General features: G+C 38.8%; 9 protein-coding genes and 3 long non-coding RNA genes across 24 annotated transcripts; 3 read left to right on the forward strand and 9 right to left on the reverse strand.

Moving 5' to 3' along the window:
* Positions 1-3013: 3013 nt before the first annotated feature.
* On the forward strand, positions 3014-4244 carry LOC112198385 (stress-response A/B barrel domain-containing protein HS1). Its single transcript, XM_024339499.2, has 2 exons — positions 3014-3207; positions 3891-4244. The coding sequence occupies exons 1-2, from the start codon at positions 3068-3070 to the stop codon at positions 4078-4080; spliced, it is 330 nt and encodes a 109-aa protein (XP_024195267.1). The 5' UTR covers positions 3014-3067; the 3' UTR covers positions 4081-4244.
* A 2854-nt stretch (positions 4245-7098) lies between these two features.
* On the reverse strand, positions 7099-7650 carry LOC112199511 (pectinesterase inhibitor-like). Its single transcript, XM_024340519.1, has one exon. The coding sequence runs from the start codon at positions 7648-7650 to the stop codon at positions 7099-7101; it is 552 nt and encodes a 183-aa protein (XP_024196287.1).
* An 11261-nt stretch (positions 7651-18911) lies between these two features.
* LOC112200563 lies at positions 18912-21462 on the forward strand. The gene is made up of 5 exons (XR_002936366.2): positions 18912-19448; positions 19765-19865; positions 20154-20196; positions 20540-20659; positions 21161-21462. It is a non-coding gene; the product is annotated as an uncharacterized LOC112200563 (long non-coding RNA).
* A 2063-nt stretch (positions 21463-23525) lies between these two features.
* Positions 23526-26035, reverse strand: LOC112200987. 2 transcript variants are annotated; one of them, XR_002936541.2, is made up of 4 exons: positions 25815-26035; positions 25322-25411; positions 24762-24944; positions 23526-24148 (listed from the first exon to the last, which is right to left on the reverse strand). It is a non-coding gene; the product is annotated as an uncharacterized LOC112200987 (long non-coding RNA). The 2 variants fall into 2 exon arrangements; XR_002936539.2 differs by lacking the exon at positions 25322-25411.
* Positions 26036-27076: 1041 nt separating this feature from the next.
* Positions 27077-27643, reverse strand: LOC112199512. The gene has a single exon (XM_024340520.1). The coding sequence runs from the start codon at positions 27641-27643 to the stop codon at positions 27077-27079; it is 567 nt and encodes a 188-aa protein (XP_024196288.1).
* A 2273-nt stretch (positions 27644-29916) lies between these two features.
* On the reverse strand, positions 29917-34645 carry LOC112196891. 7 transcript variants are annotated; one of them, XR_005809252.1, is made up of 6 exons: positions 34272-34630; positions 34109-34160; positions 33482-33689; positions 31590-31654; positions 31399-31506; positions 29917-30452 (listed from the first exon to the last, which is right to left on the reverse strand). It is a non-coding gene; the product is annotated as an uncharacterized LOC112196891 (long non-coding RNA). The 7 variants fall into 7 exon arrangements; XR_005809254.1 differs by adding an exon at positions 30616-31085 and having other exon boundaries at positions 33482-34645; XR_002935445.2 differs by having other exon boundaries at positions 33482-34160; positions 34272-34638.
* Positions 34646-40356: 5711 nt separating this feature from the next.
* LOC112197864 (craniofacial development protein 1) lies at positions 40357-43271 on the forward strand. The gene is made up of 5 exons (XM_024338777.2): positions 40357-40458; positions 41348-41431; positions 41543-41670; positions 41760-41969; positions 42533-43271. Exons 1-5 carry the CDS (start codon positions 40413-40415, stop codon positions 42893-42895), a joined length of 831 nt encoding a protein of 276 aa, XP_024194545.1. The 5' UTR covers positions 40357-40412; the 3' UTR covers positions 42896-43271.
* Positions 43272-43527: 256 nt separating this feature from the next.
* LOC112197861 (dihydrolipoyl dehydrogenase, mitochondrial) lies at positions 43528-45872 on the reverse strand. The gene is made up of 2 exons (XM_024338775.2): positions 45457-45872; positions 43528-45006 (listed from the first exon to the last, which is right to left on the reverse strand). Exons 1-2 carry the CDS (start codon positions 45736-45738, stop codon positions 43756-43758), a joined length of 1533 nt encoding a protein of 510 aa, XP_024194543.1. The 5' UTR covers positions 45739-45872; the 3' UTR covers positions 43528-43755.
* A 558-nt stretch (positions 45873-46430) lies between these two features.
* LOC112197862 (probable protein phosphatase 2C 13) lies at positions 46431-48822 on the reverse strand. Its single transcript, XM_024338776.2, has 2 exons — positions 48585-48822; positions 46431-47645 (listed from the first exon to the last, which is right to left on the reverse strand). Exons 1-2 carry the CDS (start codon positions 48666-48668, stop codon positions 46665-46667), a joined length of 1065 nt encoding a protein of 354 aa, XP_024194544.1. The 5' UTR covers positions 48669-48822; the 3' UTR covers positions 46431-46664.
* Positions 48823-53175: 4353 nt separating this feature from the next.
* On the reverse strand, positions 53176-57270 carry LOC112198087 (hydroxyproline O-galactosyltransferase GALT3). 6 transcript variants are annotated; one of them, XM_040517701.1, is made up of 8 exons: positions 57097-57270; positions 55900-56808; positions 55390-55625; positions 55012-55290; positions 54337-54465; positions 54030-54206; positions 53829-53936; positions 53176-53609 (listed from the first exon to the last, which is right to left on the reverse strand). In XM_040517701.1, exons 2-8 carry the CDS (start codon positions 56720-56722, stop codon positions 53403-53405), a joined length of 1959 nt encoding a protein of 652 aa, XP_040373635.1. In that variant the 5' UTR covers positions 56723-56808; positions 57097-57270; the 3' UTR covers positions 53176-53402. The 6 variants fall into 6 exon arrangements, with proteins under 6 accessions (XP_040373635.1, XP_024194896.1, XP_040373634.1 ...); XM_024339128.2 differs by having other exon boundaries at positions 55900-56801; positions 57097-57269; XM_040517700.1 differs by having other exon boundaries at positions 55900-56830; positions 57097-57269.
* A 4376-nt stretch (positions 57271-61646) lies between these two features.
* LOC112199513 (zinc finger BED domain-containing protein DAYSLEEPER) lies at positions 61647-67700 on the reverse strand. The gene is made up of 7 exons (XM_040517874.1): positions 67581-67700; positions 65460-67094; positions 65156-65324; positions 64646-64961; positions 64297-64514; positions 62180-63885; positions 61647-62061 (listed from the first exon to the last, which is right to left on the reverse strand). Exons 4-6 carry the CDS (start codon positions 64945-64947, stop codon positions 62186-62188), a joined length of 2220 nt encoding a protein of 739 aa, XP_040373808.1. The 5' UTR covers positions 64948-64961; positions 65156-65324; positions 65460-67094; positions 67581-67700; the 3' UTR covers positions 61647-62061; positions 62180-62185.
* Positions 65470-67092, reverse strand: LOC112200033 (zinc finger BED domain-containing protein RICESLEEPER 1). The gene has a single exon (XM_040518789.1). The coding sequence runs from the start codon at positions 67090-67092 to the stop codon at positions 65470-65472; it is 1623 nt and encodes a 540-aa protein (XP_040374723.1).
* Positions 67701-68983: the final 1283 nt, after the last annotated feature.

The raw sequence follows: 68983 nt of genomic DNA on the forward strand, positions 1-68983 counted from the left end.
AACGTGATAGAAGATCCCAATCAGGATTGACACCTAACCGAAGTCCTTGCAACAGCGGCATCAGAACCTAACGGCCGAGAGGGTTCCTTCCTCGGCCTACAATCATTTGAAAGAAGTCAGATCACACACCATTCAAATCATAAACCTCGCTTGGCCATTCGGCTGCGAGTTGGCATGCCCGCGCAATTTCAGAAGGACGGTTCAACCACAAGTCCCTCGGCTCTCATTTCGGCCGAGACGATTTTGAGGCAACATTATCATATCTTTTTCTTATGATATTCAATTAACTGTGGATTTTGTTTTATGAGATGATAGAAGAAAAACATTAGAATTTATGAAATCTCAGTAAGTGTGCCAAGTTCTGCTGCATTTAAAACTGCCAAGCAACAATCAGAAACCTCATTCGTGTTTAATATATTTATCAAAGGAAAAAGATATGATAAATATATTAAACACGAATGAGGTTTCTGATTCTTGCTTGGCAGTTTTAAATGCAGCAGAACTTGGCACACTTGCTGAGATTTCATAAATTCTAATGTTTTTCTTCTATCACCTCATAAAACAAAATCATGTGTTCAGTCCTGGACAATTATACGTAGCTTTATCAAGAGGGGTTTAAGAGGCTACCACCAAAGTTTTGTTCAAGAAAGGCTCATTCGAGGGGAAGGAAGGGGTGTTCACAACAAATGTTGTGTATAAAGAGATTTTACTTCCTTCCAGTTAATGCGATCTTATAAGGTAAGTATAATGTTATTGTTAATTTATAAAGGTAGTAACCTAAAAAAAAAAACTCTATATTTAAACTATTTATATTTTGCAGGACACAGTGAGTAACATGTTACACCAGCCAGGCTACCTATTTGGGTGACAATATTTTCTATTGTTATTCATTACTTTATAAGTCGCGTTAGTTAGTTTATGTTATTGTGTTTGGTTTGATATATAAAAGCTGTTGTTTATTTGTTAAGTATCAGTATTACATTTGTAGTCTCACTTCGAGTAGGATTAAGAGGGTTGTTTCTTTTTTCTAGTTTAGGGTCAAGGCTTCTATGCCCCCCTTGACTAAGTGTACTAATTCATTTCATTATTGATAAAAAAATTCTCACACCGTAGAGATTTCCTTAAATAAAATACAGAAACTCTACCTCAAAATAGTTGCTACAAAAACATTAATTTTCAAACCATTTAAAAATAAATAGCAGCTTATTAATATTAAAATATAATAAGCTTCGAAAAACAAAATAAATGCTCGGGTGAGGGCGGCCCTTCCGCAGGCTAGTATACAGGGCCGGTCCTGAAAATTAAGAGGCCTAGTGCGAAAATTTAAATGATGTCTTATTAATCACGATCTCAATTAGAAGAACTAAGAAAAAATGTTTGGTAGAAATAGAAGAAAAAAATAGTGGACGCCTAAAAACATCAACAAGGAAGGAAAAATAGAGAGAAATTAAAAAAAGTCAAGAAACATAGCAGAAGATCGAAGAAGAAAGTACAGAGGCCTTAGAAATGAAAAGAAAAAAAATATATTAAAAGAAGAGAGAAGATCACAAAATAGGCAAAGAAAAAATTAAACAGAGCTAAGTACCCATGGGTTTTGAACCCAAGACCAATCAAGCCTAACAACTTAAGGTAAAGTGGACAACTGAACTGAACAACAATTCAATAACTCTCAACATTCTTGACCTATATATTTATCTAAAGCCATTACAAAATTGAATTCAGAGGCCTTCAAAAACCAGAGGCCTTGTGCGGCTGCTCCATTTGAACACCCCAGGGCCGCCCCTGCTAGTATATATAAAGATACTCAAGACATGAGACTATACCACACTAAAATGACTTCATCCCATATATTAATATTGAATTTTGATGGAGGAATACAAACTCTAGGAAACAACCAGCAGAAACTTTCCTTGACTAGGTTGAAGGCAAGCACTTCAATCAGGTCACCTTGCGTATGCATTTGATGTATCGACACGTTGATTGGACATAATTTTTTTTTATCTTTTACCTTATAATATGCTCTTTCCAACAAATCACATTGAAAAAACAAAAATAACATTTTCATAGAGATAGTGCACTAGACCATAAAAAATAAATTAAAAAAAAAAACGCAGTTTTCATAAATATACTGCTGTGCATTAAACGTGTTTGACGTCAACCCCGATACACGTGTGTTTCTTTCTATCGTTTTACCGTTCGGTGAATGACCACTCGTCTTTTACAATTTACATTATCTAGGCGAGTCTAGGCAGTTGCCTAACCTCGAAACTTAAGATAAGCTATGAAAGTCTCTTTGATCTTAAGATTCTGCATAATTCTTTTTTGAATGAGAGGGCAAGAGGGTTGGTGACGATACCTTGCACGTCCTTTCTGTTTCTTCTCTCCAATAAAAACGCCGCCTGATAGTTTGAATTCTTTAATTAGGGCTAAGAGTCATAACTAGATTTAAATACAATTAAATATAAATAACACTAGAAGTGGGTAATTAGTTTATGAAAATAATAAATATTCTTATTAATTATTTATTTAAGTTTTGACTTTTGTATTTTTGACAATTAAAAAGATATATAAAGTTATTTAATATTTTAGGGGTATAAAAATAAAAAATTTCAGTTATGGTGAGCAAATCCTCTTCTCTTAAATATAGTATAGAAGACAATATTTGTCAAAGATATAACATAGCACTCGTGGCATCAGCATCACTGTTGTACACTAGGTGTAGAGAATTGTGTATTTCTTTTAAATTTTATTTTTATTTTTTAAGATAACATAATTTAAAAACTACAAACTATACTTCTCTCTTCGCCTCTTGATAATTTTTGTTTTGTTCTTTTTTTGTTTTTCATAATTTTGCTCTAGTAAGTGATATCTATTGTGCTCCAATTTTCATGTATGTAAATATGTAGCAATTACATATTTAAGAATTTATAACTCTAATTAAAATACAAGAAAATTTTCTTTGAAAACCAATTAAAAAGAAGTCTATTAATAATGTTGCGTTGTGCGGTGAGCACAAGATAGCTCTTCTAAGACAGAGAGAAAAACTAGGAGAGAGAGAGAGAGAGAGATGGAGGAAGCAAAGGGAGTGGTGAAGCATGTAGTGCTAGCCAAGTTCAAAGAAGGAGTCTCTGAGTCTCAGATTGACCAACTAATCAAAGGCTATGCCAACCTCGTCAATCTCATTGATCCCATGGAGTCCTTCCACTGGTACCCACTATACTATTTTCCTTAACACTCACTTGTGATATGGTTTTTGAATCTCAGATCTTCAACTGATGAAGATTCTCGTTGATTTTCAAAAGTCCAATCCTTTTGGGTTTAGCTTGCTTTGTTGATCCAATGTAGGAATCAAATCAAAAGCTAAGACCTTTTGGCACCAATAGCCAAAATTAATCCCCTATTTTTCTGAGAGGAACAAAATCACTGAAAGTTTGATGCCTAAAAAGGATTTGAGTACTACTAGACGGGTTCAAGCATCGAAGTTTAGCTAAATTTGTACTTAAAATGGGAGCTGAGTTTTTGCCAGAAACTCAAATTCTAGCTTAACCCCGGCTGGTGTTGCCAGTTTCACTATTTTCATATTTGGTATAAAATTGTGGGAAACTGGGAATGACATAATCCCAAATTTCCAGCTATTGTAGGTGGACGTAAAACATTTTGATCAAGTAGTTCCTCTAACTGAAAGGCCAATCATTGACACTGATAAAGTTCTTTAGCTTTCATGGGATTTTAGACATGACTGACTATCTTACTTGTCTTGAAGTCCTGCATCTTAAAACTTTTTCACAACAAGTGCACTCTTGAATTTTTTTCAGGGGTTAGAGAAGTTTCTGTTAATTAGCATGTCTGCATATGTACTTATTATAATTTTATGAATGATATGTGATCAGGGGAAAGGACTTGAGCATTGAGAACCTGCATCAAGGTTTCACTCATATCTTCGAGTCCAGCTTTAAGAGTACTGAGGCTGTTGCGGAGTATGTAGCTCATCCTGCCCATGTTGAGTTCGCTAACTTGTTCCTCTCCCATTTGGAGAAAGTCCTTGTGTTTGATTACAAACCCACTACAGTTTGTGTCTGAATCTGAAGAACAAAGGTCCCTTTCATCCTGCCTATTGCTCTTAATAAAATTGAACTTATTTTCAATGTACACTTCATTCGAGTGTGTTCGATATGCTTTATGAAAATCACAATAATCAATAATGAAATAGATGGGCTAATATCATTTTGTTGGTTGTGTTTCAATTTTTCACTGTGTTTCTTATTTATGATTTTGATGCTATTGAGTTTGTTTGATATTTGTTATACTCTAATATGGCACTGGTCTAATTGAAGTTACAATATTTTGTGTGGTTCTTGCACTCTTGTGATTTTATTTAATCCAAACTAACTGTAAAGACATTTTCCTATTACATTTTACATAGTAAAACTTCAGAAAAGGCTTATGTTAAGAATTGAGATCATGACAGTGCAGCTCTACATAGCAAAGATTGTATATCCTAAACCTAATGCAATGCCAATATATGGAGGTTTGGAAAGAGCCATGAAGCCCCATGTCCTCGTAAAGCATATGTAATACCCTCTTCTAACAACAACCAAATATAGCATAATGTTGATTATCATTTCACCAGAATCCCAAAAAGAAACAGCTAAAATATTACTAAAGATAGTGGTTAAATCATGACTAGTACTTGCTTATGGCTTCGAATCTGTCTTCACGTGCAAGGCTTACATTATAGTTACCAGACCTGACCTCTTTTTGGCTTCCTTGAGAGCAGCAATGGCTTTATTGTATGGCCTGGAACACAAGTTGTATGCATTCTTCAATTGAGGAATATTTGTTTGCTTTTGCCACTTGATTGTTTGCTGGCTCGTCTTTGTAGCATTTGAACATGCAAAGTCTACTCTATAGTGTTCTTGGCAAGGCTGTGAAAGAGGGAATTGATCAAAACATGATTTGAACTCGGAAAGAGTGACTCTGCTATTGGACCAAACATCCTTATCTATGGTAAAAGCATCAGAGGGCGTAGTGGTAGTCAGAACCGAGGAAGACATTAGAACATTGTCCAGGAAAAAAAAAAAAAAAAACGCATTAGCACAATGGAACCTATTGAGAAAGAAGAGGAAACCATTTTGTGATTTTGTTGTTGGCTTGAACTGATCGAGTGGTACAATTTCATGTACTACTAAAGGGTCTCATCTAGTTCTTCAAGGTGCATTTTGTCATGTTGGAATTTGAAGGTGTTTTTGTAAATACTATAAATTCAATTTAATGCAGTGGAGCAGTTACTTCATTCAGTACGTGGTCTATACTCCGACCATTTGTGTTTCTGTTCATGATCACTTGGTTTTTTGCTTAAATTGAAAGCAAAGACCATCTGTTTCACTACTTATTCAATCATGTGCAACGTTACAGCTAGTGTCGATTTGGCTTGAACTACTGAATGAGATGGCGGATTGTAACAGTGTTTGTCATATTCATACCGAATAATTGTTCACAAAAAGTGTTCTTTTGGTTTTCTAGTTCGATCTGATTCATTCGTTGGTAGAGCAATGCATACTGCAGACAAGGTTTGCATTTCTGGAACTTGATTATTCATAAGGCTTGGCATTAATCCACATAGTTTGTATTCGAAGTGAAAATAATTGGTTTCATTTTATTCACAAAAAAAATAATGATCGATCAGTTTCGCAAGGCACTGGGTTTGGTTGCTAATAGCATTTAGTTTAGTGGTTAAATCACTTATTCAACAAAATACTCCAAGTTTGGATTATCTGTACCTCTGTTTTGATTCAAAATGAGTTAGACCGATCTCAAAGTTCAAAGTTCAAACATAATATAATGATGTTATATTGCAGTTAAGGATGTTATCATTGTTCTTCAAATTAAATGAATTAGATGCATAACTTGTGAATAAACTACGCATAACTTGTGAATAAACCACGCATAATGCATGCCCAAGTTGTAAGATCATCATCAGAATAAGATTAACACGTACATTCCAGTTTTGGTGTTGGATTAACATTAAACTTTCTGAAAACAATTGTATCTCTTGAAATGTAAATATGGGAGATGTTGGAAGAAACCAGAAACGAGATTGGATATGATGTGGAAGGTACTCAACTGAAGCATAATCGTGTTGGCAATACTTGGTCTATACAGCCATATAGGGTAAAAATATACATAGGACTGTTCCTGAAATTTGATTATGCCGCTGATTCTAAAAGAATTTAATAATTAAGCATCACTTTAAGTGAAATTGAGTTATTTGATCATTGTACCAAAAAAGAATGAACCTCATTCTTCGTTGTTTTTTATTTGATTATGGCCCTCATTTTACAAGAATTTAATAATTAAGCATTATTTCTCAAGTGAAATTGAGTAATTTGATCATTCTACCAAAAAGGAATGAATCTCATTCTTTAATGTTTTTCATTTGATTGTGTCGCTCATTTTAAAAGAATTTCATTATTAAGTATCACTTCTCAAGTGAAAGAAAAACCGTGATAAGTTATTAAGTATCACCTTTGATGAGGTTCGAACACATGGCCTCCCAAATAAAAAGTCATTGTCTTTCCACCCCACCAAACACGCGCAATCCCCAAACAACTTTCATAAGTTGATTACTCGGTTACTGAAATACCCATTACATCGATCAACTATTAAGTGGTAGGTGGATTAAAATGGGGTGACAAGGAGTTATCAAATTAATTTCATCTGATTAACATTTTCGTCTTTTATATTTGAAAAATATCATTTTAATCCCTCAATTTGCATTCTGTCTCACGCTTTCATCTCTCTATCTATTCTTCTACCCAAAAGCATTTTAATCAAATCACATTTTCATCTCTATCAAATTTATAGATTATATTGCTTGTTGTGATCATCTCCAGTCATAACTAAATTCATAAGATATTGATCTAGAGAGAAAAAATAAAGAGAAAAACAAAATGACATTGCAGCAACCATTCATATATAAACCATAAGCTAAATCATAAATCATAAGGAGGCAAATAATACAATTCCATTAATCTTTTAAAGGACTGGAAAGACGCCCATATCCTCATCAAATTATTCCTCAGTCCAAAATCCAGCAAATCACCCGTATGATTTTGCCAGAATTTCAAATACAGCTATAAGGATGCTAGAAATAGCAGCTAATTCACCACTATTTCTGCACAATGGCGATGGATCAGGTGGCGTGTCCTCGAATTTCTCTTCGCATGCATGAAACTTTATAGAAGCATCAACTGCTGCACGTTGTAGTGCAACATAGTCACCAGACCTGACCTTCTCTTTGGCTTCCTTGAGATCAGCAATGGCCTCATTGTACGGAGTCGGACATTGTCTAATTGCATTCTTCAGTTGGGGATTGTCTGTTTGGTTTAGCCACTTGATTATCAGCTGGCTGGTCTTCGTAGCGTTCGAAGATGCAACATCTATAGTGGCCTCGGCGAGGCTGAGAAGGAGGGACTTGATCAAAACCGGATTAGAACCCAGAAATTGCGAACAGAAAGAGCGACTCAAGACGTTGGTGTTGGAGCAAATATCCTTGTTTAGAGTAAAAGCAGAGGAGGGAGTAGTACTCATCAGAACCAGGAAAGACATTACAGCAATGCAAGCTATTGAGGAAGAAGAAGAAGAAACCATTTTGTGAATTTGTTTTGGGCTTAACTAGTTTCTGATCAGTACGTGGTTGAGTTGAATGGTATGATTTCTAACAAGTACTACTAAAAGGGTCTTATATAGTACTAAAATTCAAGTTAGGTTTGTCAAGTTGGAATATGAAGGTATTTTCAAAAATACTAAATTCAATTAATGTAGTGGAGCAGTTACCATTTACCTTAATGACTGGTTTGAATGACTTTGAATTGAAAGCCCCAAAATCATCAGTCCATTCAGTCGCTTCATAATCCCAAATGATCAAAATCTCATAAAACTGAATTTTTTCACTTTCAATTCAAACCAACCAAGTAATCAGTAGGAAGGGGAATCGTAATACAGTTTCCAATGAAGAATGCAATTAGTCGAATACAGATAATAATTGAATTAATATTGAACTAATACAGTTTTCATTTACAATAATATTATATAAAAGATTCTCAAGAGCCATGCATGGTGATCAGTTCTTTCTTATAGAAGAGAAGCTGGTAAGAGTATATAAAGTTTTCCCCAATAACTGTCTTCGACTCTCTCGAGCGATCTGTAACTAAGAAAGCTAAAACGTAAAAGAAAGAAAAAAGGAGAGAGATATGATATAGCTTTGAACTTAATTGGAATCACAAATTCAAAAGCCAAAATCATGATTTTCCTAAGCCAAGACGTAGGGTCAAAGGTTTAATTTCATTTCTTCAATTGTACCATTTACCAAGTGATTGAGGAAGACAAATGGTCTGAAGTATTGATTATGTGCATTGACAGTTTAGTATGTCACAACATTCAATTTCCACCATATCAAATTCCATGCCGTTGAAAACTTGCCAAATTTATAAATGTTTCAAATACTGTAACTTAATTAGTACCGTTTATTGTATGTTATAGTAGGGTATATATATACCCAATAAAATCGAGCTAGCAGCACCTTGACCATTATTCCATACCTAGGGCACACAAATTAGCATTTTCAAAACCTTTTATCATGCAAAGATGAAGACATCTCGAAGACCATTTCAACATCTCTACCACTACTCACGATATTTTTCATTTAAATTGTGTTTCTTCCAATAAGCAATTGCAGGGCCTCTCTCATAGACCAAACGTGCAAACAAACACAGAACTACAATCTATGCTTGGGCCCTTACCCCTTGCTAATACTTTGGGCTTAAGGCCCTATACTTGAGCCCTTACTATTCTGCTTTTGGGGCCTCGTATTTTTATTTGTATTTTTTATTTTTCTTTGAGCTCGGGAATGTCCTTGTGGCTTTTCCCCTAACATGCCACTTTACTAAATTATCGGCCTAACCTGCTTTATTTTGCGCAGCTGCTTATGCTTAATAGAAGAGATTTTTAATTTTAATTTTTTGGAGTGCAGCGTGCCATTTCGCCGGGGGGGGGAACACATATACGAGGGTATTGAAAGAAACTAAAGTTTTGTGTGAAAAGTTAACTAATTCCCTAATCCCTAACCCCTAAAATTATGATAAACGTACTCTGATTTTGAACAACCATATTTTGGATAGATCAAATAACAAGTCTCAAATTGTCTCACCCAACAATTAACAACACTATATATTGGCAATACATGTACTTATTTGTGAATTTTGAATTAATTCACATCGGATACCAAATTATTGCATAACAAAGAACAAATTATACCTCGACAATGCCAAGAAATATATAAATTTCAAAGATGCACGTTTAAATATTGAATAGAAAGAGATAACTTTAATCAAAGTGAGGATAGACCAGGGAGGTCCAAGTCTCCCTAACTAGGGCAGGAAAGAAGGCCGAGCTAACTAATGTGGCAGACTTTTTACCAGTGGATGTTGAGGAAGGTTTTTGACCTTCCTAATATAAATGGGGTGGTGTATGCGTCACCAAAGAAACGAGGTCATCCAAAAGGTAGCAAAAACATTTCAAGGCCTATTTTGGGGGTTCCTAAGCCCAAGAAGAAGAGACTCCCTTGAAAAGATGCTATCAAGTATCATATTCCCATTAACACACTCAATTGGTCTTGCGGAAAAGCCATTATTAAAAGACTACGATGGTAGCCCGGATTTTGGTAATGCGCAGCAAATGCAGCAGTGGACCAATTGGAGAGAAAGAGAGAAAAGTAGAATGCAGCGGTGGTATTTTGCCCGACTGATTTGGGGGCCCCACCTGCCCGACTGATTGGATGACCAACAATCAGCAACTGAATAGCTTGATTGTTGGTGGCGGGCTCCACACCCACATGGGCCTGCTGCCAACGGCTATTTTTTTTTAACTATTCTTTGTGCACCGGTTACTTAATTGTGGCTATTGGATCATGCGATCCAATGGCTGCAATTAATTGACAACGGTAATAACCATTTTCCACCCTAAAAAATAATCCAAATGGTAAAACAATAATCAGAATTTTTTTTAAAAAAATCTATAAATACCTAGTTCCTCACCTTAATTTGTCACACCAAAATTTTCAACAATTTTACCTCTCCATCTTCTTCCTCCATCAATTTTCTCTTCATTTCTTTCAATTATCATCCAACAATGGGAGATTCGGGTACCAATTGGTCTACCGATGAGCAAATTCAATTGTGTGATTCATGGGCACGTAAGACTGTGTGCCCAATCACCGGAAAACAAATAATCTCCTCCAAGTTATGGGAAAAGGTCCATGCTGATTATGTGCAAAATTGGCAAGGTCCACCTAGAAGCCGAACTCCTCAAGCGCTCCAATCTTAGTTTCGAACGTTGAAAAAAATTCTCAAAGATTGGCACAATGCACAAATGACCTCCCGTAATCGTATACATAGCGGCACCAATAAGATGGACGAGGTATTGATTTTTCCCCCAATACTATAAATTGTTATATTTGTTGTAGGGAATCAGAAATTGAGAGGAATTTGCTGTGTATTCTCATTGATAATAGGGGCCTCTTTATATAGAGGATTACAATGCATAGAATCTCAATCATACAAGGAAAGTAATTCTACATTGATTAGGATTCTAGATCCTTCTAATTAAATCCTATTACCACTAGGTCAAGTAACCTAGAGTTTGGGCTAAACACAAATTAGGTTTTCGTTGAACACTCCCCATTGTGTTGCCCAAACGCGGTGCTTCTCTCGTTGCCTCATTAAAAACCTTGCCGAGTAACAAAAACCCAGTGGGACAAAAATAACCTCGGTCGAAGGGGAAAAAGAGCACAACACACCCTTCACGATTCGAGACGAACATGTAGACATCTCCCCCTGATGTCTGCGCCTCCCCCTGATGTCTGCAATCATGGGAGTTCAGATAATTTCCGCAAGCCAATTCTTGCCACATGTTTCTCGAACGTGGATTTGGGCAATGACATAGTAAACAAGTCTGCCTCACTATCCTCAGATTGAACCTAGTTCACTTTGATCTCGAGGAGTGTCTGTTGTTGCTGATTATGCTTGGTTTTGTCGCTTTTGATGTAGCCTTGCCTCATTTGTTCAAACAAGCAGCATTATCCTAAATGCTCGTAGGCTCATCTGTGGTAGACTTCAAACCACAATTGTTCGAACATGCGTAGCAATGATTTCTGCATTGTTCGAAGATATAGCGACTAGGGTCTATTCTGTAGACTTCCAAGATGTCACGGTCTTTTCCCATGGTGAACACTTAACCGGATTGGGAATGACCTTTGTGTGGGTCAGAGAGATACCCAACATCAGCAAAACCTTCTAAAACACATGTCGTTTTGGGATGGGGATAATGGACGCAGGCCAGTGTTGGCGGCGTTCCTGGTGTGTGATGGGTCCGAATCCATCATCTCTTTGTAAGGATAAAACAAGCCCATATCACTCATACATCTCAAGTATCGAAAGATATCTTTTACACCAATCCAATGGCGTTGCGTTGGCGCAGAGCTATATCTAGCTAACAAGTTCACAACATATGAGATGTCTGGTCTTGTACATTGGGATAAGTACAATAATGCGTCTATTGTACTAAGTAAGGCACTTCTGCCTCTAGCACATCTTCGTCATCATCCTTTCGACGAAGAGGATCTTTTTCAGGATCAAGACTACGGGCGATCATGGGGGTGCTTGAAGGCTTGACCTTGTCAAAATGCCTAAGCATCTATCGACACGATGCTCAAGTTCTAAACCGAGACATAATCGTGTTCTCCGAAAATCCTTCATCTCAAAACTCGGATTTCAAGTGTTCAGCGATTTCCCTTAACTCTTTAAGGGCTTCTAATGAAGATCATGTCCAACATGAACCGCGATAGAATCCGAAACTTGTTATAGAAACGCGTGGGCATATCCCTTCCCAATCAAGTAGTCACTTTAGTGAGCGTTTCAATCTCTCTGTAAACGCACTCCATGGTCTAGAGCCACTTGACTTGGGTAAATGAAGTTCACCATGAACCTTCATGTATATTCCATATCTAGATCCCTATAGAGATACGTAGTGACCACATTTGTAAGCTGCATGTTCAGTTATTCAGAAACTACCAAACTGACAGGGTAGTGGAGTGCAATGACATCCATTACGAGAGAATATATCTCATCGTAGTCGATTCCAGGGCGTTTTGTGAGAAGCCTTGCGTCATAAGGCGAGATTACCATCTCTTTTTCTCACTACGCTTTCTAACGAAGACACATTAGTCAACAGGTTTTATGTTAGGAGGTGTTGGCATCTCTAGCTCGAAAACCTTCTTCTTCGTTTGAGAATCCATCTTAACCTGGATCGCATCTTTCCATTTAGGCCAAAACTCTCTGCGTTGACATTCATTCATCAACGGAGCGTGGTTCGATATCATCTGACTCAACAAACTCATGCGCAACGAAATACGCAACTACATCATCAATTATGATGGAGTTTCTATCCCACGTCTCATGTACACTAGTGTAAGTTTCATAGAGCTCTATATTCTCAGGAATAGGTTTTGACGTTGAGGCGTCCCCCAATGATAATCATAACCTGGAAGATTCTCATGAGGCGGATTTTGAGTGTCGATGATAAAAGGATTGGAGTGTGCCAAAGTATCATTCGAGCCCACGGGCCTCTCCACGCATCCTAGCTGGGGCTATGGCCTGTAACGCCAGAGTGCCACTCTCTTTGGCATTGGCGCCATGCCTACCTCCGTGTAGGGTGGCGCTACGTCCTCTCGTAGGAATGTCCTTCAGGAATGTCCTTCCTTGCAGGCATGTTTGCAGCATATTTGTGTGATCTCGTCACTTTAATAGGGATCGAGATGAGACATAATGGGGACAGACCACGACAATTCCTGTCGTTCATGTTGAACATCTGTGTTCTTATCTCCCCCGAACGACGGGAAGACTGTCTTATCAAAGTGACAACCCGCAAATCTAGCGGTAAAGAGATCGCCTTGTAAGGGCATTAAGTGGCGGACGATTGTTGGAGTTTCAAATCCAACGTAGTTGCCTATTCATCTATAAGGACCCATCATAGAGCGTTGTGGCGGCGCGATTGGCACATAAATGGCTCACTCAAATGTGCGTAAGTACAAAAGACGTGTACCCAGTCACTAGCTGTAACGCAGAGGTACATTGAGTGGCGGTAGGTCGTAGACGAATTAGCATAGCTGCATGCGATATTGCATCACCTCAAGTGGATGTAAGAAGATTGGTGCGCATTACCAATGTTCGGACTACCATCGTAGTCGTTTCCGCGAGACCAATTGGGTGTGTACATGGGAATGTGATGTCCAACATCAAGCCCATTGCAATATCCATCGAAAGTCTTTCGATGTAAACTCTCTAGCATAGTCAAATCCAATTGACCAAATAGGATGATTCGGGGAGTGAGCCCGTTGTCATATGATATGTGCAAGGAGTGTAGCGTAAGCAGCATTTATAGGTGGACAATGGCACAACACGTGACCAGCGTGTTTGCGTGTCAACCAACATCATGAAATATGTAAGCGTCCGCAAGTTGGTTGAATCAATCCACAAAATCCCTACGGATTCTTTGTAAGAACAGAATGAGTATTGTTATATCCTTTGTATAAGATGGTCTCAGTCCTAGTTTCCCTAAGGAACGGGCTTTGTAAAACGAGCGAGAGGCCTTAGAAGCAACCATTGAGTATTTTGGTTAGACCTAAGCGTCTAAAACGCTATTTGAAGCAAGTTGGTGATTGCAGCATCACCTAGGGCGCCATCACCATGATGGACGCCATCCATCCATGGCGTCATGGATAGGGACTGCGCCAGCCCTAGGCTGGTGGTGGACGGAGGCGGTGCCCTAGGCAGCTGCGTCGATCACAATTAGTCCGGAAATCAACTTTTGATTCATGCTTCGTTTCGCTCGAGAGAAATGATGTCCATGTGAAGTCTTTTGTAGACGGATCATCATATCATGACTAGGATGATCTATCCTATCGTGACAAAGCCAATATGTGTCTAAATCTAAGAGATCTTCTCTCATAAATTTATTGGATTAATAGCTCAAATAGTGACATAGAATCCACTAGAGAGACACATAAACTTCTCTAAGATGCGCCTTTATTCGCAATCATTAGAGGCAATGCAAAGGAACTCATTTCCGTTCTCTACATGCATTGTCGCATGGAATTCGTTAGCTATTCATAGGGTACGATTTGCCCTAAGAGCGTAGAGAGTTTATGTGACAGCTGTAATCAAGGTGCCATTTGGCAAGTGGAACTTGGGCTATTCCATGTCCTTGAATTAATATTGATGGCCTAGCTATCGTAGTCACAAAATCATAAGTTCAGAATCAAAATTGAGTCCTAATGAAAAGAACTCGAAATTTTATTCATAAGCCAACGAAGTACATCATTGTTTCTATGATCAAAGAAAATCTAATCCAATAAAAAGTAATATGGCAATCGCCTACATCTCTTGGAAAATAAAAAGACTTAATCAAAATCGCCAATTTCTTGGTCTTGATCCTTGTAGTCTTCCACCCTTAGATCTAGATCGCCATCTTGATCTTCTTGTGCCATGTAATTTGCTTCCCTTGCTTCACGATAAGTCTTGTATGCGTTTGCAACATTCTGGGGTGCGGTACATGTTTTGGCCCAATGTTCAGTTGATCCACATCGAAAACAAACATCATTATGGTCAGGCTCCCTTGATCGAAGCGCCATTGGGGCGCGATTTGGATGACCTATGCTTTTGGTGGCGTTACCACCATGGTCGGAGGCTCCGCCTCTTTCTCTCTTCACACGTTGACCTCCACGGTTCCGTGCACGCCTCTCTCGGCGATTTCCTTCCTCTTTAGGGCGAACATATGGACCAGAATGTCCAGAATTGTCCCTACTCTTAGGGTTTCGCTCCTTGCGTCCTCCACTGGGGGCGCGACTATGGTTAGACTCCGGAATAGACTTAGTTCCCACGGGTCTAGCATTATAGTTCTTCACAAGAATATTGTCATGCTTTTCAGCTACGTTCATGGCGCCAATGAGCTCATGAAACCTTGTGATACATCCTGCATTTACATCGATCTGATAATTCTTAGAAATCATCAATGCAGAGACGGGGAAGGTAGAAAGAGTCTTCTCGATCAACATCGTATCAGTTATGGCTTGGCCACAAAACTCCATCAGAGACTTGATACGAAGAGCTTCCGAGTTATAATCAAGCACAGACTTGAAATCACAAAAGCGAAGGCTATGCCATCGCACTTCTAAATCAGGAAGCAGGGAGTCACGAACGTTACCAAATCGCTGCTCAAGTTCTACCCATAGCTTTCTTGGGTCTTCCTCATTGAGGTATTCATTTTGGAGCGCGTCATTCATGTGCCTTGTCATGAGAATTATGGCTTTAGCTTGTTTTGCTTCAAAAGCAGTAGCTTGCTCAATGGAGAGCACGTTCTGACTAGGCTCTTGGATGGCTTCCAGAAGTCCATCAGCCTTAAGATGTTGGCGCACATCTCCGACCCACCTATGGTATCCTGCGCCAGTTGTCTCTAATGGAACAAAGTTCAACTTGTTCAGGTAACTCATCCTGAAAAACAACACAAAATTAGGGTTAGTTTCGGAGCGAAAAAGGCTACCACGAAAAGCTATTAAATTTCTGAGCGTAGTCGCTTCCAAGAAATTAGGGATTTTTCTGAGCGTAGTCACTTCCAAGAAAATCCGGTTCCAAGAGGGGTTTTGGATTAGATTGAAACGACGATGTATGTGGTCGATCGTTTTCTTCTCAACAAACTCTAAGTTTGGAGGACTCTACAAGCTCCAAGCTTGGAGTGAGCACGAACCCCCACAGTTCGGCTATTGGTCTCCCCTATGAAGAAGAAAGGGGGGTAGAAGAAGGGATGTTGGAAGTCCCCGAGAAAAGAAGAAGAAATTGAAAAAAAACTTCAAAAACGGGAACTTTTAGAAAAATTACCTTAAAAGATGGTCAAAAAAGTCGTTGCCGGAAAGTTATTGTAGCTGCCGGAGTTACTGTAGCTGACCGGAAAAGTGGCCGACGGTGGTTGACCGGCGTTGACCAGATTGCTGACGTGGCTCGCTGACTGGAGGCTGACATGGCTGCTGACTGACGCTAACGTGGTAGATGACGCAAGGATGACGTCAGATGGGTCCGGCTGCTGGGCCTCAGGCTCGGCTTGGGCTGCGGGTTGGGCTCGGCTTCTGCTTCTTCCTTCTTCTTCTTTTTTTCCTTTTCATTCTGCCGGTTCAGTTTCAGCCTTTTCTGGTGGCCGGTTCGGATGGTTCTAGGCTGGTTCGGGTGGAGAAATTTCCGGTTCCGGGTTTCTGGGGTGGAGATGATGTAGGGGGTCGAGTATGGCTGCAGGAGGTGGTGAGGAAGGCTTTGAACCGGGCAGGAGAACTTTTGCTACTTCCAGTGGCCGGTTCAGTGGTTTGCCAGCAGGTTTTGGGGGTGGGGTCGCCGGTTCTGGACTGCTGGAGTTGAGATCTTCAAGGTGGGTGGTGGTGGTTTCTGGGATTTGAAGGCTACGAATTTAGGGCTTCAGGGTTAGGGCTTCGTGCTGATAACGTGTTGTAGGGAATCAGAAATTGAGAGGAATTTGCTGTGTATTCTCATTGATAATAGGGGCCTCTTTATTTAGAGGATTACAATGCATAGAATCTCAATCATACAAGGAAAGTAATTCTACATTGATTAGGATTCTAGATCCTTCTAATTAAATCCTATTACCACTAGGTCAAGTAACCTAGAGTTTGGGCTAAACACAAATTAGGTTTTCCTTGAACAATATTATTATTATTATTTATGTTTTTAAGTTAAATTTGTCTCTTACAAATATTTGGTTTCTATTGGTGGATTTTTATTGCTTCATTGTCATTGTTTAGATGAATCAAACTCAAGGGATCTTCATGAAAAAATATCCCAAGAAATTTGATAAATTTGAATGTTGGGAGAAAGTTAAGTCCGACCCGTATTTTGTTGATCCACCATCTAATCCTCAACCACCGGCATCATATTTGACAGCTACTGACTCCGAAAATGAGTCTCCAATTGAGTTGGATGATGATATCGTTTCGGAGACACCATCAAGCTCCATGCCAAGACCAATGGGACAAAAGAGAGCCAAAAAGCAAAGAAGAAAGGAAAGAAGGCGCAAGATGCAGCAGAAAGTATGGCTCTTGCTATTCAAGCCATGGCCGAATCAACCCAAGCTTCTGTTGAGCTAGTGAAGAAAAGAAACAAAGAAATGGATGCTCACACAAAGAAGGCATTTGAATTTAAAGAGGCGAAATAAGATGCAAGAATTATATCCATGGATACTAATTCCATGACACCACAATCAAAGGCTTGGTGGAAAAAGAAGAAGGGTGATATCGTAGCAAAAACAATGTCCGATGGTGGTAATAGCGGTTGCTACATACCCCAATTTGACTAAATTTAAATGTTGTTTAGGAAATCAAGTTTTATTTTTTAGGGAAATGATGGAAAAGGTCACATTAGAGTGTGAAATGATAAAAATGTCACCTAGTTTTCCACTTAATAAAAAGGTCCACTATAAATTAGGGACAATGATAAAAGAGGTCATTTTAAAGGGGAGTGAAATTTGCACACCCACTTTTACAATCTGCACTCCCTTAGTATTGATTTTACAAAACTACCCTTATACTTTACTACTCTCTCTACAACATCGATCTTCTGATTCTTCTCTGTCTTCCTCCTGTCTCCCTCCTCTCTCTCTCTCTCTCTCATCATCTAGTCATCTTCCTATCAATTGAATTTTTGCTTCTTCCTTATCTCATCTAAATCTCCATGTAAAAGACAAAGCTAGAGCAAAAGTTTTACACTTACTTTCCCAAAACACAGACGACAGTGTTTCCTGGGTCTCCGAACTTTTGCAAAACCTTCTTTTGACCCATCTTCATCATCCTCTGAAAATTGAACCTGCATATTATCCTTATTCACAATCTTCAAGTTGGGAGACCTCAAATACTTCAAACTCTTCTCGTCCCTAATATCCAACAGCTGAGCAGTGGGGTCCTCTTTGAGTTTTCGGAATGCATTAAGAACAGAGATGAACTTATATTTTCTCAAGTACTCTTGAACTACAGGTACACCAACCAACCAAATGAACGTACAACCGGCAACGAAATATGGGTACTTGTTGAAAAACGCATCAATTGAGACCAGGATTGACTCCAAGTTTATTTTGTCTGAAACTTGCTCGGAAGCTACGGCTTCGGAAGCAAAAGAAGGGAAAGTAATGGTGGTGGTTGCGATGAGCTCAGTGAGGAGAAAGGAGAGATGGGTTTTGGGTTGGTTGTGAAAGAGGTTTTTGATGGAGGGAAATTGAATGGGGTGGGGGTTGAATGATTGAGAGGTGAGAATGGAGGTTTTGGGAAAAGAGATCGGTAGTGAAGTGATTCAAGGTGTAAGCTTCAAGGCATCGATTCATCCTTCTCCGGCCAAGATGCCGTGATCTACCACCACCGCATGTGTAGCAGGAAGAGGCGGTCATAAAATGACCGGTGGAACGCCGTCACGTGGCCGGAAGGCGGAGTTATGCCGGAAAAACGAAAGAACCCAAAGAGAGAGAACGCGGGAGAGGGGGGAGAGAGAGAGAGTGGAGGGTAATTATGGAAGAGAATTAACAGCACTAAACAAAATAATATTAAACAATTCAAAGGGAGTGTAGATTGTAAAAGTGGGTGTGCAAATTTCACTCCCCATTTTAAATTACCTTATGATAATCCAATCACCACAAATGTTCCTATGATAATTAAGGTCATCTATTAACAACCTACCACTAAAGTTAAGTTTAATTACCAAAGCGGCCACTGGAGACTCTCTTTTCCCTTGCCGTTACCCAAGCCCATCTGAATCCATTCGGACTCAACCCTTACCAAAATCTCTCTCTCTCTCTCTCTCCCTCCCTCCCTCCCTCCCCCATGGTGTCCAGTACGTCTGGTCCCCTACGACGTCGTTTCTGCGTTCTTCGCCGGAGCGGGAGCTTTGAATCGGCTCTGTGGATTTGGAGAGATTTGGTTGCGGCGACGCGTATTTCCGGGAGTTGCTTCGGGAGTTCCTCAGGTTTGGTTTCGTTTTTGAGCTTTTCATTTTTGAGCTCAAATTTTCTCTCTCTTCCAATCAGAAAGCTTGAATCGATTTTGATCGGAGCTTCTCTCTCCATTTTGATTACGATCCGGATCTTGTCGGACTTGAGCCACTCACCGCAATTATACCCGCCGGATGTCGACCACGGCGGGATTTTGTACACTGCGACCTCGCGCACCACTAGCAGCTTAAGAATCCTCGTCGTCGCAGCCGCCGCGATCCATCTCCTTCGTCACTATAAGCTCGATCTCCCCTCCGATCTCCTCTCCTCCAAACCCTCCGATTAGTGCTGGACCTCCAAAGGTGCTTCCGCGCTTTCCTTTTTGCACTTGTTTTCTCAATAATTCAATTTGCGTATACAATGGATTTGATCCATGTAGATCGAATTTTAGGTAGAAGATTACTGATATGAAGCGTTTAAGTATACTGTGCAGTAGTTCATTTTTGTTTTCTTTTAGCATCAAGTTCTTTGATTATGGCTTCGTGCATCTCGAGTTATTCATATTCCATGTTTTTTTATTTCGCGCATTGGATGTTTCTCATAGCAGTGTTGTATTTGTATTGCTGGTGTTAGATTTTGGTCTTTAATATCGGTGCTTATGATCGTTTGAATTGCTAGTGTTAGAAGGGACTTTGCAGCTGAGCATTATCAGTAATCTGGGAGTGCTTCTTGTCCTTTCTTCAAGCTCGGAGAAATCGTCACCACCATCCCTACCATCAGTGAGCCCTAAATCCCTAGTTTTTGTTGTGTATAACAATTTCATCAAATATTCATCAGTGATCGAAACCGATATGCTTTGACTCAATTTTTCGGGTCAGTTTTGCTGTTAGGTGGAAATTTGTGCAAGTTTTACTTTCGTTGTGCTATGTTAAGACTATTATGTGTTGTTGTAGAGATGGCGAATAGTTTCGCTTTTGTAGCATCATGTGGATCAGAGTATTGTTATGTTTTGTTTAATTGTGAGAGTGGTTGTTTACATGATTTAACGTCGAGACTGTGGAATATAGGAACATCAGCTTCACTTTGTGGGATGTAGGGGGTTAGGACAAGGTAATTGCTCACTCTCTGACTGTGTATCTCTCTGCATGTGTCTCGTTGCATGCGCATAGATAAAGATTACATTATGATTGTGTAGCCATTATAATTAGTGGAAATTTATTAACACTTGCTTTGATAAACATGAATTTTTTTTTTTTTTTTTAAAGATCTTCTAAAAGGCTGTGCAATTGATGGGGGATATGATGATAAAGTTTTATATCATTTGTTTTCATTTAAAAGTTAGAACTGGGAGGCCATTCTTTGTTGTACGGTGTCTCATCATCTTAAGAGGAGTTTTGGTCTGCACATCTATATATGCATAACCAGTGAGTGATATAGTTCCTTCCAAATACAGATCCGTCCATTGTGGAGGCACTACTTCCAGAACACTCAAGGTCTTATTTTTGTGGTTGATCGCAATGACAGGGATCGAGTTGTTGAGGCAAGGGATGAGTTGCACATGATGTTGAATTAGGTAGTTACTGATTCTCATGTATTATAATTTGTGCTTGTTTATACTAGGGATATTCATTAGTTCCAATTGCAAAAGATCATAGGATCCTTTTACCCAAAAAAATAAAATAAATAAAATCTACATTGCTTCACTAAGTTTCTATTTGGTTTGGTGCATACTTTCCTGGACTTGCATCTGCTTACTTGTTGTAGTTATATAGCTTTATGTCTTAGTTGCTTGATGAGTTATTCTGGTTGCATGCCCTTTAAGTGATTAGAAGATTCAGAACCTTGTTTAGGGTTCTTGTTCTTGGTTGTTCTAAATTGTTTGCTTTTGTAAGTTTCTATAGACACCCATTTGATTGGAGCCAAATTGTTTTTGTTTTTTGGGTTAAGGAAGCAAAGGTTTCCTTGAAAGGATTTTTGGACCTTAAACTTCTCTAATCGAATCAACCGTTTTGTGAAATTGTATCAATAGAGACTTACAGCCCCGGCTGATATCGGTTTGTTGTTGGATATGCAGGGAACTGCTGTGGAGTTTCTCTCTCAACTATCTCAAGATAGCGCAGAGGAAGAACTCTTGGTGTTAACAGTGTTGAATAGTATTAGATACTAGGCATCAGGTCTAGTAAGGGTGGTTGTTCTATACATTTTATATTTCATATTTATAGATGAAATTCTATCAGCCATAACCATTTGTACCGAGGGAGGTGACATTTAGAGCCCCTTGCACATTATCATTTTAGGCTTGTAATTTGTATCAAATAACAAATTACTGGTGTTTTCTTATTTTATCCAAAAAAAAAAAAATGGTCTTGATGCTCATTATGTTAGCGATCATGACTTGTGGGATTGAGTGTTTTGTTAAATTATTGCTCCTATAGCACATAACGTTTAGTATTCTTATTATGAAATCACATCTAGGCCAGGTCCTGTTATACATTTAATACACATGTCAAGTTACTGGCCAAGTCACATTGCATGTCAGTGGCTAGTAACTTGATCAGTGACCATGTCACTGTTAGATACTTACACTCATGTCACTGACTAAGTCACTGGCCAGGTCAGGTTCCAGTTAATGAGGTCACTTTTAAGCCCAAGTCACTGGCCAAGTTACTAACCATGTCACAGTCATGAATATATCACTGATTAAGTTACTAGCCAAGTCACATTGCATGTCACTATCAGCGTTAATCTCAAGTCACTGACCATGTCACTGTCAATTACTGGCCAAGTCATTGGCTAAGTCACTGTTAATCTCTGGCCAAGTCACTGACCAGATCAAGTCCCTAGTTAGTGAGGTCACTGCCCAAGTTATTGTTAACCTTAAGTCATTGGCTATGTGATTAACAGTGACTTGGCTATTAACTTGTGACTTGGCTACTGACAGTTACTTGGTTAGTGACATGGTCAGTTACTTAGTTAGTGACATGTGATTAACAGTGATAACTTGTGACTTGGCTACTGACAGTTACTTGGTTAGTGACATGGTCAGTTACTTAGTTAGTGACATGTGATTAACAGTGACTTGGCTACTGACAGTTACTTGGTTAGTGACATGGTCAGTTACTTAGTTAGTGACATGTGATTAACAGTGACTTGGCTACTAACTTGTGACTTGGCTACTGACAGTTACTTGGTTAGTGACATGGTCAGTTACATAGTTAGTGACATGTGATTAACAGTGACTTGACTATTAACTTGTGACTTGGCTACTGATAGTTACTTGGTTAATTAGTGACATGGTCAGTTACTTGGTTAGTAACATGGTCAGTTACTTGGTTAGTGACATGTGATTAACAGTGACTTGGCTACTGACAGTTACTTGGTCAGTGACATGGTCAGTTACATGGTCAGTGACATGGTCAGTTACTTGGTCAGTGACATGGTCAGTTACTTGGTCAGTGACATGTGATTAATAGTGACTTGGCTATTAACTTGTGACTTAGCTACTAACAGTTACTTGGTTAGTGACATGGTCAGTTACTTGGTTAGTGACATGTGATTAACATGTCACTGTTAATTCCTAGTCATGTCGCTGTCAATTCTTGGCCAAGTTTCTGGCCATGTCACTGGCTATGTTACTGGCCAAGTTATTGTTAACCTCAAGTCATCGATAAAGTCACTAATCATGTCACTAGCCAAGTTGCGATAACAGTTGTTTGGTATACTATCAAAAACAAATACATCAGCTGGTATTTCTATTACAAACTGATCAAATGAGCATGATCCAAGGTCAAAGTCATGTATTTTGACAGTCGCATAACTATCATAAAATAATTAAATAAGAAAGACTAGCTGTGCGAGCAAGCATTGTTGTACTCCTGAATGATAAAGAACAACTTGTGCATCATAAAATTTATACAAAAAATTCCACGAGGCATTCTTGGTTTCAGCTCCAGCAATTTCTGACATATACCATCTGCAAAAGAATGACGAGCATTTCAGTGTAACCCAAACCTAACTTAACATCATTTTCTACTAGTAGCAAATCATACTATTCACACAGTTAGCCCTCAATACCTGACCAAGTTACTGGCCAAGTTATTATTATTCTCAAGTCATTGACCAAGTCACTGACCATGTTGCTATCAATTCCTGAACAAGTTATTGACCATGCGCTGGCCAATTGTAAACTCGAGCTTATTGTATCAATTAGTTTTTATATCTTTTTATTGTGTCATTGTTATGTTTAGTTTTCCTTAATGAAACATTATTTTTATAAACCTTTTGCAACAATTCAAGTTTTAGGCATCTTCTGAATTGATCATGTCACTGTCAATTCCTGACAAAGTCAATAACCATTTCGCTGTCAATTCCTGGTCAAATTATTGACCAGTGAGGCTTTCTGATCTTTTGTTAATCTTTGTTGAATGGACAGTGGACAATAGTCTGCAACCCTTTATTCTGATAATTCAAGTTGATTAAGGTATGAAATTACACTACAACGAAGATTAAACAAGAATTACAAGATTAAAGAGCATTAACAACTGCACGGACAGTAACTCTGTCTTCAATAATGCAAGTATCACCAAGCAAAAAATCCAGGCTGTCTGATAATTTTAAGTGAACTGAAATTTGCTGAACCCTCTTCATGGTTGCAGGCATTGAACCAGTTATGATGTTTATAGAAACCTCGATTCCCAAAGCGCAAATTGAATTCAGCATATACCTTTGAGCTGGGAGGAAGATGTGTGAGATCAGCTAGATGTTGCTCCTATTGCTTGTGATCTTGATGGTAAGACAAAGAAAGAACCAAAAAAGAGCACGAGGACAATTAGTGCGCCTATTTCTGAAGAAGACTGTAGACCTGGGTAACCTAGATACTGCTGGTGATGTTGTTGATGGTGAGACAAAGCTACCAAGAAGGAGCACAAGGAGAAGTAGTGCACATGTTGCTGCAGAAGACATCGGCCACCTATATGCTCAGACATAAGGTGTGATTTTAGTTTTGCTTTCATCTCAATGTCAAAATTTTTAAGGGGGTCTTGAGTAGTTCCCTGCACTTGAGCTTCAATTGCATAAGAAAATATATGAGCAAAATATACCAATACATAATATCAAGAATCCAGCACTAACAGCAGTAATCACTAATTCACTACTGTCCATATTATAGTTTTTTACAGTCTCAATGATCATCTAAAAAGTAGATAATAACCTTAATTTTTTGAAATGTAAAGTAGTGATCTCTAATACCAAAATACTTCTGAAATGCCAATGAAAGGACAGTAAAAAGATGCAAACACTAGAGTTGTGTTGTTAAGTGGCTTAAAGGAACAACGCATTCGAACAAAATAAAAAGACAAACTAAACCAATGATCAACAAATTACTGTGTATATATTCTACTGACCGTATCAAAACTCATTTGATGTAAAATGATTAGATGCAAGAACAAACCAAAAATTTAAATAATGCTAACACTTAAACTGCATATAATAGTTGCTGATGGTTCCACGAAATGTAACACTAGTAATAGAAAGTTGAATTACAACTACAAGTCATGCACTCATAATTAAGTAACCGAGGTTCAACAAGTTGAAGCAGAAGCATATTAAGATCAATACCAAAAGGCTAAGCATGACCAGTTATCAATGTCAATACGAAGTCATAAGTTAAAACCTACCTTACAAAGCAAGGATTTGGGAGTTTGGATTCATAAGTGCAGAGTCGGCGTTGATTCAGCACACATATCAATAATCACAATACTATTCTGCAGCATTGTTTCCCGAACACATGTGTACTTATTGGACTCCATAGTAACATGCGTAAATGTTATGAATTGCGGATTAATCTCAACACTCGGAAGCTGCAATCAGATCAGATTACATGAACTCATCAATCACTTTTTATAACAGTCAAAACCTCCCAGAGTACATCTACTATTCAAAAGCTGGCTACTAAAGCCAGCAATTCCTAGTGAGCTAACTACCAGATTTGAACAGAGACTATAAACTTCACAAACTCATAGATCTATCTGAAGCTTGATGAGAAGTAAAGCAATAAAAAACGAAGTCCAAACTACGAATCAAGCACAATATGAACAAAAACCAACTATCTGAGCTAAGAACACAACTGTAACAACAAATTGAACAAACTGAACCTAATGAAACATTGACCAAAATTGCACATTGAAAAGTAGAAATCATTAGAAATAGTTCAAGAAGAGAGTTATTACTATACTACCTTCGCCATAATTAACAGCAGCTCGAAGCGGAGTCTCTTGCTCTTAGGTGAAATTTCAGAATTGAAGTCAGGGTTACAATCAAAGAAAACCTATAAATCAAATTCTTCATGATTTGAGAATCAAGAACCTGAGCTAAACACATCTAAGACAAACAATTAAGCAAAACCGGACAAAAAAAAAACTGCAATCCAAAATTTCATTTCGCAAACGGAAAAAAACAAAAACTGAATCAAAGAAAGCAATAGATCTCGAGAGAGGTGGTAGTTGGGATTGGGAACCTTTTCGCTCCTCATTTCTCTCTGTCGCTACTCAAAATTACTCAAATTTCAGTATCAATTTGAAAAATAGGACAAAATAATAACTAAAATTCTAGTCAATTTCATTCACCTACGTCCAGATATTACATTATCAAGTTTCAACTTCACAAGCTTTTCCAGAAACCAAACAGAGATCAAATTAGAGAATCGAGATAGACTGAGAAAGAGACTGAACCTGAAGAACAGCTTCAATGTCGGACTCGACGGTGGAGTAGATCAAGGCGAGCGAAGACATCGTCGCCGGAGACGTTAGAGTCCTTCTTCTTGTCGATGTCGTATTGGTCGTACTTGTTGCAGATAGCCTCGACTCTCGTCAGAAGTTTGATGACGCTCATCTTCGTCTTCTACCGCGTTTTGGGATTTCTGATCAAATGGAGAGAAGATTTGAGGCCTAAAATTTTTGAATGTAGAGTTATAAACGTGTATTTGGCTTTAAGGGTAGAATGGACATCAGAAAAATTAAAAATTGACCTTTTTTAACATCATCTCATTATTAATAAGAACTAAATTAATATTACTAATAATTTATAGTGGACCTTTTTATCAAGTGGAAAACTAAGTGACATTTTTATCATTTCACACTCTAATGTGACCTTTTCCATCATTTCCCTTATTAATAAAGCACACAAACATAGAATACATTATTTAAAATTACAAACCACCATTTATTCAAATCTAATTAATAAATTGTGGTGGTTCATACTCAGTTACCATCCATGTTCCAGTTGTGCATCACAAAATCATCTTGTAGGCATTTGTGGAGGTAGGCCGACTCTACCTGAAATTCACGATCCATGAATGAAGGAAGATTCTGTCTATCTCTCCGCACTGGTTTGAAAGGAATAGCCTCTCCAGTATTAGGTTGCACATGCCGATCATAGACGGTTGCCATTGTTGGATTCATTAGATCATCTTCTTCAGGCACTGCAAATTCTTCCTCAACAAACTCATCCTCCACAATCATGTTATGAAGAATGATACAACTTATCATGATGGCTCGAAGATCCTCCAGTTTAAACAACCTAGCACCATGACGCAGTATGGCCCATCGAGATTGGAGGATACCAAAACACATTTCCACATCTTTGCGGTAAGCCTCTTGTTTCTTGCAAAAGTGTTTCTCCTCTTCTGTTCTGGGGTTCGATATTGTTTTGACAAAAGTTACCACCTTGGGTATATTCCATCAGCAAGGTAATAACCATTAGTGTACCTTTTGTTATTGACCTCAAACTCAACCAGAGGAGCAGTTCCACCTATGACACGCTCGAACACATTAGATGAACCAAGAACGTTGGGGTCATTTTGAGCTCCGGGGGTTCCAAAGAAAGCATGTCATATATGCGTATCGTAAGACGCCACTGCTTCAAGAATAATAGTTGGTCTACCCTTTTGACCTGAGAAAGCTCCAGCCCAGCCAGTTAGGCAATTCTTCCACTCCTAATGCATGCAATCAGTGCTCTCAATCATGCATGGAAACCCACGGCGTTGTCCTCTATTGAGAAGCCTATGTAAGTCAGCAAGATTTGGAGGACGAAGGAACCACCCAGCATAAAGAAACTCGACTTGTCTACAGAACTTCTTCAGACATTTCAGCGCTGTAGAAGCTCCCATTCTAGTGATTTCATCACATTGATCAGTAGATGCACCGTACACAAGCATTCTCAGGGCACCTGTCATTTTTTGTTCAGGAAGCAATCCCATTTTTCTAGTGGCATCTGATTTTTGCCCCCAAAAACTATCAAGGTTGCAAAGATCTTCCATTATACGTTGGAAGACATGTGTTTGCATTCTGTACCTCCTTTGACAGCCTGCTTCGTCATACACTGGACGTTCGACAAAATAATCCTCCAGGAGAAAATGACCTCGGACTTCTCTATGTCTTTCGACATTTGGGGCACGGCCAGGTCTTGAACCATGTCCTCTAGTTGTCTCCGATAATTGATATTGCGCCACCATTGTAGCCGCTTGAGAGTTTGTAGCTTGAATCCGCTCGAGCTCTTCCATATTTTCACGCTCCCTTTCTAACAACTATTTGTTCAATCCTTCCATCGGAAAAAGGAGAAATGAGATGGATGATAGATTTCAAAAGAAATGTAGGTGTAGAATGAGAGGAATGTGTGAGTAGAGAATAGAGTCTGAAGCTTATTTATTACCAATATTGAAAGATAAAAAGTTAGGATAAGTACACGTGTCACGTTTATATAGATTGAAAATCTAATCACATATCGAAAATATATTTTCATTAGATTACGATATCTGACATTGACACGTGTCCAATGAAGATTGGGTGATTATCTTATCAGAATTCATATATATTTTTTGTAAGAAAAAGGTATCTAAAGTCGACACATGGCAAATGAAGATTGGCTGATAATCTTATCAATTGTCATAGGTATTTTTTTTTATCATAACGATAACTTTTTTTTTTTCCGAGAACGATATTTATACTTGATATACAATTTTATTTGTTTTTAAAACTTATGCATTAATTTTTTATGAAATTAACATTGTATGATTAATCTAATTGTTAATTGTTTAGTTAATTAAATTATAAGTTTAATGAATTATTCAAATTTGAAGTGTGAATAGTGGATTGGCAGGCAAATTGCCTTTTATTGGTGCATTGTATAAGTTGGAGGCAATTGCCAATTTGGGATGAACAGTGGATTGGTAGTACCAATTTGGTTGGCAAATTAGCAATTGCCCTTGGTTCATGGGTGCATTTTCTCTAACATGGCGACTAAGGGAAAAGGCAGTGGAATCTGACAAGGCAATGGTATAGTTCAGGACACTGTGGAAGCTCCTTTGATGGTGCTACTCTTTTGCTTGAGTTGGCACCAGGAAGCTCAATCTAGGATTGAGAAATGTTGCTAGGGTTAACAGCAAAGCCTCCGCGGTTGAAGCGTGTAGAGTGGGCTTGTTACTTGGTATTCACCAAGGATGGACAGAAGTTGAAATTGAAAGTGACTCCACCTCCTTATAGCAGCCTTGAAAAGAGAGGGGAATGACTTCTCCGATGTTGGTCGAGTGTTGGAAGATTGTAAGTCCTATATGACGACTTTCCAATTTATTGAGATCCGACATATTTATAAGGAAGCAAATGGTGTAGCAGATCGTCTCGCTCACCTTGCTAGCTTGTTTGCACTTGATGATGTTTGGTTAGAGGAGACTCCTGCTATTATTTATGACGTTCTCTACGAGGATTATTGTAATTGTTCTAATGTAGCGCGGGGTTCAGGTTTTATATCCCCCCCCCCTCCCTCCCGACGCAAAGTACTACTATTAATATAATAAATGGAACCGAGCGTGGGGTTGAGCCTCCCAGTTAGGCTGGGTTCCAAACCCCTTTCAAAAAAAAAAAAAACAACAACAAAGCCTCTGCTATTTTATTTTCTCGTAGGTAGTGTATGGTTTTTTATGGATGTGCTTCATGGTTAGATTTAAAATGTTGAATTGCTTAGATAGCGGCTCCATCTAACAGCCCTTATGGGTTGGTCGTTATGTGTAATTTCGCTGAACTTCAATTTAAGATTATTTTTCTAAAATAATAACAATTAGAAAATAGAACACACAATTAATAATTCTATTTAAGTATTTATGTGATCTTAGTCTCAAACTATAGACCGAAGCAGTATTATTGGCTTGAGGTATATCATTTTAGATATAACCAAAGAGATGCTAGAAAGATCCTTCAACTTCTCATTTAACCTGGCAAGTACAGAAGGATCAGCGCTGTGGTCAGAAAAATCTCATTGATCACTGAATTCAATTTTATTGAATCTAATGTTTTGCTTTTTTATCCTTCTAAAGTAGGATTGTACATCAATAGAATTAAGTATTCAAATCGAACGGTTTTTGGAAGAATCCCATTGATCTGAAGTTTTCATGCTCTATGCTTGCAACGAAAAGCATACCACTCATCCTGGTAGAAACAACTCTCATCTCCAAAAAGTATAATTGCCTTGCTCGCCAATGCATCTATAACTCACTACTAGAATTATGCTTATAGGACACCCTCCAATAAGGGTGCTCATTGTTTACAAAAGCCACCAAAGTCTTCATTAGCCACTATGCAGCCACCAAATGGATGACAGTGGTGATTGCTGAGGTTTCCTTTGCAGCATAGTGCACCAAAGTTGAAACGGTGCCTGGGTTTTCAACATATACAGATTGCTGTCATGTCAGCTGTCATATCAGCTGCCAACTCCAATTATACACCAATTACTAGCCAACTATTAGAACAGTGTCTTAAAATGCCACATTTAAAAAAAAAAAGATTAAAATAAAACAAAAAATAGTAAATAGTTGAATACATGAATGATGTCTACCAATTTGTTCATATACATCATCATTCAATCAAAATCTACAATTTGTTACAAATGTAACTACAACTTATTGCACTACCTAAAAAAGAAACCTATTACAACTTACAAGCCTATACCTACCATAAGTAAACATTCCTAGTCAATACGTTGATGTTTCTTTCACTAGTACAACTCAATAAGTAAAAACTGCACGATATTGTTGTCTCAAGGTCTTGAGCAGGTTAATTTGTACATCACAGTTTGATCAGAAAGTCATTAAGCTTCAGTTTGTCACATGCCACTTCATCGACTTCATACTAAAATACATATCAATGAACAAAAATCATAACTTGTAACAACCACAGTTATAAAAAAAAAATGGACATTCCAACCTTTTAATTTGAGGTTGTTCATTCCATTTATTTGCGTGAATGATCGTTCCCGGTTCTCAATCTGTTTCAAAATAGAATCCATTAATTCCCTTCTAACAAAGCCACCCGTACATTTACCTGAAATGAACAAACCACAAAAACGTGTTATGGCATAACTACAACATTTTCTTCAAGCAAAATATTATGTACTCAGTTCAATTGTCATAGAAACCACACATTTAGGGGGCAGTACACACGTCAAAAATGAAAGTTTGTGTATAGTTAGTATGTATTGATAGACCTTGTTATGAGCCAATGAATCAAAGTCATTGGGAGCAGGGACACCCAAACATTGTGAGCATGACCTAGACTCAACCCTCCCAGTAATGATTCTGAACACAATAACACTTGAAATCATTCATGTTCGACTACCATTTGCAAATAACTCACAAATGCATATTAATCAATAAGGTTAAATTAAAAGATTAAATTCAAAAGCTTTACCATGAGAAAAATCGATTTGAATTCTTAGTATTTGCAATTAATCAATAAGGTTAAATTAAGAGATTAAATTCAAAGGCCTGACATCTTTTCTATTTGCAAACTTAAGTCAGATAAGCCAATTTCATAGAATACTAAGTATTAACTTCACACACTTCTCATTCTATCACATAATGTCACTGAATCTAATAAATTTCTACCTACTTCAATATGCTTATGTCCTATCGCTGTCAATGCTTCAACTACATGTGCAATTTCTTTATGAAAATCCTGAGCATAAGAAATATGAAAATTGAGTTTAACAGATAGAATAAGTTAGGCACCAAAGAGAAATAAAAATACCTCAAAAAAATCAAACATTTTAGATTAGCAGGACAAGATGTTCCCAGACTTGTGATCCAAGATAGCAAAACGAATAATCACCTATATATGCCTAGCAGGTTTATTTGTCATGTCACCTATCAAATCAAACTTTGTTCTTTCCCAAAATGTGAGATCATAACACTAACTATCATCACATTGAGTACTACAAAATTTTCAACTATAGTCAAAATTCTACATTGTAAACAAAGTTCATGTATACCTTTCTTGCACGAGTAGACCTATACAGTTTCTCAAGCTGTTGATGTCTCTGCCTCTCAACCTCATATATCACCATTACATCTGAGCTTTCATAACCAGTTCCACCAAACTGCTTTATCACAGCTTGAAATTTTAAAACCAGACAAGAATCAAAGTCTCAACGGGATGAGCTATTCTAGAATTCAAACTTACAATGGAGCTTTTTCTTAGCTAGATGTTCCTTCCTTCCGGTTCACATTGATGAAGACCACAATGTTCTGATAAGTCAAGAAGTTAGTAATTAAGCTAAAACTTCATCTTTCTACTCAAGTTGGCCTTTCAATAATCATTTCTTTGTCCATTTTTCAACACAAAAGCCATTGAATAATCAAAGTCTACATTACAAGACAAAATTTCAACTATAAACAAAAATGTCAACTAGATCAAACAATATCAATGTGTACACACCAATCCACATAAAAAAAAAAGGCTAAATACTGTTTAGTCCTTGAACTTTTGACCAAAAAACACTTCTGTCCCTGACCTTCTAATTTCACACGTTTAGTCCTTGTACTTCTCAATTTTGAACCAATAGGTCCTTTCCGTCACTCTCCGTCCAAAACCTCTATTAAGTTGCTGACGTGACATTTATTTCACGTCAAAATGTCTATTATACCCTCACTTTTTTTTTGTTTAAATTTATTTATTTATTTTTAAATTTATTCTTTCTCTTTTTTTTTTCTTTTTATCTCTTCTCCCCTAACCCAACGTCGTCGTCCACCTTTCCTTCTCTCTCACCATCTCTCTCTCCCACTCCATTCCCACACCATCCACTCCTTCCAGATCCTTCTTCTTCAACCTAACCCCAACCCCAACCCAAAACCTACCCCTATATCCTCTCGCTCTCCCCCCACCAAGCGCCCCAGCAGGTCCGCCAGAAACCTGAACCTGAACCTGAACCAGACCACCATCCGAACCCGAATCCTTAAGAGGAGAAGCATCAACTGCTCTCGAAGCTTTAGATTCTCACCTGTATCGCGCAACTATGGCTGGGCATCCGGCGAAAAGGATTCAGGAGCCCAAAACACCACAGCCTCCGAGTTGGAATAATACAAATAGGTCCTCTGAATCTTCACCCGAAAATTCATTTCTTGATCTAAATTGTTGCTGATTCCCAAAGTTTGATTCTTTTGTGGTTGATTTGGGGATTTAGGGTTTCAATTCGGGTTATTTTGGATTGGGTCTCGATTTGAGTTTGGGGTAATGGTGTTTATGTTTTGGGTATAAGGCTTGCCTTTGATTCTCTGTTTTCTGAAACTCAATGATTTGGGTATATGGCTTGGTTCTGTTTTCTTTATTTATGGGAGGTGCTGAGGCAGGTGGCGAATGGGGAGGGCGGTGTTCGAAACACCGCAGGGGAGGTCGTAGAGGGTGGAGAAGAGGACGGTGTAGGGGGTGGAGCTGGAAGAAGGAAGAAGGAAGAAGAAGAGATAAACATATTGACAAAAAAAAAAAAAAAACGCCCCAAATCGGATAATCTCCTCCCCAGATGGATCATCTTCTCTCTCTGCCTCAATTTCTAGTCTGAATCGAGCTCCAAACAGCTAACATATATGTTGTATATGAATCAGTCCCTTCGATCTGGGTGTAGAGGACAACAAGAAGAGAGAGGAGGAAGAAAAGGGCATGACATTGAGGAGTCTCGGAGGAAGTGAGGAAGATTAAGTAGGTGAAGGAGGAGAGAAAGAAGGAAGAAGAAAAAATAAACAGAGAAAAGAGAGAGAGAGAGAGAGAGAGAGAGAGAGAGAGAGAGAGAGAGAGAGATATATATATATATATATATATATTAAAAAAACGGAGGTGAGGGTAGAATAGACAATTTAGTGGGGAAATAATTGTCATGTCAGCTATTTAACGGAGGTTTTGGATAGAGAGTGACGGAAAGGACCTATTGATCCAAAATCGATAGGTACAAGGACTAAACGTGTGAAATTAGAAGGTTAGAGACTGAAGTGTTTTTTGGTCAAAAGTTCAAGGACTAAACAGTATTTAGCCAAAAAAAAAAACTTAGAGTGAAATTTAAACTACATTTGAGTTTTTCACACCTGCAAATTCCCAGAAAGTGTCACTGAAAGCTTTGCCTCTCATCCTCCTTTTCCAACTGTGCACTTCCAAGGACACCACAACATGGAATGAACAAGAAGTAAAGATGGGGACCCTTTTAGTGTCCAAAGGCAACAACTTTGAATTGGGTTTCTTCAGCCCCCTGTAGCTACCGCTATGTTGGGATTTGGTATTCCATGTGTAAGATATCTAAACAAACAGTGGTATGTGTGGCAAGCAGAAACAACCCCATCATTCATACATCAGGTGTTTTCACAATAAACAAGTATGGAAAACTAGTCATTTATGCTAACTTGTGAAACAACAAAACAAAAGAGAATTGAAGAGAAAGTCACCGAGTATTTTAATATAATTGAACTCCCGTTCTAAGATGCAAAAGAAAAAAAAAGAACCAGCTGAATTATTGAGCAAAAACAAACATATCCACCTAAAATTCAAACTATGGATCTACCAACAAGTAAAACTCCAAGTTTATATAAATTTTTGTAATCGAAATTGTTCTATAAGCTTGCTATAGACCTATATGCATAGTATCTCTGCTACTTTTCTGGGTTCTATATCAAAATAAAAAATAAACAAAAATAAAATCAGAAAAATGAAAAACAAACCTCTTGCCTGCGAACACTCAAACGCAGCCAAGGGAACCGGTTCTTCAATAAACTAGAAGAGAAAGTTAGGGTTTATATGTATGTACTATGAATTAAATTCGATTCCTTGAAAATTGTTGAAGTAGAAGTTATTAGGTTCAATAAATTGAAACAAGGAACTTACAGTAGCATTAGATCGGATGGACGGCTGTTGAGAGTAGATAAGCATAAGCTCGCATGGTGATGAAGGAGATTGGCAGACGCCAAAGATAGGTTCTTCTCAAATCTGATGCTTCGCAAGAATTTTGTTTTGGTGATATGAGGTTGATCTGGGTCCATTAGTTATATTGGAAGCTTGCTGCCATACCTAAACCCTATAGCCATGTGAGAGGGATGGTATTTGCTGACAAGAGACGTCCTATAGGGGCAGAAATCGTAAATATTGGAAACTAAACCAACAACTTCAGCATTGGGCCACCCACATTCGGTGCTGGGCCTTATAACTACTCACTGATCCGATTAACGGTGACAAATTATTCTAAAAACCCACTCTTTCAAATGGTGGCCCAAATCGGTGTTCGTTGGGCCATTTTCTAGTAGTGACTGCCTAGGTCATTTCACCACCATTATTCCCCAACATTAGGATGCATAAACACACAGAAGCAACCCACACCAAACATGCCTAACGATCGGTTGTCCGGTAAGCAAATTACATGTCTGAACAACTGGCAACGAGACACTAAACACTGTGTTGTGGCCTGGTATGAAAAAGGTTGGAATCAACCCGAACCACATAACTTATGAATAAATCATGCATATATAGCTCATGCCCAAGGATGTATACCATCAAAATAAAATTACCATGATGGTGTATTTTCTAGTTGGTGTGATATCGCGAACGTACATACATACATACATAGATTGTAACAAGTTTTCCATCTATAGAGCATATGAACATGTGAGATGTCGGAAGAAACTAATAATTAGATTGATATAATTTAGAACTTGCCCAAGAATATTGACATTGGGTGGTTAAATTCGGATACAATATCTAACAATTTATAGATAAGAGTTTTTGGCAAATTGATCTGCACGTAATTGTTCATCGAAGCTCGACAAAGCTACTTGACGCAGGAGAATCTATTATGCACACCTCTTTTTTATAGAATCGGTGGTCAGCAATCATTAATCCACCCCAAGATTGATGTTGTTCTCAATGTATCATTGTGTCATTGAATTAGAAGTGACTGTTTCATTATTCAAACTAATGTATGATTATATATGGATAAGGTTTACTTTAGGAATGGGTTCTATGATTGTATGTATACGTGATTTAATGAATAATGGCATTATCAGATGTGCACTGAGATGTAGTGCAGTACCATCGACATGAGGTCAACATGACCGTGTCTATCCTAATTTAGTGTGATATATTAACATATAAGTATGAGTGTATGACAACGCTACTTCTGGTGTCTATCTTTTATAAGATAGGATTAACATCAAATTTTGAAACCAATCTATTTACATTAATAAAAACAACTATAAATAATTATGTGAGATATGGGGAGAAATTATAAGGTTTAGACGTTTAGTTTTAGATTTAATCAATATTTAAGGTGTGAAACAACATGAGCTTTTGCTTTGCGCACACCATATCATTGTATGGTATATCATCTAGCTAGAAGAATCAGAATACAGAAAATGTACTTAAATGTGCAGTTTGAATAAATTTATATCTCTTGAATCCTGACCTTACATAACGAATGGGGTAACAAATAACAAATTACGGCCAAACCGTATATGAATTTCAAAAATGCATCTAAATATTGAAAATTAAGAAAATCACGAAAATGCTGATCTCATTAAATGGTGAGCTGCAGAGACCAAATATGGTATGTATCTCGGATTTATCATATTAGATATACAACCAAAGTGATGCTACAAAGATCCTTCAACTCTTCGTTTTACCTAGGCATTGCAGAAGGATTGTGGCCAAAAATTCCTTTCGCAATTACTAACTAATTTTTTTTTTTTTTGAATAAATGGTTGGTGCGGCTGCCCTCAAACCTTGATTAATGAAACTAATTACTAACTGATTTGATAACAGCAAATGTTGTAGAATTAACACCATTGTAGTTTCCCGCTTTCAATCTCTCTGGGGCTTGATCAATACTGCCAATGGCATTGTTGTAACTCAATGTACAAAACATTACCGTTGATTAAGCTGCTGGTTAGTGTTGGCTGATTGATAAAGGAGTGAATGAGCTAGAGATTGGTACAGCTTTCTCACCTGCTATGTCGATGGTGAGCCTCGCCAAGCTGTGAGGTCAGCTTGAGGGGTTCTAGGATTGGATTTGAGAACAGTGAGCCCCAAAAAATTTATCGAGCTTAATCAAGATCGTTTGGACCACTTTCCATTTCAAATTTCGTCGCATAGTAATTCGCCTCATACTGACCAGTCTAAAAGTTTATTTACTTGTTGTTTTCAAATCTAGTCGGATTAAAGTCCCTCTGAGTAGTGATGACGAAAGCTCACCCCTACAACAATGTGAATGCATGTACTGTACACTGGTGACGGGATAGTAGCGGAAGGAGCTGGCTGTGGGGAAGCAAGTTCGATAAACCCTTTTTCAGAACTCAGGTTCCAGGTTTTATTCCGAATTCTATTTCTTGAACTTTGTTTTTCGGAACTTGTTGGATGTGAGTCTTGTGTTGAACTTTGTTAGATTCTTATTCCTTGAGGTTAGTTATTTACTCGAGTGATCACTCATGTCAAGTTCTGGACGAAATAATTGACTTTATTAACCCAAAGATTTTTCACCTCAAAATATTTTTATTTCTGCTATGCTTTCACAAAAGGTTTATTAAACAAATTGCCTTGCGGTTCTTTAGAATGTTAATCAAGCATTCGGTTTGTGTTTTAGAGACTCGGGCACTGTGACATGCTCAAACTGAAGAGGTGCAGTTTGGGGTGTTACAAGAACGATCACACATAAACTAAGATTGTGAGTTTTACAGCAAATGTTGTTAATCTCTTGTACCTTTCACATGATCTTGAAAGTCATGAGAGGTAGTAACAAACACGAGAGCTAGTAAGAGAGGAACAATAACAGATGAATGGGCCATTTTATTAATTCTTTTCTTTTTAATTAATTATCGCATGGGCGATGCTTGGAAGTATGTGTGTAGAAGTGCGCGCGCGCGTGTGTGAGATCCATTTTTTTTAGTAATTTTAAGGGATCACTCATTAGACCAACTTTTTGATCATATTCATCGTTACCCCGAAGCTATCAAAGTGGTCAGGCAATGTGCTGCAATGCATAGTTGGAGCATTTCACATGTGCCGAAGGGGTTTATCTTGGGCCTAGGAAACCTTTGGGTTCCCCTTGACAAAGTAAAAAAAAAAAAAAACATATTCACCGTTTAGTTTTTAGTCTCAATGAGCAGATCACTTATGTAAATTTTTAGCCTAATTGATGATCGATCATTAAGGCATTTATAACTATGATTTACAATTTTAAGCATGAACGGTTCAGGTTCGACATATTTAGTTCATCCATTGATTTAATCTAATTCGATACCTTAACGATAATCAATTTGGTTGAAAATTTACATAAGTGATCTACTCATTGAGACTTAAAAATTGAACAGTCAAGATCCCAATATGTGATCGAAATTTTTTAAAACTAGAAGTTAGATCAACAGCCATAAGTGGTTAGCGACTACAAACACTTGAGTATAGAGACATTGGCGGGGAAATAACCAATTCTCTCTATCTAAGTACCGCAGCCCATTACAGTTCAAGCGAAGCTCGCTTAAAAGCAATTCAGCCTAGTACACACAAAAATAGTCTCACCTTCTAAAGAAAAATCATTCATCTATGGCTCACCTGCCTACATGCAATTGTGGTACACATGAAGTATAAAAAAATCTTAGAAAGCTCCTAGAAGCTACCTCCGCACACACCAGACTTGTGAAAAAAATAAAACTCCTTAATCGAAGCCTCGTCCATCTGGGATAGCAGATTTTTTCTAGCCTTCAACTTCTTCTTTTTCTCACCTCCCACTTCATTACCTTTCTTGCCTTTGCCAGCAGTGCCGTATGGTTTCTTATTCTGACTGCCAATGGGGTGGCCTATCTTCTTCTTGCTTGGGTTTACCACAGGCGACTCCAAAGTGATAAACCCACTATTGCAGCCTCAATTTTTCTCTTCCCAATTACCAAGTTAAGCCTTGGTTTTTTTGGACACACATAAGTATCCCCCGATCATTTCCTTCTCTTACCAGTGATAAGAATCTCCCTTATAGTAACTTGACGCCTAAATCTCTGAGGAAGAAAGGAACCTGCAAAAAGAAAAGATAGAGTTGCAGCCACTCCACAGGTACCAATGCAGTGTCGGGCCACCATTGTTGACCCTAATTTCAGATGAGCTTGCCACTAATGCCGCCATTCCAGACCCCACTACCTACTTGGTCAATTGTGCTCTTCTACCATTTTCCACCCCCTGCAGTGGTGGCCCCAAGGAAGGCAGCCGCACATCGGTCACAAGACCACACCAGCCGCACCTTCCAAAATTCTTGTGATGCTTGAAGTGCACTATGGCCTTGACCTTGTCCTCCAAACAAAACAACCACTGGAGAAGCAAAGGCTGATAGAACTCTATCTCAACCCGAATAAGCAGCACACCTCACCAGAAAGCTGGTCTGTCCCACTCCTTCATATCATCGAGCATACTTTCAATCATGCGCATCACCCTCTTTGAGCGAAACGCTGGTGGGATCTTTAACAGCGTGATCTAATAAGACGATCGCTAGAATGGTAGCAGATCGATCTGCTCCATGCCATCATACTCTACGAGAGCAACCGGGGCATAGTTCGAATCCCCATAGCCCCCCACACCACAACCCGGTTTTGTCAGTTGGATCCAAAAATGTGAAGAGGACCTCATCCCCATCTACAAGCTTAATGCTAAAGTCTTCTTTGATGTTCCATGTAGATCGAAATATCCTCAGGAAAGATCTCCTCTTATACTCCCGAGCAGTAAGTAACTTGCGCACCATATACACCTCCAGACGCCCAAGGCCCTTGCCCTTGGAAGGCCTCAGATCTACAGCCCTCTTCGCCTTCGCAATAGCCAGAGAGGCTGCCAGTCGAGCTGCCATGGCATCGATGTTCTCCATAGCTTTGAAGCTCTTGATTTTGCTTGCTGGAACTCGTTCGCAAACCCTAACCATAATTGTAACCCTAGAGAGGGCAAGAAAACACTGTATCTTATGTTGTATTATTTAAAATAACGAAGGTAGAACATGTATTCCTGTTGTCTTCCTATTACGTTTGTAATATGTGTTTGATTATTTGACCAAAAAAAGAGAGGATAATATTCAATCCAAACAACATTTGAAGCATCTATTATTGATTGGGTTAAAGATGGCTTCTGCCTCCCAATGCCATCATCTTTTGGCTGAGTGTGATTCTGAGGTCCTGGTGAGTTTAATCAATCATGGAGTGGATAAGTTACATCCTCTAAAAACGATCATTGATTGCTACAATTCTTTGAGAAGACAGTTCTGGAGTTGTGAGATAACACATGTTTATAAAGGAAATTAACCAGGTTGCTGATGTGCTTTCCAAGGCTGGTTTGGACACTGACATTGGAGTGCATTTCATGGAGCAACCTCCTCCACAAGTGATGCCTTCCTTGCTTGATGACTTGTGTGAAAGTCCTAGATTTAGGAATGTAGTTTTTAATATGTAGTTTCTTCTTCTTTGTTTCTGGGCTTTTTGGCCCCCAATTATCCAAAAAAAAAAAACTACTACATCCAGGTAGAAATTATTCTCATCCTCGAAAAAACAAATTGCCTTGCTTACTAGTGCGTGCAGGCTATTCTTGTGGTCACAGTTGCGTTACACATGAACCCCAGAAAAGTTTTAATATCTACACTTACAGGTATAGACATTTACCAATATATAACCGATATTAGATATTTTCTTTCGTATCTTCGCTAATACTACCGGTGTATTTCTAACAATACCGAACTAATACTACTGGTGTATTTCTAACAATACCGATATTTAAAACCTTGAAATATTGAAAATCGTACTTATCACCAAATAATGAAAAGTCATTAATGAAATTTATGTAATTTTTTTTGGTAATATTTGGGCCTGAAAAATTATCAAAGCCTTATGAGATGAATTGGGCCTCCATGTGAGAGAAGCCCAAAAGACGATTTGGGTCTCTTCGAACCCCGCGAAACCCGATAACAGACTCTCCTCTGTAAATAGCTCCTGACTGCACTTTTCGACTTTCGCTTCGTCTTCAATGGCTTCGACCTCCTCCACCAACCCATTCGATGCCTCAACCTCAGGTACCCTCTTCTTCTTTCTCTTTCCTTTTCCCAATTCTATTTCTTGGGTTTTCGATTCACCTTCTTTGCCCCGCGACTTCTGTTCTTAATCCACGAACAGGGCCTAGAAGATTTTGAGAAAATCAATGGTGTTTTTAACCCGAAACTAATTTTGCTTCTGTTTTCTAAACAAAAATGGGTATTTGAATCCCTGTAATCATAAACAAATCTAGTAGTTAATTTGGTGAGGCTTAAAGCATTTTGTAGATTTATGGATCGAGGTGCTTGATTTTCTGTTTGGTATAGTAATGGAAAGCTGCAGGCCCAATTACCCAATTCATAGAATAGTAACTTGGCTCGAAAACTTTCGGGTTTTCAGCTGCATTATCTACTCTTTTATGGGTTTGAAGCCTTTGTTGTCTACTTTTTTTTTGTTTGGTTATCTCAAACTATATCAAATAAGAAGCTAGGCTATAACCTCTTCTAGGTGTCTTTAGTCTTAATTAACTCAAAATTGGTAATATATGTAGAGTAGCAGTTGAGAAATTCGAAGATCAGCATCACATGTTCTGACAATGTTATTTATGAATCTTTGTTGTCTACTGATTTTGGTGCTTGATGTCCGGAAAAATATGGAGATAGTCTACGACTATTGAAGACTTATACTTTTTATCATGTTTTGAATATTTATACAAAATCGTTGGACATGAGATGTGTCTATTTATTAATTGGCTTCTAGGTAGACTGGTTTTCCAACTTCTTATTGAGCAACTGTTGGTGCATTGCTCCTTCAAAGCTACAACCTAGCTTTCTGCCGGGACTAGTCATACTCATACCACTATTTCTGTATAGCCAGTTTGGATTCTTTGTTCCCCTACATATGGTTAAGTTATTTGGTTTTGTGTTTCAGGTAGTGCAAGTGAAAAGGATGGTGTTGAGTCTGCACAGGGAGCTGCTACTCTTCCAAGCTCAAACTCAAAACCTGAAGAAACCGGTCAGAAATTCTTCTCATTCAATTCCTGTTCTTCTGTCTGGTTTATCTCTAAAATATTACATCAGTTTGTTGATCAGAAGGTTTGATGTCCTGTCTTTCCTTTCTTGATAGATGTAAAAGCCCGGGTAGATGCTGTGTGGGAGCAAATGAATAAAGGAATATCTACTAAGAATTTCAAGGATTTATTAAAGAAATCTCATTCACCTGCGAATAAAACTCCAAAGAAGGCATCGTCTGATGTGAGGATTTCTTCATTCTCACTGTTTGTGTTGGATGATAAAATTTAAGTGGCTAGAACTTGACCTCTTACTGACGTATTTCTTCTCAGGGTTGGAAGGCATATCTCGGCCTGGCACCAAAGAAGACGGAGTCCCCAAAAGAAGATCTATCACAGAAGGGATTAAGTGTCGCACAGAACAACACTACTGATATTGTCATGCAGGACAGCTCTAGTGAGAATGCCAGGAAGCTAGCTGCTGCTGCCCTCGTAGAAGTTAAGGATGCTGGAGCTGCAGTATTAGGTAGAGGGAAAGTTGAGGTAAGTGCATTGTTTCGTTCTCCTGCTCTTTTGCACTCTGGTGCCATATGTTGGGTGGGGGTGGTTGGTATACACTTTTGAGACCTGTCTGTATAAAATTGGCTTTTCTTTAAGATGGACCTTTTGATTAGTTGCCATGCTTTTTGCTTGAGAATCATATTTGATGAGATGCATGCCATTTGAGGATATAAACTTTTGAGACCTGTCTGTATAAAATTGGCTTTTCTTTAAGATGGACCTTTTGATTAGTGGCCATGTTTTTTGCTTGAGAATCATATTTGATGAGATGCATGCCATTTGAGGATATAATATATGCATCTAATTACCAGCCATCTTTTGCCACTTGAGTAGTCTTTGTGATTGCCCAAAATTTTCCTTTTGAGGTTGAAGTTCTTGAGCTGATCTAAATCAAATTTTAATATTTACGAGAGCAGCCAAATCAGTCATCATCTGAATGTAAAGCTGCATTTTTTTTAAGTGATATTCTATCGGCTTGCATGGTTAGTTCGTAAATGAATTATTAAATTAAAAATCAAATCCAACACTTCTGTTTCTTTTTGTAGATCACAGAGGTCCGGGACTTTGCCGGTCAACAAATTGAAGTTAAGAAGCTTGTTGACGCTGATTCAAAGGAAGCATCTGAAAAGGCAAAAGCTCATGCACCTTCAGCTGTTGATGCCGTGCTTGAACAGATCAAGAAGAAACAAAAGCTCAGTGTGCTCGACAAAACCAAAAAGGACTGGGGAGAGTTTAAGGAAGAAAAAGGGTTGGATGAGGAGTTGGATGCCTACAAGAAGAGTTCAAACCAATATCTAGACAAGGTTTCCTTCTTGGAGCGAGCAGATTACCGGGAGTTTGAACGGGAGAGGGATGCACGGCTGGCTGTGCAGGCCAAAAGGAGGCCTGATATGAGGGAGGGTCCATAACTGCATTCAGGGCTGCTTCTGAATGCTTGTACCAAACTGCCAAACTTACAATTGTGGGGAGGACACGAAAAGTTGCTGAACTATCAGTATCTTTGCTTTGATTTCGTTTACAGAGCAAAAATGAAAGCCTTCGAGTAGTTTGTAAGGGGGTATCGGGCATCATTTGCATTAGGTGTTTTCAACAGCCCGGATTCTCTATGAGAGAGGAGAGAAGGGCATTAATTGTAAACTAGCTATTTGATAAAAAATTTATGGGTGGGATTGTAGGTCTTGTTTCTTATAGAGCAGGAGCATAACAGAGCAATGTAGCTCAATTCTTTCTTATTATGTCGTTGTACTGCAATAAGAATAATGATGAGATGGTTTCTCTGCTAAATTGGCCTTGCCCATTCTTTACCTGTTACGTTATATTAGACCCACAATCGAGACAGAATGACGGAGGAGATTGCCGACGATTTATAGTTTGGCCAGTGTGTAACAATATCATGTGTGGAAACATCTACAAAACTCAACGTCCTTTATTTATAATGTTGCAACCTCATAGATTTGGATGTAAGAGTTGACACAACAAAGAACAAAGCAGTTGTACACGATCAAAATATCATAAACGACACAAATAATCTCTTTGCTCGTTCTTTAAAGAAATCGAAGCCCTGCTTGTGTTGTTATTCACATTGAGATAAGAAAGCATACAGTCATTCCCTTATTGTAACCAAAGGGACAGAAAACCTTGTAATCAAGTACTTTATCTGCAACCTTCAATGAAGGCCAAAATAACTAGATGGAAAGTTCTTCACAAGTCATTCCAAAATTCTTAAAAAATAAGACAATGAAAACAAGAGTAAAAGTAATTAATTTTTCTAGATGTGAATGGCCTTGTCATAAGTCGCCATGGCAGCTTCCTTCAAGGCCTCGCTCATGGTTGGATGTGCATGGCAAACGCGAGCAATGTCCTCACTTGATGCATCATACTGCAATGCTATGGCTGCCTCGTGAATGAGCTCTCCTGCATTGGGTGCCATGATGTGAACTCCCAAGATCTTATCTGTTTCTTTCTCAGCCAAAATCTTGACTAGTCCTTCAGCATCATCTATTGCCTTGGCTCTGCTGTTTGCCAAGAATGGGAACTTTCCAACTCGGTATTCGACGCCTAGGGCCTTCACTTGCTCCTCGGTCTTTCCAACAGACGCAACCTCAGGGTGAGTATAGACAACCCCAGGAACCTTGTCATAGTCCACATGGCCAACCTTACCAGCAATGAACTCCACACATGCAACCCCATCCTCTTCTGCCTTGTGAGCGAGCATAGGTCCAGGAATAACATCACCAATTGCATGAACACTTGGAACATTTGTTACAAACCTTTCATTCACTAAAATTCTCCCCATCTTGTCAGTTTCAACTCCTATCTTGTCCAGATCGAGCCCAGATGTGAATGGATTCCTGCCAGCGGATACAAGTACAACATCAGCTTCAAGTGTGGTCTGCTCACCACCAGCTGCTGGTTCAAGGGTCAACTTGACACCATCTCCAGAAGTATCAACTCCTACTACCTTTGTTTTGAGTACAAATTTCATCCCTTGCTTCTCAAGGGAACGCTGGAATTGCTTGCGAATTTCCGAATCCATTGATGGGACAATATCAGGTCCAAACTCAACAACGGTTATCTCAGAACCAAGTCTTCCCCAGACTGAGCCCATCTCAAGGCCAATATATCCTGCTCCAACAACCACAAGTTTCTTTGGGATTTCTGACAGAGCCAAAGCACCAGTTGATGATACTATTTTCTTCTCATCAATGGTAACCCCGGGCAAAGATTTGACATCAGAACCTGTGGCAATGATAATATTTTTTCCTTTCACAACCGTATTCCCGCCATCAATGGTGTCCACTGAAACTTCATTGGGGGAGACGAACTTTCCATAGCCTTTAACATAAGTCACCTTATTCTTCTTGAACAGACCTTCGATTCCTTTAGTCAGATTAGACACAGCTTTGTCTTTCTGGGACATCATGGCAGGCAAATCGATCTGAACATTGTCGAACTTAACACCATGACTTTTAAATGAATGCAGAGCTTCATGGTACATGTGAGACGAATGAAGAAGCGCCTGGACATTAAACGTTCAGTTAGAGCTAAATTTCACCAGCAACTCACACCAACATAATTCAAGGAAGCCACAAAGACCACCTAGTTATACCAAAAGCAACCCAAAAGATAACATTTACTCGACAGAAGCAGTAAATTTTATGGCTTATTTACTGGCTCATCAATCACAGGCTCAGATGAACTTTGAACAGAACCAAGTAAACTAGCACAATTTTGCCCCACATAAGATTTCAATTAATCAACTCAATCCAATCAAAATGAAACTAAAATCACAATCAAGCGACTGAAATCTAACAAAAAAATAACATATGGACCAAACAATTAGATCCAACAGATAGTAAAATCAACCAACAAATCACACACGATTATCAAAATTAAACCTATGATAGATTAAAAACCCCAGTAAGAGTGTAAGAATGAGGAGAGAGAGAGAGAGAGAGAGAGAGAATACCTTGGAGGGTATGCAGCCGACGTTGAGGCAGGTGCCGCCGAGAGCACCGCGCTTCTCGATGCAGGTGGTCTTGAGGCCGAGCTGGGCGGCCTTGATGGCGGCGACGTAGCCGCCGGGTCCGCCGCCGATGACAACGACGTCGTTGTCGTCAGATCCCGAGGAAGCGAAGCCGCGGGAGAAGGAGGTGATGGAGAAGGAGTAGCGGACGGCCTCCGACGACGTGTTGGACAAGTTTCTAGATAGAAGGTAGGCCTTCCGCCGAGCAAAGCTTGCCATGGCCATTTTCTAGGGTTTCTGGTGAAAAATTGAGAGAGCTTTTGGTTTCGCTCAAAGGCAGAAAAAGGCTGGACCTTTCAAATATGACTGAACCAGTGTGAGCCTACGGAGTGGTGCTTTTTTGCTGTACAGAATTTTATTTTCTGTTTATTGGCTTCTATTATATTCTTTTTTGGGTGATCCTGTGTGCTAAGGTACACAGTACAGTTCCTGGTGTAACCGTTGATCGTTTGCCACGTGACGGTGTAAGTGTGATTTGGAAATGAAACGTAATCGTGGCCGTCGAACGCGATCACGTTGAGGCTTACCTTATTTGACTACTCCAACTGAGTTGGCAAATCAATTGATTAAGTGAGTAAGAAGAACACAATCATGCGTCGGCTACCTAATTCTTAATTCAATTTTCATTTTTTTAGTTTTTGGGAGTTAAAGACATTTTATATAAAAAAGGAGAGTACTAAATGGTAGCCTCACAGAGGCTTAGCATATCACAAACTGGGATGTTTGGTTTAGGAGACGTGCAAGATGATGAGGCTATCTGTCTGCTGCCAACTGAAGCCAATCCAACAATGGACAGTGACCCATAACACTCTCAGGCTTTGTTCGGATTGCGATGAAGCAAACCATAAAGATCAATTTCCCATGGCATGATTCCGTTTAAGGTAATGCTCGAATAGTCGAACGTAACAACACTGGAATGAGAAGAAGAATAACAGAATATGAATCGGGGAGGTTGAATCCAATCGATTTAAATCAAGATTGTAAATTATGTTTACAGCTACAGTTCACTCAATTCAATTCAATACAACTCAAAGTACCTACTTCTATCCTACAAAACTGCTGACTGCTTGCTTTGTTCAATAACTATCTGAAACAGCCACAAACAGATAGAAGTTCATTTCCATTTGGAAAGAGTAAATACTGAATCACATTCAATTGCCTTCCAGCAAGCTTCTCAACCTTAAAAAACTGCAGTTCCTTAACCTTGGCCCCTCAGAGCGAGGCTCAACAGCACGATCAGGAGAAGAGAGGCATACAACAATAACAGTGAGATTGTCAGCTGCATGCATGCGTAGTGCTTCTTTCACGAGTTCTCTGGCACACTGTTGCGGATCATTGTGCTTCCTCAGCTCACGCCGAACAAGACTCACTGCATATTGGCTAGACATGACATCCCATATCCCATCACAACTAAGAATCAGAAACTCATCATCTTCTGTTAACTTAACCCGCTGAACCTCTGGTTCAGCAATGAGAGGTGATGAGGAGCCAAGTGGTAATTTGAAATCCCAATTTCCAAGGGTTCGGGTGACTGAGAGATAACTATTCAGATACTCACCATCAAAGTAACCACCCAACTGCTCCACCCGCCTACGTTCTGGCAAGTAAGTATGCTTATGATCTTGGGACATATCAAATGCGATTCCTTTCCTGCAAAGAACTGCCCGACAGTCACCAGCATTTGCTACGAGCAACTGCCTTCCAAGTACTAGGGCAGTCAGTGCTGTGGTTCCACATGAACCATCCACACTGTGTTCATCGGCCAAGGCCTGGTCTGCCAGTAAAAATGCTTTCTTATGTGAGTTCTCCAACTCTTTGAAGAAAGCATCATCAAAATCTACTGTATGCGGCAAGTCAGCATCTTCAAAAAATAGTCTCATGGCATTCCTCTTGATATAAGTAGCTGCTTCAGGCCCGCCATGCCCATCAAAAACTGCATAAAATGCACTTGGCAAGGAACTCTTAAAGAGAGGCCCAACATGGGCAGATAGGTCATCGATCCGAATGTGATCGTCATCCATGGAACGCCTTACTCCGATGTCACTATGGCTTCCTGAGTGAATGGTTGGAACAAACTTGACTGCAGGAGTCTCTATTACAGCATTAGCAATGGTCTCTGGGCACCTCACAACCTGATTAAAAAAAAAAAAACACAGAATTAGATTAGTACAGGTGTCCTTTATCTCAAAACCAGAATCCTAAAACTGATCATCCAGATACAAACAAATAACAAGTAGACCACTAAGACAACTGACTCACAAAGTAATCATACAGTTTCACCAGTACATTTTTTCTGCAATTAAATAAGCTATATTGAACGCATCAAACAATCCCAAAAAGCAAGCAGCCAACCAATTTCTTAGAATAGTAAGATCACCCAACATTAAGATGGCATACCAGAAATAAACTAAACTCCCAATTTCCTGGCCCACCCGTTTAAGCAAAATTCCCAGCAACATACAAGGCAGGTAAGAAAACAAAAGAATCTGCACACAATCTAATCTGATATTATAGAAAATAGAAATTAACAGGTTCAAAACTCTTAACCAATTAATACAAAAAAGCACGTCTTTCCCAATAAATTTCACACTTTAAAATTCAAGTCACCAGCACATAATCAGAACTTATTTGTCAGGTTTTTCTGGGTATCAAAAAACCAACTTTCTAAAGTGGGTGGGTAGTGTGGGGGCCATAATTGAAGTCTGCAAAAATATTCTAGGCATCAAAGATAAATACTTTACACTTCGAAATCATCAGGATGAACACCATGAAATTCAGAACAAAACAGAGGGGAAAAAAAAACCCAATAAACAAGTAATTCAGTAGCCTCTAATTCAACCCTATTAGATTCATAAAACCATCAACCATGTTCGATTTTTGTTCATTCAATTCAATTCAACAAAACAAAAAACTGATCTTGAGCATAAACATCAAACCAAAAACAAAATCAACGACTAAATCCCACAAAAACCCAACACCAGAAACTAACACCTTTCAACAAAACAGCAAGCAAATCACTAAATTCTCCACACAAACTCAAAAAATTAAGCTAAAGCAACACAGTCACATACCGATTCGAAGCCCGAAACCTCGGTCGACACCATATTCTGGCAAATAATCTCGGCCTCAGCCACCATATTCTGGCTCACAATCATCCTTAAACACCGTCGTAAAGTCGCGAAATTTGAGAATCTAGGGTTTTCTTCACTAAGGGAATTTAGGGTTTTTTTTTTTTTGGTTCTTCGAATTCTGAATCGCTCTGGATTTTCAGATTTTTTGTGTGTTGCAAATGTGAAGCGGATGGGAGAGACTTGGGGGTATTTAAGAGGTTGAATATGGAAATTTTTACCGGCTGCAGCCAGTAGCACCGCCTCTGGTTACCGCCACGTGCGCGTGGCTCGACGCGGGCTTGATGTGGTTCCAGGAGGAAGCGTGTGTTTCACGCGAAGGTCAAGACACGTAACTAGCTGGACGTTACTTGGAATGGGTGTGGTGGTTTGACGGTTCTGCCCCTGGTGCGTTAACTTTTGCGGCTGTTGGTTTCCGATTCGTACTTGGAAATTGTGCGGTTTTCGCTTTCCTTTTACGGATGGACAACTAAACAGTGGGGGCACCAGGCTTCTCCTTCACGCCTTTTTTTTTACTGGTCAACGGAGATTTTATTTTTGCGAAAGTGTTTTTTTTTTTTAATGGGGATTTTTGTTAATATTTCACTTTTTTGTTTATTGACAATGGAAAACAAAAAAAAGTCAAGATCAATAATTTCTAAAAATAATATAATCATTCCAAGCTTTTTTTTTTAGGGTTTTTGTCCATTTACACCATTTTTAGAGATTTTTTTCCCACTTACCCCACTAAGTTTTTTTAATTCCCTCTTACCCAAAACACTCTAAGGAGGTCTTCCCTAATACCCCATTAAGATTTTTTTTTTGTTTTTATTATTTTTTTAATACCATTTTACCCTCACCTTTGTTACTTAGAGAGAGAGAGAGAGAAACCATAGGGGACTTCGCCGGAGTCCGATCACCGGCAGCCAGATTCCGGTCACCGGCCGCCGGATTCCGGTCACCGGCCACCGGATTCCGGCCAACTTCGCCGGAATCCGGCCAATTTTCCCCGGAATCCGGTCACCGGCCGCCGGATTCCGATCACCGGCTACCACCCACTGGTAAGTTTTTTTGCCCCCAATAGACGTCTATTGCCCCTCAATAGACGACTATCAACCATGTATTGCCCCCCAATAGACGACTATTAGCCATGTATTGCCCCCCAATAGACGACTATCAGCCATGTATTGCCCCCCAATAGACGTCTATTGCCCCGCAATAAAACTTTCGGTAACCGGAATAGGAACTAATATTCCTAAAATTAGACAAATAAAACTTTGATTAAAGAAAAAAATGAAGAAATTATATCAATTTTAAAACGTCTATTACCTCCCAATAGACGTCTATTGCCCCCCAATAGACGTTTCGATTACCGAAATGAGAACTAATTTTTCTAAAATTACACAAATATAACTTTAATTAAAGAAAAAAGAAGAGGAGATTACATTAATTTAAAACATCTATTGCCCCGCAATAGACGTCTATTGCCCCCCAATAGACGTCTATTGGCCCTCAATAAAACTTTTTTTCCTTTCTTTTTTCTTTTTTTCTGGGCCTCTGCCACATTTTACCACAAAAAGAAAAAAAAATTGATTAGGGCACCCAGAAAATGATCCGGGCACCCACGCTGCACCTTTCTTCGCCGGTTGCAGACCTGTTGCCGGTTGCAGGTCCTCGATTGTTGTTTTGATCCCAGTCAGTAGATCGAAACCGGAGCACGAAGATGTCTGAATGTCAAATCAGGCCCTCGATTGCAGATCCGTTGCTCGCCTCAGTTGCTGTTGCCGGTTGCAGGCCTCGATTGCTGTTGTGAGGAGACCGGCGAGATGGAGATCAAGACGTGTGTTGGATCGTCGGAATCTGCAAGAGAGAGAGAGAGGCGTCGTGCAGGAGAGAGAGCGGAGAGAGACGATGATTCAGATCGGCTTGGCTACCGGAGTCGAAGAAACGACGACGTGAACAGCACCGTCGCTTTCCGATGGATCAGCGTCGGAAAATGCCGCGAATCCTCTACCTCCGCCTCTGGATCGACGCGCAGAAACGCCGCCGCCGTGGAAATCCACCGAAGTCGTGTTAGGGGGAGAGAGAGAGAGAGAGAGAGAGAGAGACAAGCTCCGGCGAAGGGATGGAATAGAGAGAGAATGGCAGTGGCTGCAATTTCTTAATTGAGTTGAGGGCACAATGGTCATTTGATGTCAAATTGTGTAGATAGGAATAAAAATCTGTTGCTGGGGTAAGTGGGATAACTTTGGCTCATTTTGGGGCTTTTGGTCAAGGACCCTTTTTTTTAATCTCCTGTGGGTCTCGTTACAATTTGTTAAGTTCTGTTTTGCAACTTGAAAGAAAGTTGCATAAGTTTTCAAGAGGTCTAGGATTTCAAACTTCTTAATTTGGAGTTAATACTCTAAAGTTTTAGTCATGACGCTGTTTAGTTTGGAATTTTGGATTTTGAATCCAAGAATGAGTCTTGATATCCAAAGTCGAGTTTCAAGTTTATGAGAATTGCTCTAAAGTGTGAGTTTATCTCTAAGAGTTTAAATTGATGTCCGAAGTTCGATTGTGATGTTCGGATGTAAATGTCATTTCTTTAGCCCTGACTCGAGTGATAAAATCATCACGTGTCTTTTGAAGTATTTTAAAAAAACTAGAACATTGAAATCATCATGTCATTCCTTTTACTATTACTGAAATGTTACAGCAAACACAAGGGTTTCAAGACAAGCAAGGTCATTGTGTACTTTTTGGTAGCTTTCAATACGTGTCATAAAAAAAGAAAATAAAAAAAGTACGTGTCCTTGATCTAGCATTTGATTTTGAGTGGCCTCTTGAATTTTTATACCAAATCAGATTTGAAAACTAAGGAAAGGGTATGTATATCATTATCATTGAAGAATGATGAAGAAGAAATGTAGCCTGAATTGCTGCCCTCATTTCTCACATGATTTCATAACAAGCGTAAATGATTTGTCTGTTCCTTCAAAACCGCCATTGGATTATGCTAAACGTTTTTCTGACTTCATATTAATTATTAGGTTTAGCAGGAGGACCATTTTGATTAAAGAAAGGGCAAATAGTAACTATGAAACTTTATTTTGGTGCTAGTACCTTAAATTCATATACAAAAGGATTGCGTGCTAAATGGGGTTAGCTTTTCTTAGTTGTTGCCTTGTTGGATTTCAAAGTGGCTGCCGTCACCATTTGAGCACTTGGATTCCATTTAATTGTTCAAGGCCAAAAGACTAATCAAAGTTACTTGGCTCACAAGTCTTCTTTCCTCCCAAGTCTTTTCTCGTATGGTTTCATGTAGCAAAAGCTTGTCTTTTTGGTCATTGTTATCCAAATATCGGATGAACAGTTGAAAGGAGCTTAAGCCAAAAAGTCATTCAACTAGCTAGCCCTGATCAATATGCCGACACATATCTTCTTCCTTAATTTAGAAGGTTTGAGTTTGGGAAGTGCAAATGCTCCTAGATAGATCCGCCACTGGAAGCGCACCAAAAAAATTATGTGGAATAAGGTCGGACAGTTTCACTATCACACCTAAAACCAACAACTGCACTGAATTGGACCAAAACACTCCATTGATTTTCGGTTCGGTTCGATGGTCAGTTTGATAGTTTTGCAACCACTGAATTCGCCGGATAAACTTAAAACGAAGTGGCTAGTTCTACACCGAGTCCACCCCTGCTGCAGCCAATTCTCAAATGAGTCAAATCTGCCATACCCAACTCCTCACATATATCTTTTTACTTCAGTGTAGTTAAAACGATGTGGAATCTGACCTTGGGACTTGCCATTTTACTTTCTTTACTTTTTACCCTCGTGTAATCTTGGTGTAGATTACTCTCAATATAAATAATAAATTACATAGCCTAAGCACTTACTGAGTGAGGGAAGGGAACTAATAGGTCGGTGAGGTCTCCCTTAAGTGAGTGGCTGAAACCCTAATCAGTCACTACAAACTTTATTTTATATATATGCCATATCATCCCACACTTGGCAAGTTGGCAGAAGAAAAACTCGAGTGGTATCTATCTCCATCAGTGTTTGTTCAGAAAGAGAAAGTTCCTATTTTTTTCAGTTATTCTGTTACGTATCATCTACAAGAGGTGGCACCATGACAATCATGTATAGAGATACCTCCTTTTGGTTTTTCATAGAAATTTCTTCTGTACGTGTCTCAACCACAATCACTTGCGTTTCAGATTCCTAACCATTACCATCCAAGACTTCGAGTATGTGCCACTCATATATATTCTCTATAATATGCCATATGTAGTCTCTTCTGGTTCAACAAATCCCAATGGCATTGTGTTCGGGACTTGTCACACCAGCTTAAAAGTACAGGATTGTGACCTTCGCAACAATTTGGTACCCATAAAATAAAATGGAATATACGTGTGGTTTTGAGTCTTTTGACACAGGGATGGTGCGTCACCCTTTGCTGAAGAAGTCAACTTATACCAACCCTTGAATCTTCTTTCATCATGAGAAATCCACTACCAGACTACCAGCTTTCTAATGAGAGCAGATAATAAAAGAGGTCAACTTGATCTAACAAGAATTACCCAAGAGCACCTCAATTTACTGTAAATGAATCAAGAATACCATTTGATCATCAAACAAGAAAAAGAAGGCTCAGCACAAAATTACTGTACAGTTGACAACTCTCTGATGTTCCCGGAAACTTCACAAAAGGGTCGATTTCGCTTGGTACAATTTGCTGCATATAAGAGTATTGCTGATAACAAAGATTGAATTTGTAAGGCTGATGTTGATATGTTACTCACAGCAGTTGGCCTTGTGCTCTTTCTGCAGCTTCTCCCAAAGGCACAACACCAACCTGGGGGTTTGGTAATGAGCAAGAATATAGTTTGACTCACATCCAGCATTGTAAAACCTCTCATCCGTAACGTAATTCACTTCTTGACCTCTGTTCTTGAATTGTTCAATCCATATGCCCATTGCAACATCCTCCAGTTTAAACAGCTGGAGAAACATAATGATAGGAGGTCAGTTCAAGAATGACAGATAAACTCACTGCCTGATCCATTAACATCTTTGCACACCCCGAATGCAATTCAATGAACAGTCGTTTTCTTAAGAAACAAGATTAATTTCTTTTTAAGACAATGATACTAGTTCTACAAAATTATTGCAGATCCTAGAAGAAATGCAACTTAGAAATTGGACAATGTGTAAGTATACCTTGAGGTCCCTTTCGTGGTGGCTACGAACAATGAATTTGACAATGTCCCTAGAGATGATGTAACCTGGACCATGTGCCCATGGAGGGAAACCCGCATGTGGCCATTCCTGCACAAAAAGAACACTCATCAGAACCTATCCAAAGTGCGATATTGAAGAAAATATTATGCATATATTAAGAAAGAAATTTCATGTGCATACCTCATCACTAATGTACCATTTGCTGTCTCTGTCTCTGTCGGGTGATGATTCAAATGATATAAGACCATACAAGAGACCTTTAGTTGTCTTTCCCTTGAGGCTGGAGATGACCTCGTCAATTCTAACAAAAGCATCATCATCTGTTTTCATGATATATTTAGCAGGAAGGATTTTGGTCTGCAATTGAGATAAATATAATTTGTAATCTTCTAACTATACTTGCACGAAAAGAAAGATCAATGACAAAACATAGATGCAGAATCATGATAGTTCAGTTTGGAGGCACAGATGTTTTGTATCAACATACACCAAAAATGCAAATTGCGATTGTCTTCAGGCTTATCAAGCTGTAATAATCAACAAATGGCATCAGTTGGATATCTCCATAAGCTTGAGCTTCTCGCCACAGTTCAAAATTAACTTGACTGTTCTTGTGCTGCAGGTATGGAAAAAAGTAGTTGAGTTTCTTCTTTCCAGACCAAGTAATACATTGATGACTAGCAGAACCATAATGAAATCATCAATACTTTGGAATTCAAGTAGTATGTTACAATAAATTACATGGTGAGCTCACTCCACTTCTTCAGGTCAATATACAAGAGCAACATGCTCTAAGCTAAGCACTATAAACAGTCCCCCCCCCCATAACTTGTAACAATCTTGAACAAATGCCCAACATAAAATCTCACACTTGAGATACCACAAACACAAGACAGTTATTGCTGAATAACTGATCAGAGAAAAGAAGTTTGTAGCCCGTATGTCATTGGCATTACAGAAATTGACCTTTCCGGGCCATAGCAAAATCTAAGACATTATGCATAAAATTAAGTACCTTATCTTCGAACTACTTAGTGACAAATTACTGATTACGACTTCAATTACCAGACATTAATCTTTTACTGGGCAAAACCAATCTACGACTATATTGGACAATTGGTATAAGTAAACAGAAAATTCCTAGCTCAAATGGTTCACTTACAAGGCCAATGAAAAATCGGACAGCCACATCTCCAGAACGTACAGCCTCGTACTGCATCCAAGTCCTCCTCAATGCCATTCTACGCTCAAAATTATTTCCTGTTGAGAAAACCCCAACCAACATCAAAAGCCTTTTCTTCAAAAGGGGTGGAGCTTTCAGGTGCTCAACATCAACAACTAAGTCATGATCCTCGGAAATAGGCAAGCCTTTAGCTAAGGCCGATAAGACATTCAAACCACCAGCCACTTTAACTTTGGAAACTGACCATGGTTCAAGTTTCTGCATATAAAAAGTGAAGTGGACATAAGTATTCTTTTACCAATATGGAGTGCTCTTTCAATAACAATAATCTGATATTATCCATAACTCATACCTTACCTCCCTATACGCAAAAGATGTTTCATGCCTTCCATTGACAGTCATGTGAAATCCCTCTAAACCAACCCACAGTGTTGCAGTAAATGGATTCCCTTCAACGAATGGGAAATTAGCATCTCCATGAGCACTTACCCTGGAAACATTGGTGAACATGTCACTACTAGGCTGACTCATATTTAGATTTTCGTCCAAAGAGCTTCTGACAACTTGTTCATTGCAAAGAACAAGTCCATCGACTGTCGAATTTACTAAAGTATGTTAGATTTCTAGTTGCAAACCCTTGATTAATATTATTTAAAAGAAAAATAAAACATACAATAGATAATAAAGATTAATCAATATTGGGAATACTGCTAAACAATCATACTATTTGTGCAAATGCACAAGACAAGAAAAAGTGTCTACAGTTATATATACCATAAGTTAACTACATGTTTCATATGATGTTGTATATAAGCAAACAGCGCCGAGTTGCATTTGCACTAATTACAGTCTAAAGTTAAAGTTTACCTTTTAGATTGCTAGCAGATCTGTGAGAAGGACATCTTTCCTCTTTGCCCCAACCAAGTTCATTATTCCAACTGTTTTGGATTACAAATGGCTCCTCTGTCATGTTGTCAGCAGGAAGGCTGACACTGTAATGCAAGATGACAGGAGGCTCAGGCTCTCCCGAGAACTGCAAACCTAGAAGTTCAATCTGAAAGCTTCTAAAGCGCCCATCAGGAATGCCAACCAAAGAAATGGACGAATCATCAATGAGGCCACAAGGGATTTCAAGAATATTCCCATCTCCTGATGCTATATTATCGAGTGCATTTACAGAAAAAGGACAGGATTTGTCTTCTTGACCTTCACTTTTGTTTAGTTTTGAAGCCTTGTCCTTGTCTATTATAGACAGCAAGTCTTTCCATGCTATCGAAGCTTCTTTTACCCCTCGAGCTGTTTCAGGCAAAGCATCTGACCTGGAGAGTAGGGGACGCAAGTGACTCCATACAAGCAAGGCCTTGGTCTCTTCTTCAAAGATGTCATGTGAAGCAAACAGATCATCAAGCCCATCTACCTCTATCAAATGTGGTTTCTCAGGTGGTTTTGGCTGCACTATCACTTTTACCTCAGGAAACGTCCCAAGAGAATCATTGTCAGGATTGTTTCCAAAGAATTCAGCAGCCGATTGCTTCGGTGACTGCTTTGGTGATTGCTCCGGGGGTTCAATTTTGGCAATGCTTCCGTAACGAAAAACCAATATCATAGCAAGAGTAATGATCAACAACCCTCCAGACCACTTCCTCATTTTCGGTAAATGTCGAAACTGAAGCTTACAATAAAAAGACATCACTCCTCTTGGGCCTTTCTATAAGCAATAAACGCTAGTGAGGATGTAACCCAGTTCTTGAACTACCACCTTCCATCATCTGTTTGCTTACACAGACACATTGAAATACTACTTTCATTATTCATAGCCAATCCACAGGAAAACTGAAATGCGCAAGTAAGCCTAATCCAATTCTCAAAACCCAACCCCAACAAAGACCGAAACTTTATGCTCCAGCTACACAAATTACACAAACTCTTCACTTAAATTTCGAATCTTTTCAGTAAGGATCTAGTTTTAGTGTTCCAGTGTCACTGTGAACAGTGTGAAGTATGTAAGTATCAAACGAAGCAATGTCTGATTGAGATTCATGAAGCTAGATACAAGAAGCTTACTTGCATATCTTATGTGGGAGTTGGGTTCTTCGAATCTGAAGCAGAAGCAGTCAAATCTACGATGTGAACTTCTGAGCTCGAAAGCTGACCTTCATGGTTGGGCAACTAAACAGTTCTGAAAGACTTCGGGGGAGCTTCTTATAGGGCGCCGTTGTCAAACGGTTGACCTTTTTGTTTTTGCAAAAGAAAAGTGTAGACTTTTTGTTTGGCCATAAAAAGTTCGAAAGATTGTTGGGGTACGATGAAGCACTTTGTCTAGATTTTGTTGACATGCAATTGTTTTTTCGTTGGTTTGGTAAATTTAGAACAGATTTTATGGGCTATGGTTAGGGCTGTCAATGGGTCGGTTGTGTCGAGTTTTTGTCGTGTTAAGATATTAAACGTGACAATAGGCAAATCTAAACTTAACCCATTTAATAATTGTGTCAAAAATGCAAAATCAAACTCAACCTATTTGTTAAACAGGTGATCTGTGATGATCCGCTTTTTAATCGTGCGGATCCAACCTGTTTTATTTCATGTGAATTTCGAGTTTTATTATTGGGTCGTGTCGGAATTGATAACCCTACTTATGATTATTTTTATTTATTTATTTTGAAGTGCTAATATGCTCGAAAATTTGAAACAAAAAAATTTCTCTTAAAATTTGGATTTAAGAGCATTATAATGGTGTTTATTTTTTATTTATGAAAAAATAGCTAAAAGTTAAACGATAAAAGTAAGTTTTAAAAATGTTATTCGAACCATCACGTTCAAAACTTTAGAAAACCATAAATTATTGACGGAAAAATTAAAACAAAAAAACAATTGTAACTTCGAAATAGAATGATTAGATTAATTAACTGATCATGCAACAAGGGATCACTCGCCATTTGGGTGAATGCACCTTCAATCTCTTTGTGGATCTTGTACCCTTTTGGCAGCAGAAGAATTTATCTAATGCGGGGGTGATATGCAATTTGATGTTATTTGTTGTGTATTTGGAGTTTTGGACTAAAAGAAATTTGGCCATCATTTCATCATATGGTTGTTCTTTGACCGAAATTGTAACCGGGCTATTTTAAGGTCTCTCAATCTCGTCAGATTATGTAGCTTAATTGGTGCAATTTCTTGAATCGTGATGAAGAGAGCAGCATTGTCCTCCTAGAGGAATTGCAGTTTAGGTGGCCTTAAATTGGGCTCGTCTAATTTGGGCTTTTAGAATTTTCTTTTGGGTTGTTTAGTTCAGTGTCTGTAATATTTCACCCATTGGTTGGGTCCTTTTTTTATTTATTTATTTATTTTTTTAATAATTTTTTTTTGAATGGGAAATAAAATATAGAAAATTACACAGTAGCACCTGACCAAATATATAAACACAGAAAACCCACCTTCAATTTATTTTATACAAATAAGGACACAAGCTCAGGTCCAAAACCAAATGTAACTGGGCCTGGCTTCGAATTATGTTACAAAATGACTAAAATGTTCAGTTTTTATTAAAATTTACGCTTATGCCACTGCCACAATCCAACGACCTAAACCTGAAATCCCAAAACACAAAACGCAAAAAAGCCCAAACGTGAATTTCTCTCCAGCGACGGATCTGGCTTGAAGCAGTAGCACTGCAAAATCTTCAGTAGCACTCAGCTTGATTCCGGAATCGACCTGCGCCTCTGACTCCAATCTGAATCGCGCCGGCGGCGACGATGCGCTCACCATTCACGAAGACGACGGCGACGGATCTAGCTTGAATCTCCGAAGCAGTAGCACTGCAAAAAAATCTCCAGTAGCACTCAAATTGATTCCGGAATCGACCTTCGCCTCTTATTCTAATCTGAATCGCGCCGGCGACGACGATGGGCTCACCATTCAGAAACAGAGCTGAACATGGATAAGCGAACCCGTTCGGGTACGGAACGAACTGGACGGGCGCGTACGGGTACTGCACCGGTCCAACCTGGTAATGGTGGTGCTCCGCCTCGCCGTTACTCAAATTCAAATTCACATTCATAACGTTAACGCCGTTATCGCCTTGAGATAGCACAACATTCGTTGCGTCCACACTCTTCTCTTTCTTTCTCGCCGGCGATTGTTGCTGTTCTCCTATTTGGGCTCGCATTTTCTTCTCTTCTCGCTTCCTCTTCGCCTCCTGCCTCCGCTGCGCCTGAATCTCCCTTTTCGCCTGCGGATCCACAACCGCGCTCTCCGGCTCGGAAAAGGCCGCCGGCGACGCCATGCTGCTGGATCTTCCAACCGCCGCCGTCTGGATTTCGTCTCCTCCGTTGAGTTTCGGTTTTCTGAAACTCACGCCTCCGATTGACAAGCCTAAATCCAGCTCAATCTCCTCCTCTTTCATCCCTCGCTCGGAAACCTCCACCATTGTTGCAGAGCTCAGTAATTCAATTCGTATAAGGAAAGGAAAATGCGAAATCTGAAGCTCGAAGTAGTCGTAGTGAAATTTGAAGAAGAAGGCTCTTGTTCGTTTCAAAATTGATTAGGGTTTGGTATCAGATCTTTTGTAGGGAAGAGGAGACGAAGGGAGGGCGGGTGCCACGTGTTGTGATAACAGAAGGGAGGAAGGCGGTACCTGACACGTAAGACGTTGGGGGATGTAAATAGGGGATGGGATTAACACTAATCCAGAATAATCGCGGCTTAAGAGCCTGGTAATTCGTTGCTATGTGCTACTGTGTTAAAGTGAAGTTTGTTTCTGCAGTGCATTATTGCTATGTGCTACTGTGTTAAATATTTTTGCTATGTGCTACTGTGTTAAAGTGAAGTTTGTTTCTGCAGTGCATTATTGCTATGTGCAACTGTGTGCAGTTTATATGAAGTTTCTTTCTGCAGTGCATTATTGCTATGTGCTACTGTGTTAAATTGAAGTTTCTTTCTGCAGTGCATTATTGCTATGTGCTACTGTGTTAAATTGAAGTTTGTTTCTGCAGTTCATTATTGCTATGTGCTACTGTGTTTATTTGAAGTTTATTTCTGCTGTTCATTATTGCTATGTGCTACTGTGTTCAATTGAAGTTTATTTCTGCAGCTATGTGCTACTGTGTTCAATTGTAGTTTATTTCTGCTGTTTATTATTGCTATGTGCTACTGTGTTCAATTGAAGTTTCTTTGTGCAGTTTATTTTATGTGCTACTGTGTGCAGTTTCTTGTATTTGTGAAATTTATTTGAAGGTATGTGCTACTGTGTTAAAGTGAAGTTTGTTTCTGCAGTGCATTATTGCTATGTGCAACTGTGTTTATTTGAAGTTTATTTCTGCTGTTCATTATTGCTATGTGCTACTGTATCAGATTGAACGAGTACAGTAGCAGGAATAGACGATGACGAGTGCAGTAGCAGAACACGAGTACAAGTGCAGTAGCAGAACACGAATACAAGTGCAGTAGCAGAACTGGACGAATATGAGTGCAGTAGCAGGATTAGGTGATGACAAGTGCAGTAGCAGGATTAGGCGATGACGAGTGCAGTAGCAGAACACGAGTACAAGTGCAACGAGTGCAGTAGCAAGATTAGGCAATGACAAGTGCAGTAGCAGAACTTGACGAGTATGAGTGCAGTAGCAGGATTAGGGGATGACAAGTGCAGTAGCAGGATTAGGCGATGACGAGTGCAGTAGCAGAACACGAGTACAAGTGTTGTAGCAGGATTACGCGATGACGAGTGCATTACCGGAAGAGGGGATTTGTGTTGGGAAATGTACTAGTGAGACAAAGTTTAGAAAATTTTGGTACCTCAAAATTGTGGAAATTTCAATGGATATTTTGCTTAAATTAAAATTTAGAAAATTTGATGGAAGTTTTGATATATGTGGTAAATATTCGTATCTAAAACTAGTTTTGAAGATATTTTGGAAAGTTTAAAATATCGATAAAGCTAAGTTACGAAAAAAAGTAACATAAAAAAAAAGTAATATAAAGTGATTATTCTAAAAAATAAAAAAAAGTAACATAAAAGGAATTAGAAATAAATAAAAAAAGTAAAAAAAAAATAGTTAAGGGTAAAAAAGTAAATTAATTCATGACATGTGGCAAGTGGAGAGCAGATTGTCCTTATTTGTAATATTTAACCTTATAAAGGGATTAGAAGTCAAAAGAAGTAGATAAGGATAAAAAGGTAAATTAACTCATGACATGTGGCAAGTGGATAGCACATTGTCCTTATTTGTAAGATTTAGTCCTTATATGTTTAATTCAATCTTTAGATGATTTATTTGTTAAATCATCTTTTGTCAATAACTTATATGTAATTTGTTAAAATAAAAATACAAGAAATCACCCCCCGGTAGCCTAACATATCAACGTTATAAGCATGAAGAGCCGTCAGAGGAAGTGCATTCTTCCAACTAGCAATATTTTAAGTGTACTAGTAGCTTCAATTGCATCCGTCACAAAATTAGCTTCTCTCCAAATGTGTTTAAAATTGATAGGGTGGAATCGGCTTGTCAAAATTCAGATATCACAAACCACAAAAAATTCTGATTCTCCAAGAAACATCAGTGATTTTATTGATACAATCTATGAGGATCTTGGAATCTCCCTTGATCATGAATGTTCCAAGTAACCATGAAGAAGAGCAACATGATTTTATTGCTCAGGTTCTTTTGCTATTCGTTTGCTTGCTCTTTTAATGAAGTTCATGTTTGTCTGCAAAAAAAAAAAAAAAAACAATGTTTTTTCCTTTTGCTTTAAAAAGGAAATTTAGAGGACAATTTTGATCAAAATTAAAAGCAGATCGATGAAGCACTATGTGGGATTGTGCCAACGAAAATTCGAGTGTCTTCATAGTTCATCCTCATGTCCTAGATAAACAGAAACAAAAATAACATTCCAGTCTCCCTAATGGAATTCAATAGTAACAATAAAAGTGACGTCCATGTGAGTTGCTCGACTAAACCGATTCCCACGTCCCGCAGAAGAGAGCTATCAATCACAAATGCAGCAGAAGGCCACAAAGTACGAGTTCTCCATCAACTACACCACAAAGAAAAAAAATTCAGAACAATCAAGTGACATATCATTCTGCAGGACTTGAATTGGAAATAATAGCAAATTGAAAAGCAGGAGAACATTGGAAAATTATGTTCATAACCTGTTATTACTCTTTCAGTGCACGGTACCAGCTTCGTGTACACATCAATGCATTTGCTAAGTCCGGCTTCAAGCGGATCATGTGTTCATCAACTGGCCTTGGTTCGGTATAGAATGCATCATATGAAGTTGCAAGAGAGATTGGAATAGACAAGAAATCGCGTGCCATCCTGGAGAGGGTAGGATACTTGGCACCGGTGGTTTTCCACCAAGTCAATGCACTAAACTTCTGACTCCAAGGTAAGACAGGTTCTTCCAAGTAGTAATCCAACTCTGATTTTTGGGTAGGCTGATTACTCGATTGAATGCACTGGTGGTAGTCTTGCAACACACTAAAGATATGATTTACTTGCCAGGGAATAGGAGACTCCCCTTCTGAATCTGAATCCGAAGAAGATGAATCACTCGGAAAGGTCTCCTTTTCAGGAAAAAGGATCGCATATGCATCAAACTGTTTCTGAATGGCTCCCCAAACAGCTAAAACTTGTGCGTTTGCATCACCCTTAACTTTTGAACAAACAAATTCTACATATTTCATCTTAAACCGAGGATCCAGTGCTGCAGTAATTGCCAACAGCAAGAACATCTCATCCCAATATTTAGCCAACCTTTTCAACATGGCCTCAGCTATTGTCCTGATAAAACCATCCGACTGCATCGTCATTTGGGTCAGTATTTCGTGAAACTCATGAAGGTGATACAGAAAAACATTAGCAGTGAGGTGCTTTGTCTCAAATAATGCAGTTGATACTTCATATATGCTTCCTACAATTTTGCATACACCTTCAACTTTCTTCCATTCATCAGGAGATGGGCATGGCTTATCGTGCTTGGTCATTTCTTTTGTAGAGTATTCTCCCATAGACCACAGCTTCAGGGCTTGCTGTAGATCAAAAATTGTGTGATTCCATAAGGGTAAGGATTTAGCAGACAAAGACAATGCTCGAACTTTGTCGATGATATCTTTAATCTTGTCAAATGCTTCCTGCACCATTAGACTGACCATTTCACCACAACAACGCACGTGAAACCGACGAAACAGACAACCATTCAAAGCAATGTCCTTGTTTCCTTGGATTTGACTTTCCAAACAATCAGCCACACTGCCATAACCACTAGTCATAATAAAAGTAGATATTTTATCCTTAATACCCCAATTTTCAAGCAACTTCACAATTCCCCAATCTCGACAATGAAAATTATCAGATGACTTATCTTCAGGATCCGAAGCAGAGCGGAAGTGAAGTACCAACTTCTTCATTTTCCAGTTCCCTTCAATAAAATGTGCTGACAGACACAAGTAATCACGGTAGTTATAGTACTTCAATATCTCCAGAGAGAGGCTAATCTGTCCCTCAAAATTCACCAAGAATTCTTTAATTCTCAATTTGCTTTCCTCGTAGAATATCAAGCATTCACTTTCAACCATTTTGACGCTAATGTTAATGGAGGGGTTAAACCTACGTGCCAACTCCCTAAAATCAGCATCTTCAACCATCTTAGGTGGAACCTGTGTAGAGCAAACAAATTTTGCAAAAGCCCTCAAACCATTTTGCTCATCATATTCAAGCATTGCTTCGGACTGGAAGGAAAATTCACCAATATCATCGCTGTCACTATCGCTGTCCCCCAGTTCTTGATCACATTCACCTACTCCTCTCCGTTTAGAACTAAAAGATTCAATGGTTTGAAGAGTGCCAGACATATCTAATGAACACAAATTATTAGCACCCTGGCAACAAATAAACAAAAAATGTACCTAGAATCCAATGTTACTCCATTTTCTCTCTAAATCAACCCTTCTTTCCCTATTGATTCGTACACAACTTTGTTGCTTAATCATGAATATTTACCCATTGCCATTTAACAATATAAGAACAGTTGTGTAGTAGTTTCTCGAAAGTATAGGATTTATCCAAATCATGCAATAGTCATTAACCATGAGCTCGAAATTAAATAGCAATCCAATAAAAAACAACAGAATTTTCCAAAACAATGGCAGAAAAAGGGAGGCCTAATACAGTATAAGCAGCAAAATGTGAATGATCATTACGTAAAATGTTGTTCTTATTTTGATTCAGAGAATGAGAAAGACACAAATCTGAGTTGGGGACAAACCTCGTTTGGAATGAGTCGCCCGAGATGAGAGAGCTGAGTGCCTAGGGTTTTCAATTGGGGAAGTTGAGATTTGAGAAGTGGAATCGAGTGAGGGAAACAGAGGAGATAGGAGCTGAATTTTAGCGGGAAAGTATTGCGGACTAGCCGTACACGTAGCTAGCTTCAAATGATCACGTGGCTTCTCTATCTCTTTTTCCTTTTTCTCCTTCAACCTTTGCCTATTTACACCATGCATCTTAACATCAAAACTTGGAGGGCAAACGATTTTAACACGAGAACCACTATTATGAAATTCGAAACACAATGATCAAAATTGAAATTAAGGCAACGTGTAAGGATAGAAAAGTACTGTCTCCCCAGGATGAAATCATCTTGTAAACTCGTCGAACCTTTCCATTCTGGTCTTACTTCATTTAACTCGTTTGATCCGAAAGATAAGAGACCAATGTGTGGCATGCCTGGTGAAGACCATTGGTGTTGTTCACAGAAACTTGAAAGGTTGGGATTGGAATAGAAGAAATTCAACCTAAGCCTTGGAACAGAAGGAAAATAGGACACGAAAGGAAGGATGATACATGACAAATCAAGAATGCCTTGTGACGAGACAATTACGGTAGGATAAACTTGCCCAACATATTCCATCATGTCCATTTTCCATCTTCTTCCTTCAGAAGCAATACAAAGCCATATTAAATTCAAAACAATATGATCGCAGTTCTAACTTTTACAATGGCATGAACCAGTAACATCCAGAATTTCCACCACAGGTAAATACTAACTTCATACGTTGAACCATCTACAAACATCAAGTCAACTAGTTATAGCCAAGCGAAACAGATCCATAGACAGTTTTACATACATACAAAAATGGATCTTCAATCTCCTTAATGAAGTTCAAAAGTAACAAACTTGATTTCCATGCCAAATGCTCAAGTATATTGATTCCCAAATCCCAAGCCTTCCAAAAAAAGAGCAATCACATGCCAGGCAGGAGCAGCAAAAAGCCAAAAGGTACCGGTACAAGCCATCTAGTACACCACGTGGAAAAAACAAAGTAGAACAATATTGTAAATTATTACCGTATCATCTTGGAAGACATATAGTAAAAGAAATTGAGAATAGAGAAGGAAAAGGAGAGCAGAAAATGAAAATGTGTTACTAACCTGTAAGCATTCAGTGCTTACAAGACCAGCTACGAGTGCACATTAAGGCATTCATCAAGTCAGGCTTCAAACAAACTAAACTTTCATCAGCTGGCCTTGGTTTAGAGTAAAATGCTTCATATGAAGTTGCCAGAGAAACTGGAATGGCCAAGAAATCCCGTGCCATTCTAGAGAGAGTAGGATACTTGGCATCAGCAGTGCTCCACCAAGTCAGTACATCGAAATCTGGACTCTCATGTATCACAGGTTCTTCGAGATAGCAATCCAGCTCTGATTTTTTGGTAGACTGAATACCCAATTGGATGAACTGGTGGTAGTCTTGCAACACATTAAGAGTATGGTTCACTTGTTTGGGAGGAGAAGACTCCATTTCAGTATCTAAACCGGAACAAGATGAGTAACACATGAAGTTTTCCTTTACAGGAAAACGGATCAGATAGTCATCATAGAGTTTGTGAATGGCCCCCAAAACATCCGCAACTTGTAAGCTTCCTTCCATACCATTGAGTCTCATAGAAACAAATTCTACATATTTCAATTTCAGTCGAGGATCCAAGGCTGAAGCTATTGCCAACAACATGAACATGTCATTCCAATACTTATCAAATCTTGTCAGCATGCCTTCAACTATTGATCCATTAAAACTACCGGAGTCAGTAGCGGATATTTGGGTCAGAATGTCTCGGAGCTCATGCAGGTGGTAAAGAAAGACATTAGCTGTTAAGGGCTTTGATTCAAATAAAGCACTTGATACTTCATAGATGCTCTCGACAATCTTACAAACACCCTCAACTTTCTTCCATTCTTCCGGGGATGGTACATCACTTGAATCAGTCACATATTTTGAAGAGAACTCTCCCTTAGACCATAATTCAACAGCATGCTTTAGCTTGGAGTTGGTGAGATACCACAAGGGTAATGATTTTGTAGAATACAATTTGAGAACTTTGTCTATAATGTCCTTAATCTTGTCAAAAGCATCCTGCACCATTTGACTGATCATTTCCCCACAACAATACACATGAACCAGCTGACGGCTTACTTCAAGTTTCTTCTTTTCTTGGATGTGTGTTTCCACAAACTCAATCAATTCAGGGCAATCCCCATGATCAGCATTTGTCATTGTTAGTGTGGATACCTTGTTCCCAAATCCCCAACCTTCAAGCACCTTAAGGAAATCATCAAGTGGATTTGATAAACTATGGCAATAAAGCACCCAGTTCCTCAGTTTCCAATTTTCGTCAATAAAACTAGCAGAAAGGCACAAATAGTGTCCACAGAAACGGTAAGTTTTGTACCTCAATCTGTCCACCGAGAGGCTAATCTGTCCATTCAAATCACCCAAGAACTCTTTAATTTCCAGTTTCCTCTCCTCATACACTCTCATGCACTCACTTTCTACCCTATCAAAACTAGGCTTAAACAGCGGGGTACTCATATTCGTGAACTTCCTTAAATCAATATCTTCAACCATCTTAGGTGGAATTTCTCCAGAACAAATCAACTCTGCAAGAGCCCTCAGATCTCTTTGCTCATGATCATATTCAAATACCATAACATTGCTGTCATTTCCATGATCAGCTCCATTAATTCCACAACCAATAGCTTCATCAGCTTCAGGAACCCCAGACATATCTAACAGACACAAAATTAATTAGAACCTTATCATTGGTAATCTGTTTGTTTTGCATCATGCAGTTAAAATAGGAACATTTTGGTATAAAATATAATGGAATCAAAGACGGCCCTGTTAACAATATAACTACTAATCATGCAATGACTTCTTAAAGATGTAAACTTTATCCTTTGAAAGGTAAATTTTAATCATAAAATGTGATTAAAAATTTGAACTTTACCCTTTAAACCCACAGAACTGAAACCAAATATAACTAACGAAAGAAAAAGATCACTATATACAAAATGATCATCATGATACCAAAAAAGACAGAAAAAACCAGACCCAGAAGGAACAAGAACAGATTAAAGAAGCATGCAAAACACAGATAGTCATTTGAAATGTTCATCTGCATAAGAGAACAAGCAACACAGAGAGGAATAAGAATCATCGATCACAATACAAGAAGAAGAAAGACAATATGAGTTTAGAGGAAAAGTACAAACCTGGCTAGGTTTGGGACGAGTCTCCAAGACAAGGAGAAGAAGAACTGTGAAAACTGAAAAAGTGCAATAGAGAAGAAGATTTGGGGGTGGGCGTGGGGTCAGAGTTTGAACTTTGAATAGAGTAAGTGAGATACTGAGGTGATCACTTGCGTATAGGGGAAGTGTAATGGGGTACGTGGCACGCTTCTTTGCAACAAAACCTGTCTTTTCATTCTCTTTTTGTGGTAATAGCATGTCATTTCAATTTATTACCTCGTTCATCTCATTTAATACTTTTTGTTTTTTTTTTTTTACTTTTTTTCCTCCTTCTCTTAATATCTGTTCCCAACTGTTAAATTTGTTTATTTACTCTTTTAAGTCTCTTTTGTAACTCGAGGGCTTAGGCTTTAGCCAGTTGCGTTTGCTTGTTTTCAATGGTCTCCGAACTCTCAAGAGTATGATGTAGACTGTGGTTTGCGATACCAAGTATAGTCATTATATATAAGTTTTCGAATGAGTTTCAATTGACTAGTTGTTTATGTTCTTTCTCCACGACGAAATATTCTTTCAGTATTTTGAAAATTCAACCGTGTTGTGGGTAGCTCTACCTCCCACAGTCCCATATCGATTAACTTGGGCTGTGTTTTCTTGTCGTGGAAGTGTGTCTCGCTGCTTCGTTTTTTTTGGTTTCTTTGGTCATAAATTAATCTCACCCAAGAGTCATGGTAGGTTAGCTTTCATTTTTAGTTTGTTTTAACTTAAATAGGTTTTATCGGATTTTCTTGTAGCAATTTTTATATAAACTTTGTCAATTATGACATTTTAGCTGTTGGTTATTAAATAACAATCAATTTCTATTCAAAAATTAATCTCACATAGGAGTTATGATAATTAACCATCATAACATCATGAAACTCAAAATGCTTAATGCTCTAGGGCTGGAGTGGTTGGGAATATTAGGGTTGGAAATGGTGGTCACGGTTGTTGGCGGGTCTGCGGCGGTGGGATGTTTTGGCTCTAGTATTTTCTGGCTTTGAGAGTTTGTTTCTGTTGTAAATTAAATAAATAAAAAAAATAATAACAAACAAACAAAAAGAGTTTGTTTCCGACAGAGGGTGTGAGGTTATTGGCTGGCTCGTTATAGGGTGGCTCGTTATAGGGTGGCAATGATGGCAGTGGCTAACAATCCCAACATATCGGCTAATTTGGGATTGTGTTCACCGACATTGTCCAACCTCATTGCATTTTGGTCGGTTAGCTGGAGTCGGCGTCATTATCGTGAAAAAGGAAGAACACTTTAATTTGTTTCATTTTATTTTACTGTTTTGTTGTTTATACTTTTTCTCTTAGAATTTTGGTCATTAATTTTAGGCTTAGATCAAATAAGTTCATATTATTTCAAGCTAGAGTTCGGAGGTCTTGGT

Source organism: Rosa chinensis, chromosome 4, assembly GCF_002994745.2.
Source record: "Rosa chinensis cultivar Old Blush chromosome 4, RchiOBHm-V2, whole genome shotgun sequence".
Lineage (NCBI taxonomy): Eukaryota > Viridiplantae > Streptophyta > Magnoliopsida > Rosales > Rosaceae > Rosa > Rosa chinensis.

What these genes read in the sequence shown, in the direction of transcription:
- LOC112198385 (XM_024339499.2), top strand. Translation starts at nt 3,068, where the DNA reads ATGGAGGAAGCAAAGGGAGTGGTGAAGCATGTAGTGCTAGCCAAGTTC. An exon ending in CCCATGGAGTCCTTCCACTG is followed by an intron (nt 3,208 to 3,890) that starts GTACCCACTATA and finishes ATATGTGATCAG; the next exon opens with GGGAAAGGACTTGAGCATTG.
- LOC112199511 (XM_024340519.1), bottom strand. Translation starts at nt 7,650, where the DNA reads ATGGTTTCTTCTTCTTCTTCCTCAATAGCTTGCATTGCTGTAATGTCT.
- LOC112199512 (XM_024340520.1), bottom strand. Translation starts at nt 27,643, where the DNA reads ATGGAAGAGCTCGAGCGGATTCAAGCTACAAACTCTCAAGCGGCTACA.
- LOC112197864 (XM_024338777.2), top strand. Translation starts at nt 40,413, where the DNA reads ATGGCTTCGACCTCCTCCACCAACCCATTCGATGCCTCAACCTCAG. An exon ending in ATTCGATGCCTCAACCTCAG is followed by an intron (nt 40,459 to 41,347) that starts GTACCCTCTTCT and finishes TTTGTGTTTCAG; the next exon opens with GTAGTGCAAGTGAAAAGGAT. An exon ending in TAGGTAGAGGGAAAGTTGAG is followed by an intron (nt 41,970 to 42,532) that starts GTAAGTGCATTG and finishes TTCTTTTTGTAG; the next exon opens with ATCACAGAGGTCCGGGACTT.
- LOC112197861 (XM_024338775.2), bottom strand. Translation starts at nt 45,738, where the DNA reads ATGGCCATGGCAAGCTTTGCTCGGCGGAAGGCCTACCTTCTATCTAGA. An exon ending in TCGGCTGCATACCCTCCAAG is followed by an intron (nt 45,007 to 45,456) that starts GTATTCTCTCTC and finishes TTTAATGTCCAG; the next exon opens with GCGCTTCTTCATTCGTCTCA.
- LOC112197862 (XM_024338776.2), bottom strand. Translation starts at nt 48,668, where the DNA reads ATGATTGTGAGCCAGAATATGGTGGCTGAGGCCGAGATTATTTGCCAG. An exon ending in AGGTTTCGGGCTTCGAATCG is followed by an intron (nt 47,646 to 48,584) that starts GTATGTGACTGT and finishes TTTTTTAATCAG; the next exon opens with GTTGTGAGGTGCCCAGAGAC.
- LOC112198087 (XM_040517701.1), bottom strand. Translation starts at nt 56,722, where the DNA reads ATGTCTTTTTATTGTAAGCTTCAGTTTCGACATTTACCGAAAATGAGG. An exon ending in CATCTTTTGCGTATAGGGAG is followed by an intron (nt 55,291 to 55,389) that starts GTAAGGTATGAG and finishes TTTTATATGCAG; the next exon opens with AAACTTGAACCATGGTCAGT. An exon ending in TCCGATTTTTCATTGGCCTT is followed by an intron (nt 54,466 to 55,011) that starts GTAAGTGAACCA and finishes CCATACCTGCAG; the next exon opens with CACAAGAACAGTCAAGTTAA.
- LOC112199513 (XM_040517874.1), bottom strand. Translation starts at nt 64,947, where the DNA reads ATGGACATGATGGAATATGTTGGGCAAGTTTATCCTACCGTAATTGTC. An exon ending in GATTTCATCCTGGGGAGACA is followed by an intron (nt 64,515 to 64,645) that starts GTACTTTTCTAT and finishes TGGTGTAAATAG; the next exon opens with GCAAAGGTTGAAGGAGAAAA. An exon ending in GGCGACTCATTCCAAACGAG is followed by an intron (nt 63,886 to 64,296) that starts GTTTGTCCCCAA and finishes TGTGTTCATTAG; the next exon opens with ATATGTCTGGCACTCTTCAA.
- LOC112200033 (XM_040518789.1), bottom strand. Translation starts at nt 67,092, where the DNA reads ATGTCTGGGGTTCCTGAAGCTGATGAAGCTATTGGTTGTGGAATTAAT.